This window comes from Salmo salar, chromosome 12 (genome assembly GCF_965601325.2).
Source record: "Salmo salar chromosome 12, fSalSal1, whole genome shotgun sequence".
Taxonomy (NCBI): domain Eukaryota; kingdom Metazoa; phylum Chordata; class Actinopteri; order Salmoniformes; family Salmonidae; genus Salmo; species Salmo salar.
In genome coordinates, this window is record NC_138302.1 from 44,577,020 (window position 1) to 44,649,108 (window position 72,089).

General features: G+C 44.0%; 1 protein-coding gene across 1 annotated transcript; it reads right to left on the bottom strand.

Moving 5' to 3' along the window:
• Window positions 1–3,286: 3,286 nt before the first annotated feature.
• On the bottom strand, window positions 3,287–10,642 carry LOC106565066 (ciliary microtubule inner protein 1). The gene is made up of 4 exons (XM_014131690.3): window positions 10,492–10,642; window positions 9,899–9,980; window positions 9,582–9,680; window positions 3,287–4,347 (listed from the first exon to the last, which is right to left on the bottom strand). The coding sequence occupies exons 1-4, from the start codon at window positions 10,554–10,556 to the stop codon at window positions 4,192–4,194; spliced, it is 402 nt and encodes a 133-aa protein (XP_013987165.1). The 5' UTR covers window positions 10,557–10,642; the 3' UTR covers window positions 3,287–4,191.
• Window positions 10,643–72,089: the final 61,447 nt, after the last annotated feature.

Consider the following 72,089-nt stretch of genomic DNA (forward strand, 5'->3'; position numbering starts at 1 on the left):
AGGGGGTGCTTTTCTGGTGACACTGTCAGTGAGTTATTTAGAATTCAAGGCATATTTAACCAGCATGGCTACCACAGCATTCTGCAGCGATACGCCATCCGATTTGGTTTGCGTGTAGTGGGACTATAATTTGTTTGTCAACAGGACAATGACCCAACACACCTCCAGGCTGTGTAAGAGTTATTTGATGAAGAAGGAGAGTGATGGAGTGGTGCATTAGATGACCTTGCCTCCACAATCACCCGACCTCAACCCAATTGAGATGGTTTGGGATGAGTTGGACCGCAGAGTGAAGGAAAAGCAGCCAACAAGTGCCCAGCATGTTCTGATATCCAGAAGTTATTTTCTGTCATAAGAGACAGTAGCATCAACATTATGTTAAAAATAAGTTACAAACAATGCAAAATAGCACAATTGGTTAGGAGCCCGTAAAAAAAAGGTGATTTTGATAGCAAAAACGTTTAAAAAAATGGGACATTTTTACCTGAAAAAATGAAACGGAGAAAACAGAATTTGGGAAAATACAAAACGGAATCAGGCAAAAAAATGTAACGTGATTTTTTTTTAGGGCCCTATGTATGCTATGCTCAGTTAACTTGTGTATCCTCCCTGGGGGCAGAGATGCTTAGGGGTGTTAGGTTCTAAAGTTTATTCATCCCAAAGGATCGAACAGCTGAACAGACAAAGACATTCACGCAAGCACTGATATTTAGCTTTTTCTCCTATGCTGAGTCTCCTCCTACACAACTGAACAGCCAATGCATCTCTGTTGCTCGACAGAACCTTAGTGATATCTGTCTTCCTCACTTCATCTGACCTGACCTGTGCCCCAAAGTGCTCACGCCACCCCAACTCACGGCTGTCATGGTGACTGGTACCAGATTGTGTCTCTTCTCCTCCCAGAGGATCCCTCTAACAATAACATATCCTGACATAATGTAAACGTTATACATTACCCTCTCTCCCTCAGTGACATGTATAAGTATATTTCATATTCTTAGAACCCAACAGGGGGCAAGGGCTCCCCCTTTCCGGCCACTGGTCTCTTTTCCCACTGATCCAGCCCAGATGCCTTCACATTGTCCAAATCCATTGTAAAAAATAGTTTGGTATTTATTTAAAACTTCAACTATGCCTCATAGTCTTCTGTGCTCTATTATTACAGTTTGCATATACTGTGGTATTCTAGTAGGAGAGTGTATAAAAGTGTAGTAGTCTGAGTGTTTCTGATGAAATGTGTGATCTAACTGACGTACAATCCAAAGTAATAAAGTTGGTATAGTAGTACATCAAAGTAATCAGACCAATTGTTTTACTACATTTAGCTTTGACTCTATTTAGTTGCTTTGTTTAAGTAAACATTTTTAAACAGATGAAGAAAGCCCCACACTTTTACTTTATGTAAAGTTACCATCTAGTTTAATTTGCTATTCAATTCATGAGAGGGCACAGTCATGTATTACACATAGCATATCTTTATGTATTTCTTTGATGCTACAAAGTGAAGGATTTTGTGCATCATAATTTATCATGTGTTTCAGTGTGAAGGGAGGATGTAATATTGTGGAACAACACAAACACTTATGTGAATGTGTGGGTACATAGGCAAAATAATCTGCTTGGAATTACAAAACCTTTTGAAAAATGTAAAATATTCAATTCCTTTTTCAATTAAAAATGTAAGTTATGCCTTTGAAAACAATCATATTGTCCTGTAGCTCCACCCCTTAGAGCCTGTCTTTGTTGTTGCATGAGTGACTGGGGTCTGGCTTTTTACGTCGAGGTCGCGGGAGAGCTGGTGTATGGCTGTGTAGAAAGGTCAGTGCAGGGACAGGCCCACTAGTGTGTCTGTCTGCCACTTTTGTCTAGCAGACTGGGGGGAACATGTGAGAGGAAGAGTCACCCGGCTAAGGTTAAGAGCAGGGCATTGTCTGTGTGCCAAACTGCCAATCCATCATAGCATGTGGCTCTGTACCAATATCCATTCTATCATACCACCTTGAATAAAGCAATGTATTGGGCATGTATGGGTATTTTCTGCTAGTATGGATATTGGAATGTACCCAGTGGTTAAATGACAACCAGAACACAAACATGTTTTCAGTTGTCCTCAATTCATAGAACATCCACAGAATAGTAACAGTTTCCTAGTAGCATTTCAGAAGTGTAAAACATTTTTATCCAACATAATTTTCATTATTATGAAATCCGCATATCCCCCTCTACTGTTAGACAGCAGTTTGGCTTGTATTCCAGGCAGCTTCATAATAGTAGATCTGGAATGTGTGTAATGCATTGCGCCCTTAGGTAGAATTAGTAAATTGCAACAACAACAAAAATGATGTCAGTGCAGCTGTAGCCTTGCATTAAGCTCAGTATGACAGTGCCATATGTGTTGCACTGATGGGCGAGACATGTGCCAGAATGAATGTGCTCAACAAGTATGGATTTCACATTATTGGGATGCCTTAAAAAATAAGTCAGTATCTGGCGATTTGAGCAGGCTGTTGACTGTGGCCTGTGGAATGTTGTCCCACTCCTCTGCAATAGTTGTGCAAAGTTCCTGGATATTGGCTGGAACTGGAACACACTGTTGTACATGTTGATCCAGAGCATCCCAACCCCACCACCATCTGTTCACAACGTTGACATCAGCAAACCGCTCATCCACACGATGCCAAATATGTGGTCTGCGGTTGTGAGGCCAGTTGGACGTACTGCCAAATGCTCTAAAACAACGTTTTGAGGTGGCTTATGATAGAGAAATTAACATTTAATTCTCTGGCAACAGCTATGGTGGACATTCCTGCAGTCAGCTTGCCAATTGCACGCTCACTCAAAACTTGAGACATCTGTGGCATTGTGTTGTGTGACAAAACTGCACATTTTAGAGTGGCCTTTTATTGTCCCTAGCACCTGTGTAATGATCACACTGTTTAATCAGCTTCTTGATATACCACACCTGTCAGGTGGCTGGATTATCTAAGCAAAGGACAAATGCTCACTAACATGGATGTAAACAAATTTGTGCACAACATTTGAGATAAATATGCTTATTGTGCATCTGAAAAAATTCTGGGAACTTTCATTTCAGCTCATGAAACATGGGACCAACATTTTACGTGTTGCGTTTATATTTTTGTTCAGTGTAGTAGGAAATACTTTCGGGTACTTGGCTAATAATTCAACACAGCTGGTAAATGGTTTCTAGTGATGCTTGATATAATGAATCCACATCTTAGTAAATATTTGGTCATTTCTATATGGTAAAATAGTGCTACCCAGCTTTTCTATGTAAATACTTTTTAATATAAACAAATAGATTGTGAATACATCCAATTGGTAGTTACAATCTTGTCCCATCGCTGCAACTCCCCTAAGGTCTTGGGAGAGGCAAAGGTCGAGAGCCATGCGTCCTCCGAAACACGACCCTGCCAAGCTACACTGCTTCTTGACACACTGCTTGCTTAACATGGAAGAAAGTCGCACCAATGTGTTGGAGGTAGCACCGTCCAGCTGGCAACCGAAGTCAGAGAGCCCCTAAAGTCTAATTTAATTTGTTATAAAAATCTTAATTTGTTATAACAATCTTATGAAACCAAACCGAATATAGGCTAAATTGCAAGACAAGATATTGATACATGGTCAACCATACTGCCATTGAAGAAATCATACCAAGTATATCAAATGGGAACAAACATGGTTTAAAATTCCCTCCTCAAAATTAAAATGTTGGACCTTAACTAATACATTACATTTGTGGGAATACAGCACCATTGACTACAGGATAATGAAAGGAGAGAACATAATATCCTATAAATAATCAAATGATTGTCATTGGATCAAAATAACCAAGCACCCATTGTGTTAATTTTGTTGGATATAGTATGCAATATTTGTGTTGAAATTAAATGTGAGAGAGACAGAAGTAAATAAGAGCAGATTAATAGTATTTTGTATTGATTAGTGAGAATTTATCAATATTTAGTAATATATTTAAAAAATGCTGATATTGCTAATTTCATAGGATTTAAGAGTATGTGAATAAAAAAAGGAGGAAGCGAGGAAGACAAAGACAAACAAAAGCAGGGGATAAGGGAAAGTCATATATTGAGTAGTCATCAATATTGAGTCTGTGCACGGCATCGCCAAGGCCTAGGAGATAGGTGTCATGGCAGCAGAGGGTTTTTTTCAGCTGCAGGCGTCCCAGGCCCAGCCCAGCTCCTTCAGGAAGCTCTTCTTCCCACACTGGACCTTTCCGTAGCGCTCCAACTGCAACTTGGGTACGGCCGAGCGCCAGCCAATCTGAGCCTGGGTGGTCTGGGGAACTGGGGGAGAGGGTCCTACCTGCAACCGACCTCAGTGTCACACATAGCCCAGCATTACGGTCTGCAAATGGCACCCTATTCCCAACATAATGCACGACTTTCGACCAGAGCCCTATCATTGTCTTCCAACAGGTGGGGTCACTGCTACGCGACGCTCGTCACGCTAACTGACGTAAGACAATTGGATCCCTATAGGTCATGGTCAAAAGTAGTGCACTATATACGTTTTTGTTATGTAGTGGTGCACAGGGTTGGGGAGTAATGGATTACTTGTAAGGGATTACAAAAACCAGCAAAAATATTGTAAACAGATTACAGATACTTTTGAAAAACTAGGTGATTACATTGAAATTCAGAAAGGATGTTTACGAAAAAAAATATTTGACACTTCTCTGTTTTCTCAATGACATTCAAATCATCATTGAAAAAGGCACAAGTTTAAGTTTGTTCCACCTGAGCGAGTCTGAAGACAAGTCAGAGACCACTATGATGACACACCAAATGTGTTTGATGGATCGCGGGGGAAAAAAAGAGCAGGAATAGGCTTTTGTAGGCTGCAGTCCAAGCTATGTCTTCCAATAGTGTGACTTCTGTTGGCATCCAACGTGAATAAACGCTTGGAGGTAAGGATAACAGCAGGGGTTTAGTCTACGGCAGTAGTCCAGGACTCCTTCAAACATTCAATCTCCAGCTGTGTACCCCCTCTAGCACCAGGATCAGCGCACTCTCAAATGTTTTTTGCCATCATTGTAAACCTGCCACACACACTATAAGATACATTTTTTAAACATAAGAATGAGTGTGAGTTTTTGTCACAACCCGGCTCGTCTCGTGGGAAGTGACAAAGAGCTTGTATAGGACCAGGGCACAAATAATAATACACTGCTCAAAAAAATAAAGGGAACACTTAAACAACACAATGTAACTCCAAGTCAATCACACTTCTGTGAAATCAAACTGTCCACTTAGGAAGCAACACTGATTGACAATAAATTTCACATGCTGTTGTGCAAATGGAATAGACAACAGGTGGAAATTATAGGCAATTAGCAAGACACCCCCAATAAAGGAGTGGTTCTGTAGGTGGGGACCACAGACCACTTCTCAGTTCCTATGCTTCTTGGCTGATGTTTTGGTCACTTTTGATTGCTGGCGGTGCTTTCACTCTAGTGGTAGCATGAGACGGAGTCTACAACCCACACAAGTGGCTCAGGTAGTGCAGCTCATCCAGGATGGCACATCAATGCGAGCTGTGGCAAGAAGGTTTGCTGTGTCTGTCAGCGTAGTGTCTAGAGCATGGAGGCGCTACCAGGAGACAGGCCAGTACATCAGGAGACGTGGAGGAGGTCGTAGGAGGGCAACAACCCAGCAGCAGGACCGCTACCTCCGCCTTTGTGCAAGGAGGAGCACTGCCAGAGCCCTGCAAAATGACCTCCAGCAGGCCACAAATGTGCATGTGTCAGCTCAAACGGTCAGAAACAGACTCCATGAGGGTGGTATGAGGGCCCGACGTCCACAGGTGGGGGTTGTGCTTACAGCCCAACACCGTGCAGGACGTTTGGCATTTGCCAGAGAACACCAAGATTGGCAAATTCGCCACTGGCGCCCTGTGCTCTTCACAGATGAAAGCAGGTTCACACTGAGCACGTGAAAGACGTAACAGAGTATGGAGACGCCGTGGAGAACGTTCTGCTGCCTACAACATCCTCCAGCATGACCGGTTTGGCGGTGGGTCAGTCATGGTGTGGGGTGGCATTTCTTTGGGGGGCCGCACAGCCCTCCATGTGCTCGCCAGAGGTAGCCTGACTGCCATTAGGTACCAAGATGAGATCCTCAGACCCCTTGTGAGACCATATGCTGGTGCGGTTGGCCCTGGGTTCCTCCTAATGCAAGACAATGCTAGACCTCATGTGGCTGGAGTGTGTCAGCAGTTCCTGCAAGAGGAAGGCATTGATGCTATGGACTGGCCCGCCCGTTCCCCAGACCTGAATCCAATTGAGCACATCTGGGACATCATGTCTCGCTCCATCCACCAATGCCACGTTGCACCACAGACTGTCCAGGAGTTGGCAGATGCTTTAGTCCAGGTCTGGGAGGAGATTCCTCAGGAGACCATCCGCCACCTCATCAGGAGCATGCCTAGGCGTTGTAGGGAGGTCATACAGGCACGTGGAGGCCACACACACTACTGAGCCTCATTTTGACTTGTTTTAAGGACATTACATCAAAGTTGGATCAGCCTGTAGTGTGGTTTTCCACTTTAATTTTGAGTGTGACTCCAAATCCAGACCTCCATGGGTTGATAAATTGGATTTCCATTGATTATTTTTGTCTGATTTTGTTGTCAGCACATTCAACTATGTAAAGAAAAAAGTATTTAATAAGATTATTTCTTTCATTCAGATCTAGGATGTGTTGTTTAAGTGTTCCCTTTATTTTTTTGAGCAGTATATAATAATAATCAATAATTTTGCTCTTTATTTAACCATCTTACATATAAAACTAACCACAGATTAATGAGAAGGGTGTGCTTGAAAGGATGCACATAACTCTGCAATGTTGGGTTGTATTGGAGAGAGTCTCAGTCAAATCATTTTCCACACAGTCTGTGCCTGTATTTAGTTTTCATGCCAATGAGGGTCGAGAATTCACTGTCACATAGGTACATGGTTGCAAAGGGCATCAGTGTCTTAACAGCGCGATTTGCCAAGGAAGGATACTCTAAGCGCAGCCCACAGAAATCTGGCAGTGGCTTCTGATTTGTTGCAATTTCAATGAGGCTCTCTTGTTTAGATATCGGTAAGTGCACTAGAGGCAGGGCATGAAAGGGATAACGAATCCAGTTGTTTGTGTCATCCGTTTCGGGAAAGTACCTGCGTAATTGCGCACCCAACACACTCCGGTGCTTCGCTATATCACATTTGACATTGTCCGTATGCTTGAGTTCATTTGCACACAAAAAATCATACAATGATGGAAAGACCTATGTGTTGTCCTTGTTAATGCAGACAGAGAAGAGCTCCAACTTCTTAATCATAGCCTCAATTTTGTCCCGCACATTGAATATAGTTGCAATCCTAGATTCAGATCTTTCAGGCGAGAAAAAACATCACTCAGATAGGCCAGTCGTGTGAGAAACTCGTCATCATGCAAGCGGTGAGACAAGTGAAAATTATGGTCAGTAAAGAAAACTTTAAGCTTGCCTCTCAATTAAAAAAAAAACGTGTCAATACTTTGCCCCTTGATAACCAGCGCACTTCTGTATGTTGTAAAAGCGTTACATGGTCGCTGCCCATATCATTACATAATTCAATATAAATACACGAGAGTTCAGGGGCCTTGCTTTAACAAAGTTACCCATTTTCACTGTAGTGTCCAAAACGTCTTTCAAGCTGTCAGGAATTCCCTTGGCAGCTATAGCCTCTCGGTGGATGCTGCAGTGTACCCAAGTGGCGTCGGGAGCAACTGCTTGCACACGCGTTTACCACTCCACTATTTCTCCCTGCCATGGCTTTTGCGCCATCAGTACAGATACCAACATGAGCAGCAGCTACGTTTGGCTACATACGAACCGTTGGTGGAATTCCCGCGAGAGAGTAACGGTTAATGTGATTGGATGTTAATTATTTGACTAGGCTACCTGTATTTGACATTGTGTTGTTATTTCGCTGAACACTAGATTGTCTAAATCTATTTTTTGCAGTGAAACAAGACGACACAGGCGAGGGAAAAAAACCTCATCCAAATGTATATCCCCGTTGGAAAATAGAAATGGCCTTTTTGAAAATGTGAAGGAAAAAAAATGTTTTTATGTGAATCTGTCACGTCCTGGCCAGTATAAGGGTTAATTGTTATTGTAGTTTGGTCAGGACGTGGCAGAGGGTATTTGGTTTATGTGGTTCGGGGTGGTGGTTTTTCTAAAAAGGGCATTTGATTTATGTATTCCGGGGTTTTTGGGCACTGTTCCTTGTTTATGTAATTCTATGTTTAGTCTAGGTAATCTATTTCTATTTTGAGTTAATTGGGGTGGACTTCCAATTGAAGGCAGCTGTGTGGTGTTGCCTTTGATTGGAAGTCCTATATTAGTTGGGTGTGTTTGTCTGTGTAATTGTGGGAGATTGTTTCTTGTTTTGCCGAGTGAGCCTTTCAAGACTGTTTCGGTGTTCGTAAGTTCGTTTTGTTGTTTTGGTGTGTTCATTCTGAGTTAATAAATGTCAAGATGAGTGTACACATACCTGCTGCGTTTTGGTCCTCCATTACCGACGACCGTGACAGAATCACATTTTAATTTGGCTTACCCCCGACGGGACCGCGCATACCCCTGGGGGTCTACGGCAATACGGATATCACTTATTATTGATATCTACATAACGCATTGATGTGAATCACACTGCTGCTCTCATATTTAGCTATTGGCGCCTTACGCATTGTATTTGAACCCAATAATGGTTGAATTCAAGAAGTTTAAGCTGCCTATCAATCATTGTTTCTGAAACCAGTGGACAGCCAGTAAAAAATGCGCTCGAGCAACAGCTGCACAGTGCAGATCCAAGCCTATGTAATACAAGTGGGGCTTTTTTTCTTCAGTAGTGCTCAAAGCATGCCATTCTATGAGCGCAGCTTTTATTTTTCAATTCGAATCAATGAGTCCAATCAGTCCTCCATGACAACAAAATCATAAACAACAGAGTAGGGCTGGCTAATAAGTCCTTAGTTTTGGGGTTATGCTCAGGTAAAACAATTTGGCTAATCTATACTTCCATATTTCCAAGTCCTATTCTTGAAGATCAAGGGGTATAACATTTATTGGAATGACTGGAATTCTGATAGACTGGTTTTTTATTGTAAAGATATCATTTAATTGTATTGTTATATGTAGTAGAAGCGATGGGTTAGAAGAAGCCTACATAACCCAACGCATAAAGTACAATTTTACATATATATATATATATGGCCAGCTATGTAAACTTTAACATTGATTTACCCTGCAATAGATACTGTTCAATTGGTAACATACATCTTTGTCTTCTTCTAATGCCTCTTAAGGGGAAAGTAATCTAAAAGTAACAATATTTGAGTTCGGGTAATCGAAAAGTTATGTTACTGATTACAATTTTGGACAGGTAACTAGTAACTAACGGATTACATTTAGAAAGTAACCTACCCAACCCTGGTTGTGCACTACTATATAGTGCACTCCCTTTGACCAGGGCCTTACTTGACCTTGACCCAAAGGAGTTTGTAAGGACTCACTTGGATGTATTTCTCAGGTGGGGTAGGGGGTCGTGTTTTAAGATGTTGGGGAAGCTCCAATTTGACAACGTCCTTCAGCTTGTTGCTCTCTTCCTGCATCTGTAAACATTGCATGAAATATCTGAACATCTGAAGAAACTCATAGATATGTGATCGATCAACCCAATAACTTTGATTTCATTGTTTTGATTCAAATGGAGCCCAGTTCAGTCTGTCCCTACCTGGCTAATCAATAGAGGCTATAGGGTTGTATGGTTGTATTCTGAAGAAGTAGAACTTGTTCTGTGTTCATACTGCATCAGGTTTCACTGGCTTACCTCCTTGTAGGACTTGTTCAAGAATCCCCATTTATTGGGCCAGGCTTTGGCTGACTGAAGCTCTATTTTGACATGAACTTTCCTGAAAATGAATCAAAGACATGTATAAGGCTTTTGAACAAACATTGGACCTGCAAAACATGGCTCCTAAATAACTTAACACAGATCAGAGAACCAAATATTTCAAAAACAAAGATAGTTTCAAAGATAATCTAGAGAGAATAGGCTAACCCTCTACTGAACCTGAGTAAAATCAATATATTCTATACTACTACTGCTAATGCTAGTACTACTACTACTACCAGCCTACAACTACTTGTTATACTACTATTACTACTACTACTTCTACTAAACATGCCTACTACTATCACCACCACCACCATTAACTACTGCTAACCAATCCACCATTACTGCAGTACCACTACTGCCACTACTACAATAACAATAACACATCCTCATCTTGAACAAAAGTGACAAACCTTGTGCTATATAAAAAAAGAAAGTCGAATTTGTCAGCAAAATTCAAGGAATACACAATATAACATTTAATTGCATTTGTTTTGTTGTAAACTCATAGACTTTAAAGAGTTTACCAGATTTCATCTTTATCCACAAAGCTGCATTCTTTACCAGATCCAAGTGGTTTGCAGGCTGCCATCTATGCTGGCAAGCGTGTCTGTCTCTCTGTAGTGTATGTGACTTCTCACCTTTCAGTCTTATATAGTCTTGTATGTTATATTAACAGATATGTTTACCATCACCATAGCAACATAGTGGAGTCAGAGAAACTGTCCTTTTGTGTATCCTTGGAAACAATTCCAAATCATTTGAGTGTCACACATTGTGTAAAATTAGAAACAATTTGAGTAAACAATAATGAGTGTTGTAATGGACTTGGACTATATACGTACATCTTTTTAACTGACATTTTTAAGTTAATAATCCGCACCCCCTTTTGAGCAACAATTGCTCACATCAATTTATACATGTCTTCCTGCAGTGCATTTAAAATTACCGTTTTTATAGCAAAAAAGGTACATTGAATTGTGACTTCCTTAAAGTTTAAATGCACAGTTAAATGTCGTCGATGATGGTGATTTGGCACTCTTAGCAATACCTGTTGAATATTTAAGTAAAAAGGCATTTGTCCTGACCTAGAGGTCAGACCTCAGAGGTCCCAAAGCTGGATAACTACCTCCATAATGTCTCTTACCTTACAGTAATCACAGAGCAGTAGTACAAGCTGACTCAATGTAATAGTTCTACTCTTAGCAGACGCAGTATTTCAGACTGCCAGTAGAGGATGTTATCTTCCTTCTTTTGAACTGCATCAATACCCAACCTCAGCCAGTCATCAAAATTTACAGAATGGGTACCTGGAGGAAAATGGGGAGGCTCATGGTTTTTCAATTTCGTTCAAGGGGAAGGTTTAGTATTTCTTTTAAAGCAGTCGGTCATGTAATTTGTCATTTATGATATTTCTATATTTCTCAGTGTTTTAGAATTAAATCAAATAAAATGTTATTAGACACATGCACCGAATACAACATGTGTAGACCTTACAGGGAAATGCTTACTTACAAGCCCTTAACCAACAATGCAGTTTTAAGAAAAATACCCCCCCCCCCCCCAAAATAAGAAATAAGAGTAAGAAATAATTAAAGAGCCGCAGTAAAATAACAATAACTAGGCTATATACAGGGGGTACCGGTACAGAGTCACTGGTTAGTCGAGGTAATTGAGGTAATATGTACATGTAGGTAGAGTTATTAAAGTGACTATGCAAAGATAATAACAGACAGTAGCAGCAGCGTAAAAGAGGGGGGGCAATGCAAATAGTCTGGGTAGCCATTTGGGTAGCCATTTGATTAGATGTTCAGGAGTCTTCTGGCTTGGGGATAGAAGCTGTTTAGAAGCCTCTTGGACCTAGACTTGGCGCTCCGGTACCTCTTACATTTACATTTACATTACATTTAAGTCATTTAGCAGACGCTCTTATCCAGAGCGACTTACAAATTGGTGTATTCACCTTATGATATCCAGTGGAACAACCACTTTACAATAGTGCATCTAAATCTTTTAAGGGGGGGGGGAGGTTAGAAGGATTACTTTATCCTATCCTAGGTATTCCTTAAAGAGGTGGGGTTTCAGGTGTCTCCGGAAGGTGGTGATTGACTCCGCTGTCCTGGCGTCGTGAGGGAGCTTGTTCCACCATTGGGGTGTCAGAGCAGCGAACAGTTTTGACTGGGCTGAGCGGGAACTGTGCTTCCTCAGAGGTAGGGGGGCCAGCAGGCCAGAGGTGGATGAACGCAGTGCCCTTGTTTGGGTGTAGGGCCTGATCAGAGCCTGAAGGTATGGAGGTGCCGTTCCCTTCACAGCTCCGTAGGCAATCACCATGGTCTTGTAGCGGATGCGAGCTTCAACTGGAAGCCAGTGGAGAGAGCGGAGGAGCGGGGTGACGTGAGAGAACTTGGGAAGGTTGAACACCAGACGGGCTGCGGCGTTCTGGATGAGTTGTAGGGGTTTAATGGCACAGGCAGGGAGCCCAGCCAACAGCGAGTTGCAGTAATCCAGACGGGAGATGACAAGTGCCGTGCGGTAGCAGAGAGAACAGTCTATGACTAGGGTGGCTGGAGTCTTTGAACATTTTTAAGGCCTTTCTCTGACACCGCCTGGTATAGAGGTCCTGGATGGCAGGAAGCTTGGCCCCAGTGATCTACTGGGCCGTACGCCCTACCCTCTGTAGTGCCTTGTGGTCAGAGGCCGAGCAGTTGCCATACCAGGCAGTGATGCAACCCATCAGGATGCTCTCGATGGTGCAGCTGTAGAACCTTTTGAGGATCTGAGGACACATGCCAAATCTTTTCAGTCTCCTGAGAGGTAATAGGTTTTGTCGTGCCCTCTTCACGACTGTTGCTGTGCTTGGACCATGTTAGTTTGTTGGTAATGTGGACGCCAAGGAACTTGAAGCTCTCAACCTGCTCCACTACAGCCTCGTCGATGAGAATGGGGGCGTGCTCGGTCCTCCTATTCCTGTAGTCCACAATCATCTCCTTTGTCTTGATGACGTTGAGGGAGAGGTTGTTGTCCTTGCACCACACGGTCAGGTCTCTGACCTCTTCCCTATAGGCTGAATCGTCTTTGTTGGTGATCAGGCCTACCACTGTTGTGTCATCGGCAAACTTAATGATGGTGTTGGAGTCGTGCCTGGCCGGGCAGTCATGAGTGAACAGGGAGTACAGGAGGGGACTGAGCACGCACCCCTGAGGAGCCCCCATGTTGAGGATCAGTGTGGCAGATGTGTTGTTACCTACCCTTAACACCTGGGGGCGGCCCGTCCGGAAGTCCAGGATCCAGTTGCAGAGAGGGAGGTGTTTAGTCCCAGGGTCCTTAGCTTAGTGATGAGCTTTGAGGGCACTATGGTGTTGAACGCTGAGCTGTAGTCAATGAATAATATTCTCACATAGGTGTTCCTTTTGTCCAGGTGGGAAAGGGCAGTGTGTGGAGTGCAATAGAGATTGCATCATCTGTGGATCTGTTGGGGTGGTATGCAAATTGGAGTGGGTCTAGGGTTTCTGGGATAATGGTGTTGATGTGAGCCATGACCAGCCTTTCAAAGCACATCATGGCTACAGACGTGAGTGCTACGGGTTGGTAGTCATTTAGGCAGGTTACCTTACTGTTCTTGGGCACAGGGACTATGGTGGTCTGCTTGAAACATGTTGGTATTACAGACAGGGAGAGGTTGAAAATGTCAGTGAAGACACTTGCCAGTTAGCGCATGCTCGCAGTACACGTCCTGGTAATCCGTCTGGCCCTTTGGCCTTGTGAATGTTGACCTGTTTAAAGGTCTTACGCATATTGGCTGCAGAGAGCGTCACACCCTCGCCCGGATTAGTTGCTGATTCTCTGCTGGGCACGCAATATCAACTGCGTGCCCAGCAGGTAGGCTACGACGTGTCTGCTCGGAGAAGCACAGAGCAAAGTTATATTTCTAAGATTGCTGCGATGGTGTGAATAAAACTAGGCTGCATTATACAGTGCAATGGATATTCCAACCCTGAGCCCCAACCTGCTCTAGTCTTGCTGATCAAAACCTTTTTTTGTGTTGCCTAACCAATGCTGTACCGTGTAGGCCTGCAGTGACAGTTCAGGAGGAGAGTCAAATAATTATTCAGAATTGTATTATTTATTAGGCCTAGTCCCAAAAAATCTATATATTGTGCGTGGCCTAGCCTATAGCCTATATTCTGTTCAGTTTGAGAAGGAGAGCGTGAAGATGAGCAGGTGGACCGGAGGTCAACTTTGATAGCTACCTACTATTATAATTGATTTGAATAAAAACAATATTTTTCTTGCCCTTGGTGTATTTATTAGAGTTATTGACCTCACAATAAGCCAGATTCAAGTAACTTTCATTGTGGTGCTGAAACTTGAAGCAGCAGTCGCAGCACAATCAATCAGAAATGGACAGCCTATGGTGCTGAAAGTAGACCATTTTGGACAGGCCTACCTGTTTGACAGAGAAAATAAGGCTATAGGCTGATATATACATAGATTTGTTGGCCAATTCCTCCACCCACCATGCACTTTTTAAATAGCCTACCTCTGTGTCAGTGAAGGACTCCGATGCATATGGGCATATCATTGTTTAGTTTCTTTGACATTCAGAGGATGAACTACAACCTCCTATAGCCAAGGAGACAAAAACGTACTTTGCTTGAGAAGTAATCTAATTCTGTCACTATCAATTGATTAAGCTATTCACTTTCTGTACAATACAAAATGGTTAAACCCAAACAGCTTTTAGGGAAACACCTTCTGTCGTTGGGTTAAGCCATGGAAGTGTAATGAGGTCTGTGTGTAGCTTGTGTAGAGGAGTCAGGCGCAGGACAGCAGATATGAGTAAATAAACGTAATTTACTCATAATAGGCAAATACAATACAATAAAGCAAGCCCACATAACAGACCGATAAACATACAAACAATCACTCACAAAAAACCATGGGGGAACAGAGGGTTAAATAATGAACAAGTAATTGGGGAAGTGAAACCAGGTGTGTAAAACAAAGACAAAACAAATGGAAAATGAAAAGTGGATCGGCGATGGCTAGAAGGCCGGTGACGTTGGCCGCCGAACGCCGCTCAAACAAGGAGAGGGACCGACTTCGGCGGAAGTCGTGACAGGAAGAAGAGTTGCCAGCAGTTAAAGCTTAAATGTTTCTGTGTCGGTAGGCCTACCGTCTGGGATGGAAAGGCAGGCCTAACTTTTGAAAGTACCATGCTCAGATTCTTACCAACGCAAACAAGACACACTGATTTGGCATTGGAGAAATATGATAAGATGAACTCATAGACCTATCTCTCTGTCCATTCTTAGTCTGTAATTTCAGTAATTTGTGTGGTAGCCTATTAAAAAAGATTCTGCTTTTGCTATGAAGATCTTTCCACCCTTACTCTTGTCCACGGTGGTCTGTGAACCCACAACCTTCTGGCCTGCAGCCCTGTACGCTGTCAAAATTCCTGCGTTACCATGAAATGCTTACAGGACGAAGAACTGTTCCTAAAACGGCATATCTAAGGCTCTGGCCTGTCCAAGAAGTGACGGTAACCGGTAAGGATGTTCTCTGCTATCCACGTTATGTTTTAATAATTATTTTGAGTACAGGGCAAGGTCACTTGTTTTTCTTTTCAAGAGTTCAGGAAGGATTTAGGTCAAATATATTTTGCTGAGGGAGGGCGATCCATTTTCATTTCAGAGAGGTCCGATTTTCTCCATGTAATCCTTATTGTAAATAATGTTCACTTTATGATAAATCTGGTGATATTGTGTCACCCATAAAATGGCGCCAGAGAAGAAGGCAGACGTTTTACATGTCCCCAACCGATTTGTGTTTTTTTGTTCGTTTATTTGCGGTTTTTGTAACTTATTATTTTACTTATTTTGTACATACTGTTGCCGCTACCGTCTCTTATGACAAAAATAACTTCTGGACATCAGGACTGTGATTACTCACCACGGACTGGCAGAATCGTTTTTTTCCTTTAACGAGTCTGACGAGCCCGACGCAAACGATATACTGCTTTCTCGGGAACAGGCCCAGATCCCCGTGATTTGCGTGAAGAGGAGGCGGAGAAAAAGGGGCCAAAGGGCGGGCTGCATCTGAGAATTTGTAGACGATCGAATAAACCCCACTTCCTTCCATTCTGCAAGCAAACGTGCAATCCTTGGAGAATAAAATCGATGATCTACGGGACATTCAAAACTATAATATCTTATGTTTCACAGAGTCGTGGCTGAACAACAACATCAACATACAGCTGGCTGATTATACGCTGTACCAGCAGGATAGAACAGCGGCCTCTTGTAAGACAAGGGGCGTCGGACTATGTATTTTTGTAAATAACAGCTGGTGCACGATATCTGTAATCGGCCTGTGTGTAGCTGGTGTGGAGGAGTCAGGCGCAGGACAGCAGATATGAGTAAGGAAGGTAATTTACTCAAGGAAACAATAAATACAACACAAACTAGCCCACAAAAACGGACCGTATACATACAAACAATCACTCACAAAAAAACATGGGGGAACAGAGGGTTAAATCATGAATAAGTAATTGGGGAATTGGAACCAGGTGTGTAAAACAAAGACAAAACAAATGGAAAATGAAAAGTGGATCGGCGATGGCTAGAAGGCCAGTGACGTCGACTGCTGAACGTCGCGGGAACGAAAAGAGGGACCGACTTCGGCGGAAGTGGTGACAGTGCCCCCCCTTGACGCGCGGCTCCAGCAGCGCGCCGACACCGACCTCGGGGACGACCCGGAGGATGAGGTGCAGGGCGAGACGGTGGAACTCCCGCAGCAACGAAGGGTCCAGGGTGTCCTCCACTGGCACCCAGCATCTCTCCTCCGGACCGTACCCCTCCCACTCCACGAGGTACTGAAGGCCCCTCTCCCGACGCCTCGAGTCCAGGATGGCTCGAACAGCATACGTCGGGGCCCCCTCGATGTCCAGAGGGGGGGAGGAACCACCCACACCTCAGACTCCTGGAGTGGACCAGCCACCACCGGCCTGAGGAGAGACACATAGAACGAGGGATTAATACGGTAATCTGGGGGAAGCTGTAACCTGTAGCATACCTCGTTCAGTCTCCTCAGGACTTTGAAAGGCCCCACAAACCGCAGACCCAGCTTCCGACAGGGCAGGCGGAGGGGCCTCACTGCGGTGACGGTCGGCGCTCATCTTCTGCCGCTTCACGGCCCGTTGCAGGTGCACATGAGCAGCGTCCCAGGTCTCCTCCGAGCACTTAAACCATTCGTCCACCACAGGAGCTTCGATCTGGCTCTGATGCCAAGGTGACAGAACCGGCTGATACTCCAGTACGCATTGGAAGGGGGAGAGGTTAGTGGAGGAGTGGCGGAGTGAGTTTTGGGCCAACTCTGCCCAGGGGATGAACGCCGCCCACTCCCCTGGCCGGTCCTGGCAATATGACCGCAGAAACCTACCCACATCCTGATTTACTCTCTCCACCTGCCCGTTACTCTCGGGGTGAAAACCTGAGGTGAGGCTGACCGAGACCCCCAGACGTTCCATGAACGCTCTCCATACTCTGGACGTGAACTGGGGACCCCGATCAGAGACTATGTCCTCAGGCACCCCGTAGTGCCGGAAGATGTGAGTGAATAGGGCCTCCGCAGTCTGTAGGGCCATAGGGAGACTGGGCAAAGGGAGGAGACGGCAAGACTTAGACAATCGATCCACAACGACCAGGATAGTGGTGTTGCCCTGTGAGGGAGGAAGATCCGTCAGGAAGTCCACCGACAGGTGCGACCACAGCCGTTGTGGAATGGGTAGGGGTTGTAACTTCCCTTTGGGCAGGTGCCTAGGAGCCTTGCACTGGGCGCACACCGAGCAAGAGGAAACATAAACCCTCACACGTCCTTGGCCAAGGTGGACCACCAGTACTTCCCACTAAGGCAACGCACCGTCCGACCGATGCCAGGGTGACCAGAGGAGGGTGACGTGTGGGCCCAATAGATCAAACTGTCGCGGACAGCAGACAGAATGTACAGACGCCCAGCTGGACACTGGGGAGGAGTGGGCTCTGTGCGCAACGCCCGCTCGATGTTCGCGTCCAACTCCCATACCACCGGTGCCACCAAGCAAGAGGCCGGAAGTATGGGAGTGTGATCCATGGACCGCTCCTCTGTGTCATACATCCGGGACAGTGCGTCTGCCTTAGTGTTCTGGGAACCTGGTCTGTAGGACAGAGTGAAAACAAAATGTGTAAAGAACCCACTGGCGAGGGTTCAGTCTTCTCGCCGCCCGGGTGTACTCCAGATTGCGGTGGTCAGTACCGATGAGAAAAGGGTGTTTAGCCCCCTCAAGCCAATGTCTCCACGCCTTCAGAGCCTTGACAACAGCCAACAGCTCCCAGTCCCCACATCATAGTTTCGCTCCGCCGGGCTGAGCTTCTTCGAAAAGAAAGCACGGGTGGAGCTTTGGTGGCGTGCTCAAGCGCTGAGAAAGCACGGCACCTATCCCAGCCTCGGACACGTCCACCTCCACTATGAACGCCAAAGAGGGATCCGGATGAGCCAGCACGGGAGCCGAGGTAAACAGAGCCTTCAGGTGACCAAAAGCCCTGTCCGCCTCAGCCGACCACTGCAGTCGTACCGGTCCCCCCTTCAGCAGTGAGGTAATGGGAGCCGCTACCTGACCAAAACCCCGGATAAACCTCCGGTAGTAGTTGGCAAACCCTAGAAACCGCTGCACTTCCTTTACCGTGGTTGGAGTCGGCCAATTACGCACGGCTGAAATGCGGTCACTCTCCATCTCCACCCCTGAAGTGGAAATGCGGTACCCTAGGAAGGAGATGGACTGTTGGAAGAACAGACATTTCTCAGCCTTGACGTACAGGTCATGCTCCAACAGTCTACCAAGCACCCTGCACTCCAGGGACACATGCTCGGCGCGTGTAGCAGAGTATATCAGAATGTCGTGATATACACCACTACACCCTGCCCATGCAGGTCCCGGAAAATCTCGTCAACAAAGGCCTGGAAGACTGATGGAGCATTCATCAACCCATACGGCATGACGAGGTACTCATAGTGCCCTGAGGTGGTACTAAATGCCATCTTCCACTCGTCCCCCTCCCGGATACGCACCAGGTTGTAAGAGCTCCTAAGATCCAATTTTGTGAAGAATTGCGCCCCGTGCATTGACTCGATCGCACTGGTGATGAGAGGCAGCGGGTAGCTATACCTCACAGTGACCTGATTGATACCCCGATAGTCAATACACGGGCGCAGAAACTCGAGGAGGCGGGTGAGGTGGAGGGCCGAATGTATCCCTGCCCCAGGGATTCGGAGACATATGTTTCCATAGCCGCCGTCTCCTCCTGTGACAGAGGACACACGTGACTCCTGGGCAGTGCTGCGTCTACCAGGAGATTTATCGCACAATCGCCCCGTCGATGTGGTGGTAATTGAGTCGCCTTCTTCTTACAGAAGGCGAGAGCCAAATCGGCATATTCTGAGGGGATGCGCACGGTGGAGACCTGGTCTGGACTTTCCACCGTAGTAGCACCAACGGAAACCCCTACACACCTCCCTGAGCACTTTCGTGACCACCCCTTGAGAGCTCTCGGTTGCCACGAAATAGTGGGGTCATGACAGGCCAACCAGGGTAGGCCCAGCACCACGGGAAACGCAGGATCAATAAGGAAGAGACTGATTCTCTCCCTGTGACCCTCCTGCGTAACCATGTCAAGTGGTGCGGTGGCCTCCCTAATCAGCCCTGACCCTAATGGTCGACTATCTAGGGCGTGCACAGGGAAGGGCATATTCACAGGAACAAGGGGGATCCCTAAACTATGGGCAAAAGAACGGTCAATAAAATTCCCAGCTGCACCTGAATCTACGAGCACCTTATGCTGGGAATGCGGGGAAAACTCAGGAAATTCAATAAACACATACATGTGAGCAACAGGGGGCTCTGGGTGAGCCTGATGGCGACTCACCTGGGGTGACACAATAGTGCCCTGCCTGCTGCCTTGACTCCCTGAGGAACCTCCCCAGCACCGACCAGCAGTGTGCCCTCTGCGACCACAGATGGTGCAGGGAATGGCCCCTCCTCCGGTCGCCCTAAGTGCAGCACCTCCCAGTTCCATCGTCGGAGCGGAGGTGCTTGGGGATGGAACTGACAGGCCCCGATCCGGACGTCCGCGGGTAGTCAGCAGGTTGTCCAGCTGGATGGACAGGTCCACCAGCTGGTCCAACGTGAGGGTGGTGTCTCGGCAGGCCAAGTCCCGACGGACGTCCTCGCGCAGACTACACCGGTAGTGATCGATCAGGGCCCTGTCGTTCCATCCCGCGCTGGCGGCCAGGGTCCGGAAGTCCAATCCGAAATCTTGCACGCTCCTCGTCCCCTGCCTCAGATGGAACAGTCGTTCACCCGCCGCTCGACCCTCAGGCGGGTGGTCGAAAAATACCCGAAAGCGGTGGGTGAACAATGCGATTTCCAACAGCACTTTAAATCCTCCTTCTCTCTCCCAACGATCCATCGTCTGCAGCACACGATCCATGGCGGTGCCCAGATGTTGCAACATGGTCGCGTGCTGCTGGACGCACTCCTCTACCACCACAGGGAGGGCGTCTGCTCCTTCTGACTCCATTCGTTTGGTGAGGGATTCTGTGATCGGCCTGTGTGTAGCTGGTGTGGAGGAGTCAGGCGCAGGACAGCAGATATGAGTATGGAACGTACAAACAATCACTCACAATACATATAAACAATCAATTACAAAAAAACATGGGGGAACAGAGGGTTAAATAAATAATGAACAAGTAATTGGGGAATTGGAGCCAGGTGTGTAAAACAAAGACAAAACAAATGGAAAATGAGAAGTGGATCGGCGATGGCTAGAAGGCCGGTGACGTCGAACGCGCCCGAACAAGGAAGTCTCAAGCTATTGCTTCCCTAGGTGGAGTGTCTCATAATAGGCTGCAGACCACACTATCTAGCTAGAGAGTTTATCTGTATTTTTCATAGCTGTTTACATACCACCGCAGTCAGAGGCTGGCACTAAGACAGCATTGAATGAGCTGTATTCCGCCATAAGCAAACAAGAAAACACTCACCCAGAGGTGGCACTCCTAGTAGCCGAGGACTTTAATGCAGGGAAATTTAGCCTGTTATGGCTAGGGGGCAGTATTTTCACGGCCAGATAAAAAACGTACCTGATTTAATCTGATTATTACTCCTGCCCAGAAACTAGAATATGCATATAATTATTAGCTTTGGATAGAAAACACTCCAAAGTTTCTAAAACTGTTTGAATGGTGTCTGTGAGTATAACAGAACTCATTTGGCAGGCCAAAACCTGAGAAGATTCCATGCAGGAAGTGCCCTGTCTGACAATTTCTTGCCCTTCTTGATTATCTCTATCCATTACACGGGATCTCTGCTGTTACGTGACAATTCCTACGGCTCCCATGGGCTCTCAGAAGGCGGCAAAAAGCTGAATCGTGGCTTTGCAGGCTCTGGCTGAAAAAAAGTAGCGCGTTTGGGTAGTGGCTGGTCACAGTACAGGCTCGTGCCCGACTCGACCCCATGCTTTATTTTCTTTCGTCTGTTTACCTAAACGCAGATTCCCGGTCGGAATATTATCGCTTTTTTACGAGAAAAATTGATTTTAAACAGCGGTTGACATGCTTCGAAGTACGGTAATGGAATATTTTGAAATCTTTTGTCACGAAATGCGCCATGCTCGTGACCCTTATTTACACTTCGGATAGTGTCTTGAACGCACGAACAAAACACCGTTATTTGGATATAACAATGGAATATTTTGAACCAAACCAACATTTTGTTATTGAAGTAGCAGTCCTGGGAGTGCATTCTGACGAAGAACACCAAAGGTAATCAAACTTTTGTAATAGTAAATCGGAGTTTGGTCAGGGCGGTGGGTGTCTAAATAGCTAGCCGTGATGGCTGGGCTATCTACTCAGAATATTGCAAAATGTGCTTTCACCGAAAAGCTATTTTAAAATCGGACACCTCGATTGCACAAAGGAGTTCTGTATCTATAATTCTTAAAATAATTTATGTTTTTTGTGAACGTTTATCGTGAGTAATTTAGTAAATTCACCGGAGGTTTGCGGGGGGTATGCTAGTTCTGAACGTCACATGCTCGGCCTTCGATCGTGAGGCACTACAGAGGGTAGTGCGAACGGTCGAGTACATCACTGGAGCCAGGCTTCCTGCCATCCAGGACTTCTATACCAGGCGGTGTCAGAAAAAGACCCTAAAATGTTCAAAGACTCTAGCCACCCTAGTCAAATCAAATCAAATGTTATTTGTCACATGCAGATGTTAATGCGAGTGTAGCGATATGCTTGTGCTTTTGGCCCTGTCCGGGGGTATCATCGGATGGGGCCACAGTGTCTTCTGATCCCTCCTGTCTCAGCCTCCAGTATTTATGCTGCAGTAGTTTATGTGTCGGGGGGCTAGGGTCAGTCTGTTACATCTGGAGTATTTCTTTTGTCTTATCCGGTGTCCTGTGTGTATTTAAATATGCTCTCTCTAATTCTCTCTTTCTGTCTTTCTCTCGGAGGACCTGAGCCCTAGGACCATGCCTCAGGACTACCTGGTATGATGACTCCTTGCTGTCCCCAGTCCACCTGGCCGTGCTGCTGCTCCAGTTTCAACTGTTCTGCCTGCGGCTATGGAACCCTGACCTGTTCACCGGACGTGCTTGTTGCACCCTCGACAACTACTATGATTATTATTATTTGACCATGCTGGTCATTTATGAACATTTTAACATTTTAACATCTTGACCATGTTCTGTTATAATATCCACCCTGCACAGCCAGAAGAGGACTGGCCACCCCTCATAGCCTGGTTCCTCTCTAGGTTTCTTCCTAGGTTTTTGGCCTTTCTAGGGAGTTTTTCCTAGGGAGTTTTTCCTAGCCACCGTGCTTCTTTCACATGCTTTGCTTGCTGTTTGGGGTTTTAGGCTGGGTTTCTGTACAGCACTTTGAGAATATCAGCTGATGTACGAAGGGCTATATAAAAATAAATTTGATTTGATTGATTGATTTGATTGATAGTTCTGACCATGCAGTAATATCTAACAAGTAATCTAAAATCTTCAATAAAACGACCTTGTACACACAAGTGTGAAGGAATGAATAAGAATATGTCCATAAAGATATATGAAAGAGTGATGGCCGAACGGCATAGGCAAGATGCGGTAGATGGTATAGAGTACAGTATATACATATGGGATGACTAATGTAGTTTATGTAAACATTATATAAAGTGGCATTGTTTAAAGTGGCTAGTGATACATTTATTACATACATTTTTCATTATTAAAGTGGCTAGAGATTTGAGTCAGTATGTTGGCAGCAGACACTCAATGTTAGTGATGGCTGTTTAACAGTCTGATGGCCTTGAGATAGAAGCTGTTTTTCCGTCTCTCGGTCCCAGCTTTGATGCAACTGTACTGACCTCGCCTTCTGGATGATAGCGGGGTAAGCAGGCAGTGGCTCGGCTGGTTGTTGTCCTTGATGATCTTTTTGGCCTTCCTGTGACATTGGGTGGTGTAGGTGTCCTGGAGGGCAGGGAGTTTGCCCCCGGTGATGCATTGTGCAGACCTCACTACCCTCTGGAGAGCCTTACGGTTGTGGGCGGAGCAGTTGCCGTACCAGGCGGAGATACAGCCCGACAGGATGCTCTCGATTGTGCATCTGTAAAAGTTTGAGTGTTTTTGGTGACAAGCCACATTTTTTCAGCCTCCTGAGGTTGAAGAGGCACTGCTGCGTCTTCTTCACCACGCTGTCTGTGTGGGTGGACCATTTCAGTTTGTCCGTGATGTGTACGCCGAGGAACTTAAAAGTTTCCACCTTCTCCACTACTGTCCCATCGATGTGGATAGGGGGCTGCTCCCTATGCTGTTTCCTGAAGTCCACGATCATCTCCTTTGTTTTGTTGACATTGAGTGTGAGGTTATTTTCCTGACACCACTGTCATGTCTTTGGCTATGCCAGATTAAGTGATATGACATGCTATTCTAAAAAATCCTTTCTCTGTAATTAATATTACCTGATTAAGTTAATCATGTAAATGTAATTAACTAGAAAGTCGGGGGACCAGAAAAGAGTGTTTATAGAGCTGTTATCTTCCGAATAATCTCTTAAAGACCTAGTAATATTTTACACCAATAACAGTCCATATTAATCGTCACCTTATTTCAGTTTCATTTGAAAGTTGTAAATTCTTGGTTATCTTCATGAACCCTGGCTAACAAGTTGAATCAGCAATACAAACTTTGGTTTAATTATTTATTTACTAAATACCTCAATCACACAGAATTACATATACACAGAATGCAAATTATGTCATAAAGAAAACGCCCTGGTGGACGGAGCCGACATGACGGCTGGTGAACAGGGAGTACAGGAGAGGGCTGAGAACACACCCTTGTGGGGCCCCAGTGTTGAGGATCAGCGGGGTGGAGATGATTTTTCCTAACCTCCCCACCTGGGGGGCGCCCCGTCAGAAAGTCCAGGACCCAGTTGCACAGGGTGGGGTCGAGACCTAGGGTCTCGAGCTTAATGACGAGTTTGGAGGGTACTATGGTGTTAAATGCTGAGCTGTAATCGATGAACAGCACTCTTACATAGGTATTCCTCTTGTCTAAATGGGTTAGGGCAGTGTGCAGTGTGATTGCGATTGCATCGTCTGTGGACCTATTGGGGCGGTAAGCAAATTGGAGTGGGTCTAGGGTGTCAGGTAGGGTGGACGCGATATGGTCCTTGACTAGTCTCTCAAAGCACTTCATGATGACGGAAGTGAGTGCTACTTGACTAGTCATTAAGCTCAGTTACCTTAGCTTTCTTGGGAACAGGAACAATGGTGGCCCTCTTGAAGCATGTGGGAACAGCAGACTGGGATAAGGATTGATTGAATATGTCCGTAAACACACCAGCCAGCTGGTCTGCGCATGCTCTGAGGACGCAGCTGGGGATGCCGTCTGGGCCGGCAGCCTTGCGACGGTTAACATGTTTAAATGTTTTACTCTCACGTTGGCTGCAGTGAATGAGAGCCCACAGGTTTTGGTAGCGGGCCGTGTCAGTGGCACTGTACCATCCTCAAAGCGAGCAAAGAAGTTGTTTAGTTTGTCTGGGAGCAAGACATCGTGGTCCGTGACGGGGATGGTTTTCCTTTTGTAGTCCGTGATTGACTGTAGACCCTGCCACATACCTCTCATGTCTGAGTCGTTGAATTGCGACTCTACTTTGTCTCTATACTGACGCTTAGCTTGTTTGATTGCCTTGTGGAGGGATAGCTACACTGTGTGTATTCGGTCATGTTTCCGGTCACCTTGCCCTGATTAAAAACAGTGGTTCGCGCTTTCAGTTTTGCCCGAATTCTGCCATCAATCCACAGTTTCTGGTTAGGAAAGGTTTTAATAGACGCTGTGGGTACAACATCACCGATGCACTTGCTAATCAACTTGCTCACCGAATCAGCGTATTCGTCAATGTTATTGTCCGATGCTATGCGGAACATATCCCAGTCCATGTGATTGAAGCGCGGAATCCGATTGTTCCGACCAGCGTTGAACAGACCTGAGCACGGGCGCTTCCTGTTTTAGTTTCTGTCTATAGGCTGGGAGCAACAAAATGAAGTTGTGGTCAGATTTTCTGAAAGGAGGACGGGGGAGGGCTTTGTATGCGTTGAGGAAGTTAGTGTAACAATGATCCAGGGTTTTGCCAGCCCAGGTCGCGCATTGGGTATGTTGATAAAATTTAGGGAGCCTTGTTTTCAGATTAGCCTTGTTAAAATCCCCAGCTACAAAAATTCAGCCTCAGGATATGTGGTTTCCAGTTTACATAGAGTCAAATGAAGTTCTTTCAGGGCCGTCGATGTGTCTGATTGGGGGGGACATACACGACTGTGTTTATGATCGAAGAGAATCCTCTTGATAGATAATGCGGTCGGCATTTGATTATAAGGAATTCTAGGTCAGGTGAACAAAAGGACTTCAGTTCCTGTATGTTGTTATGATCACACCACGTCTCGTTAATCATAAGGCATACACCCCCGCCCTTCTTACCAGAGAGATGTTTGTTTCTGTCGGCGCGATGCATGAAGAAACCAGGTGGCTGTACCGACTCTGATGACGTATCCCGAGTGAGCCATGTTTCCGTGAAACAAAGAACGTTACAATCTCTTGATGTCTCTCTGGAAGGCAACCCTTGCTCGGATTTCGTCTACCTTGTTGTCAAGAGACTGGACATTGGTGAGTAGTATGCTCTGGACCGGTGCGCTATGTGCCCGTCTACAGAGCTTGACCAGAAGACCACTCCGTCTGCCCCTTCTGCGGCGCCGTTGTTTTGTGTTGCCAGCTGGTATCCGATCCATTGTCCTGGGTGATGGACCAAACAGAGGATCCACTTCGGGAATGTCGTATTCCTGGTCGTAATGTTGGTGAGTTGACGTTGCTCTTATATCCAATAGTTCCTCCCGACTGTATGTAATAAAACTTAAGATTTCCTGGGGTAACAATGTAAGAAATAACACATTAAAAAAAAAATACTGCATAGTTTCCTAGGAACGCGAAGCGAGGCGGCCATCTCAGTCGGCGCCGGAAGTGCCGGACTGTTCTCTCTGCTACCACACGGCAAGCGGTACCTGGAGTGCCAAGTCTAGGTCCAAGAGGTTTCTAAACTGCTTCTACCCCCCAAGCCATAAGACTCCCGAACACCTAATCAAATGGCTACCCGGACTATTTGCATTTCCCGTCCCCTTTTGAACCGCTGCTACTCTCTGTTGTTTTCATCTATGCATAGCCACTTTAATAACTCTACCTACATGTACAGTTGAAGTCAGAAGTTTACATACACCTTAGCCAAATACATTTAAACTCAGTTTTTCACAATTCCTGACATTTAATCCTAGTAAAAATTCCCTGTCTTAGGTCAGTTAGGATCACCACTTTATTTTAAGAATGTGAAATGTCAGAATAATAGTAGAGAGAATTAGTTATTTCAGCTTTAATTTATTTCATCACATTCCCATTGGGTCAGAAGTTTACATACACTCAATTAGTATTTGGTAGCATTGCCTTTAAATTGTTTAACTTGGATCAAACGTTCGGCTAGCCTTCCACAAGCTTCCCACAATAAGATGGCCACTCCGATACCTTGACTTTGTTGTCCTTAAGCCATTTTGCCGCAATTTTGGAAGTATGCTTGGGGTCATTGTCCATTTGGAAGACCCATTTGTGACCAAGCTTTAACTTGCTGACTGATGTCTTGAGATGTTGCTTCAATATATCCACATAATATTTCTTCTCATGATGCCATCTATTTTGTGAAGTGCACCAGTCCCTCCTGCAGAAAAGCACCCCCACAACATGATGCTGCCACCCCCGTGCTTCACGGTTGGGACCGTGTTCTTCGGCTTGCAAGCTTCCCCCTTTTTTCTCCAAACATAACGATGGTCATTATGGCCAAACAGTTCTATTTTTGTTTCATCAGGCCAGAGGATATTTCTCCAAAAACTACAATCTTTGTCCCCATGTGCAGTTGCAAACCGTAGTCTGGCTTTTTTATGACGGTTTTGGAGCAGTGGCTTCTTCCTTGCTGAGCAGCCTTTCAGGTTATGTCGATATAGGACTCGTTTTATTGTGGATATAGATAATTTTGTACATATTTCCTCCACATCTTCACAAGGTCCTTTGCTGTTGTTCTGGGATTGATTTGCAATTTTCGCACCAAAGTACATTCATTTCTAGGAGACAGAACACGTCTCCTTCCTGAGCGGTATGATGGCTGCCTGGTCCCATGGTGTTTATACTTGCATACTATTGTTTGTACAGATTTGGAAATTGCTCCCAAGGATGAACCAGACTTGTGGAGGTCTACACTTTGTTTTCCCGAGGTCTTGGCTGATTTCTTTTGATTGTCCCGTGATGTCAAGCAAAGAGGCACTGAGTTTGAAGGTAGGCCTTGAAATACATCCACAGGTACACCTCCAATTGACTCAAATGATGTCAAATAGCATATCAGAAGCTTCTAAAGCCATGACATACTTTTCTGGAATTTTGTGTAAAGGCACAGTCAACTTAGTGTATGTAAACTTCTGACCCACTGGAATTGTAAAACAGTGAAATAATCTGTCTGTAAACAATTGTTTGAAAAATGACTTGTGTCATGCACAAAGTAGATGTCCTAACCGACTTGTCAAAACTATAGTTTGGGGCACCTCAACTAACCGGTGCCCCCGCACATTGACTCTTTTCCTGTACCCCCCCGTACATAGTCTCGCTATTGTTATTTCACTGCTGCTCTTTAATTATTTGTTACTTTTATTTCTTATTCTTATCCTTATTTTTTTTAACTGCATTGTTGGTTAGGGGCTCGTAAGTAAGCATTTCACTGTAAGGTCTACACCTGTTGTATTCAGCGCATGTGACTAATAACATTTGATTTGATAAGATGTCTATTATGCGGGTGACATCAGCAATGGATGTAATGTTGACAGGTGGCATACTACACTGAAGTGAGCGTGCCACATCTGGGGTGTGTGTGTGGGACTGGATCAATGTCATGACGTGTGTGTGCCACATGACTTTGAGGAGTGGACAAGAGAGGGAAAAGGGCACGCGGGTCATTTAATGTCATAGGACAAAGTAATAACAATCCAATGGTGTGTTTGAAGTGGGGCTGGTGCTAGGACGTGCTGCGCTTATAAAACCCTAGAGCACTTTTTATCTCCTCTAATCTAGTATGCACTGCAGTTTCACAGTCATAGACAATGTTCCAAATGTCCCTGACTATGTCGCTGTTCGCTACGTAGTTCACTACTTTTGACCAGATTACTATGGGCTGTGGTCAAAGGTAGTGCACTATATAGGGAATAGCTTGCCATTTGGGATGCAGGGTTTCACTTCAGACAGATAACTCTCAGGGCTTTCAAGGCTTATGTTTTTAACAGATCCAGCATTTAACACATGCTCTTACCCAGAGAGACTTGCACAGTGAGTGCATACAGTGAAATAAGTGGAACAGCTGCTTTTGATGAGCAACGGCATAAAGTTGAGCGTTATATGCAAAATACTTCCACAGTGCTACCATAGAAGAAAGTGTGAAACTCAAATGTTTCAGAAGAAATGCTAAACACTTTCAAAGTGATCTGGAAAGAGAGTGTTGTTAGAGAGAGTCAAGTGTACAACTTGAGTATGTCCGAAATCAAATTAAATCAAATTGTATTTGTAACATGCGCCGAATAGAACAGGTGTAGGTAGACCTTACAGTGAAATGCTTACTTACAAGTCCTTAACCAACAATGCAGTTTTAAGAAAAATACCCCCAAAAATAAGAAATAAAGTAACACATAATTAAAGAGCAGCAGTAAAATAACAATAGCGAGGCTATATACAGGGGGTACCGGTACAGAGTCAATGTGCAGGGGCACCGGTTAGTCAAGGTAGTTGAGGTAATATATACATGTGGGTAGATTTATTAAAGTGACTTATGCATAGATAATAACAGAGAGTAGCAGCAGTGTAAAAGAGGGCGGGGAGGCGGTTGGGGGGCGCAATGCAAGTAGTCTGGGTAGCCATTTGATTAGATATTCAGTCGTAAAAGCTGTTTAAAAGCTTCTTGGACCTAGACTTGGGCTCCAGTACCGCTTGCCGTGCGGTAGCAGAGAGAACACAAATGGCACCCTAATATCTACATAGGGCCTCTTTACACTACAATACTTTGAAGACACGTACTAGTCCCAGGAAAAAAAACTTTTGTAGTGTAATAAGATGGATCTAGATTCAAATCAATGTTTCCCAGACTACCTCCAGAGGCCCTATGGGTCCTGGTCAAAAGTAGTGCACTATTTAGGGAAAAGGATGCCATTTAAGACATAGTTAGGGAGTGAATGACCAGGGCCGTAGCCAGTGTCTGAGTTTTAGTGAGGTCTGAGTTTTAATTAAAGTTAATTTACTGCATTTCTATACTATTGAAAAACTCTGACAAAAAAAAACAATCTACTAACACATAGCCTATTAGCTATACAATTAGTCGCTACACATTAACTCAAATCAACTCAGCACCGGGATTAAAAACTAGAATATAACAAGAGGAAAACTGCTAATACACAACCAAGTTTCGATATTGCACCAGTATTCTACTATTCTAAAAGGATCTGCATGATAAATCCGCCGTCTGCAGTTTCCGTACAGCATTTACAGCAATGCATCCTCCGCAGAAGTCAGATTATTCATACTTCTTGCACTTTGGGGAGCTGTAATGCTCAGCCAATAAATTGGTCTGTACCACACCCCTCATAGTGATTCATGGCTAATCTCTGTAGCCATCCAGCTAATTACAAGCAACTGGCTAAACTAAAAGACAAGACCTTACCTCTTCTGAGATGTTGGGGTTTGATTCCCGGTGCTTGGCATAAGAGCTCAGCCAAGATTGCATGAAGTAAAAAGGCTGCACCGTTTTACCACTTGCATCTCCATGCCGAATCTCCTCATTGCCCCCTGAGCAAAATTAGCCTACATTTATGCTATTGTTTATATGTTTATTTTAAACTACGTTGAGGTAAAAATCAGAGTAGGATGCTTTTATGGATGTCAACCCCAATACATGTTCATGTCATCGTCATCAATCAACTGCATTGCAGTATAAAACTACTTTGATTACCAACACAGAATTATGTGTGCTAGCTATGCTACCAGCTTATTTAAATGGGAGTTAGCATTTAGCAGTCACTTTTTCTAAACTTCTAAATGTTTTCCAGTGAAAACAGCCAATCCTAATCGGATTTTAGCAACCACATTGTAGGCCTTTTATAATACATCAATAATGATGGATTTGATAAATATCCACCTTGTTAGATCAGATTTGTTGAATGTGTGCCAATCCAGCATTCTTCTGTTCCATACTTTCTGCATTCCATTTACCTCTTTACCGCATCTACCCGATTACCTCCCTGATCTCTTTCCAGGAGTTGAAAAATGTTTAGTGTCTTTGAATTCCTTACACGAGGTATCATAAATATGTTTTTTATTTGTGAACCTGTTCTGATTGCCTTTCGTGAAATTTTTCCATGTTTGTTGTCAAGGAAGTGAGTTTGTGTTTATAAGGAATGTACCGCCCCACCTAGCGTCAACCAATCATGTCACCATTTGTTTTACAGAATTTGGGAGGCGCACAGCAATGTGGTATGGAGTTCGATTTGGCCTCCGCAAGCCTCCTGAGGCTTTGCAATTTTGTCACACCCTCTGTATGGAGCCTCCGGATCTCATTGTCGGATCAAGCATAAATTGGCTTTAACTCTCAACACTAAGTTGAGAACAATACTGAGTTCCCAATTATTTGTTCTTATTCAAATGTTTTTTCTTGTTGTCTGGACATCGGTGTCCTCATATGTAGCCACGGCCCTGTGAATGACCTCTACATTTGAGCAAAAAAGGAAATGATTGAGAAACTTTGCCTCATGCTTTTGCAATCAGAGGAAAACCAGATCCACAGCACCAGGAAATTACCTTGGAGAGCGGATACGACTAGAACTACACACTGACAGTTCTATCCTCAGCTGTAGCCTATCGGGATTATCTATTGCAACCAGATGGATCGTAACAGCCCATTGTGTTTTCATCCTCAGTTTCTATCAATCCATCCCTCCTCTCATCCTCCCCGACAACAAAGTCAGAGAAGCCAGTCCCTCCATGGAACCTATGAAGGCAGCCATGTGGCTCAAAGAGTACACTTCTGAGAGGCAGTTGCACCAGGAAGGTGGTGTGGGCTGCTGTGGCGGAAGCGACTGAGCGCACTGGTTGGCTGAAACCCTGTGGAGGTCTGCATCTGTTTCCTGTCCCTGGCTGGCCGCCCACTGCTAAGAGTTCTAGACAGGAGGGCGGGGGCCAAGTTTGTACAGCTGCACCGACTCCCATATGAAGAGGAGAGAGAGAGCGAGACAGAGAGAGAGAGGTAGATTTGATACCCCCTGATAGGATACTGGAGTCCACTTTTATACTGAGCCAGTTTTTCCTCATGTCTTGTGTTTGGTAATCTGAAAATAGAGTGCACTAATGCTGAGGAATTGCGTGTTAAATCAAAGTATGTAGCACAGGTGGTTCGGTAATGTTTGGCTGAAACCTGGTGTTAGCTCCCATGACCAGCAGACAACCCTATTTGGTCTGCCAAATACAGTGTATCCTTTCTGGTACTATCAAATACTTTAGCTGTGCTTGAATTAGCTTTTATTTTTTATCTTTATTTAACTAGGCAAGTCAGTTAAGTAAAAATTCTTATTTACAATGCCGGCCTACCCCGACCAAACCCTAACCCGGACGATGCTGGGCCAATTATGCGGCTCCCTATGGGACTCCCAATCACGGCCGGTTGTGATACAGCCTGGAATCGAACCAGGGTCTGTAATGACGCCTCTAGCACTGAGATGCAGTGCCTTAGACCACTGCTCCACTCGGGAGCTTGCCTAGTAATGGAACCAAAAGTGCAAAAACCGCCCATCTGGCACTCCTGGCAGGCTCAAGCAAAAGTATATAAACCAAGGTCTTTAGTGTTGATCATAGTATCCTGTGTGGAAGAGTTGATAAGAGTATGAAACTAGCGATGCCAGAGTCATGGGTTCAATTCCTTCTGGTGGCACATATACTAACATGTATGCACTCACTGTACTGCTAGTCCCTTTGGATAAAAATGTCTACTAAATGGCATATATTATACACTATGTGTCCTATGCTGTACCTGTATGTTTGGTGTACTATTTGAACAGAGTCAGAACAATGACACTGATGAGGCTGACTCTGATAAAGTAACGGCCTATGTCTCAAATCGCACCCTATTCCCTATAGTTCATTCAAAAGTAGTGCACTATATAGGGAATAGGGTGCCATTTGGAACACAGACATAGGGTAACTGGTTTCCTGGGACTCAGCAGTGACGCCTGTTATGGCAGCCTCATCAAAGGGGAGGAGAGGCAGGATGAGTCATGCTGACTGAGAGCATGAGACGCACAGCTGGTTACGTTCATATTTCAACCCACCGAGGCCGATCTGCCATTTCATCATAAGCCAGTGTCTGGGGCCTTGATCTCTGAGCAGGACTATGCATCATTATTAGGCTGAAGATTCAGTAGTCTAGTATACACAGGAGTGAGCAATGGCCACTGTGTCAACATAGGGCATAGGCCGATCATTATGTTGTTATATTCAGTAGACAGCAATGTTCACAATGTTGCAGATAGATATTTTAAATAGCACTTCATGGTATGCTTTATTCAATTGTTTGTTAATGGTTTAATAGTATTTTTCATATGGTTAATTTCTAATTAGACACCAGTTTATTAGGTATACCACCCCTTTCATGAAAATTGATCGCTTTTACAGACAGTGAGTCACGTGCCTGTGGCTTGCTATATAAAGCAGGCAGACAGGCATCAAGGCATTCAGTTACTGTTCGATTAAACGTTAGAATGGGCAAAACGAGTGACCTAAGCGACTTTAAGAGTGGTATGATCGTCGGTGCCAGATGCGCCGGATCCAGTATATCAGAAACAGCCGGCCTCCTGGGCTTTTTACACACGACAGTGTCTAGGGTTTACCTGAGAATGGAGCGACAAAGTCAATGCCAGTCTTGTGGGCAAAAACAGCTAATTGATGAGAGAGGTCAAAGGAGAATGGCAAGAATCGTGCAAGCTAACAGGCAGGCTACAAACAGACAAATAATGGCGCAGTACAAAAGTGGTGTGCAGAATGGCATCTCGGAATGCACAACTCGTCGATCCCGATCCTTGTCACGGATGGGATATTGCAGCAGACGACCACACTGGGTTCCACTTCTATCAACAACAAAAAAGAAGCAGTGGCTCCAGTGGCCAAGCAATCACCAACACTGGACAATTGAGGAGTGGAAAAACAGCGTCATGCTGATGGCAGAGTCAGGATTTGGCATACGCAGCATGAGTCCATGGAACCATCCTGCGTGGTGTCAAAAGTACAGGCTGGTGGCGGTGGTGTACTGGTGTGGGGAATGTTTTTCTGGCACACATTAGATCCCTTGATACCAATTGAGCAACGATTGAACGCCATGCCCCGAAGAATTCAGGCTATTCTGGAGGCAAAGGGGGTCTGACCAGGTACTAAATGGGTGTACCTAATTAACTGGCCTCTGAGTGGTTGAAATTGTGTGATTTTTATTGTGAAGCTTGCTAAATACTGAGCTTATGGTATATGTTTCAGATGTGACCCCTACTGAAAATGTTAAGTTTTACTATGTCACTTTATTTGATTAACATGGGAATCCGAAAAGACTAAACATGGACAAAATCACCATACATTTTCTGTCAGGAATTCTTCTAAACATGTCAAAATAACCTATAAATATACGAGATATTGAATATTTCATTAAAAGATTCATCTCCTCATAGCAGCCAATATTTTCCTCAGGAAATGCAATTTGCTGTCGAATACCAACAATGTAATGCATGTGGACATTGTTTTAAAACGAAGAGGGAAATTAATTTAATCATATAGCTTTTCAGGGAAACATACACAATGTGTATCACATGTATTTTTTGAGTATCAAATTATTATAACCCATGCATGTGTTTTGAGAAAGATTGGACCCTTTTCTACCCTTACAGTTAATGCATAAGCAGACAATAGCGGAATGGAAAAATGCATGTGGACATTGTTTTAGAACAACGAGGGAAATTAATTTAATCATATAGCTTTTCAGGGAAACATACACAATGTGTATCACATGTATTTTTTGGGTATCAAATTATTATAACCCATGCATGTGTTTTGAGAAAGATTGGACCCTTTTCTATCCTTACAGTTAATGCATAACAAATTATTTGACGTGTATGTGTTTAGCTCGACGTTCCATCTAAAAAAAACAGCATTTTGGGGAAGGGGAAAAACAACATTCCTCTTGTGGAACGGTAAAACAAAATTACAGTAATATCCGCGTCGGTCTCTTTTTGATTCCAACAGCACACATAGCTTTATTGAATCATTAGCTGAATACAAAAAAAGTACAACATTGCAGCACATCAAGGGGACAACCGGAAGCTTTCAGATACCAGTATAGATTGAACAGAGCCTTGACAATGCCATTCTCCAAACTGGAAATCAGAGCTTACCCTCTAAGAAAAAAAGGAGCTATCTAGAATCTTAAAGGGTTCTATGGCTGTCCCAATAGAAGAACCCTTTTTGGTTGCAAGTAGAACCCTTGAGAGTGTACATAGGGAATAGGGTGCTATTTGGGACATAGGCTTAATACAGCCTCCCAGGTGTGGCTGCTAACATGACAGCTGAAACGACCCCATCTTGAGTCAATGCTGCCAATTTCCTGTAACTGCTGACGGAAAGTGGCCAGACACCTTCTGTTCTTCATTATTGTAAAATCCTACTTACTGTGGCTAGACGTGTGGGCTAGCGGAATATCTATCTGTGGAAAAGCCGTCTGTCTGGGCCAAATTAAGTCAAAAGCAAAAAAAAGTAATGCACTGATTGTCTCCGAATCTCCTAGACTCGTAAAGTGTTTTCAAATTCTGTGGTCGTCTATGGTTACGTAAGATTGATGTAAAGTATCGGCTTGGTTAACAACTCCCATTTCCCCTAGACACATATAATCAAAGTCACCACTCTAGATATTACATAATACACCATGCCCCTTCAGACAAATGTCTTGAAACTTGTCTGTTTCTAGCTCTTAGAAAACAACAATCTCATAGAATTTGCATAAGCAGACAATAGCGGAATGGAAAAAAGAAGAAAACGATACACATCAACATTCAGACTGAGTTGTGAACAGTCAGATGTGATTTTTCTGAACCGAGGTGTATGTGCCTCTATATATAGAGGTCAAGTTCTTTAATGGTTTCTGTCAGTACTGGATGGGCTTCTCTCTCTCCCTGGGACGTAATGACAGCACTCGAGAAGCAGGGTGAGTGCGTCCCACGTGGTACCCTACTCCCTACACAGTGCACTACTTTTTACCAGAGACTTTTGGTCCCTGGCTAAAAGTAGTGCACTTGGTAATAGGGTGCCATTTGGGATGCAGAGGGGGACTGCTATGTCATTTACTGAGAGTCCTGGCTGCTTGTTGGCTGTGTGGCCCTGAGTGTACCCGAACACAGCACAACTTCTATGTTCCACTGCAATTCCACATGAAATGGAGTCCCTTGCCTTTAAAAGACCAGCAAATGCGTAAGTCAAAAGGATATGGAATAAGACGAGTGTTAAGTCGTTACCCATTTACACTAATGTGAACCCACTGATTATCTATCATTTAAACATATTACAGTGGCTTGCAAATGTATTCACCCGCTTGGCATTTCTCCTATTTTGTTGCCTTACAATCTGGAATTAAAATAGATTTTTTGGGGGGGATTGTATTATTTGATTTACACAACATGCCTACCACTTTGAAGATGCAAAATATTTATTGTGAAACAAACAAGAAATAAGAAAAAAGAAAAATGGAGCGTGGATAACTATTCACCCCCCCCCCCCCCCCCCCCCCCCCCAAAGTCAATACTTTGTAGAGCCACCTTATGCAGCAATTACAGCTGCAAGTCTCTTGCGGTATGTATCTATAAGCTTGGCACATCTAGCCACTAGGATTTTTGCCCATTCTTCAAGGCTATACTGCTCCAGCTCCTTCAATTTGGATGCGTTCTGCTGATGTACAGAAATCTTTAAGTCATACCACAGATTCTCAATTGGATTGAGGTCTGGGCTTTGACTAGGCCATTCTAAGACATTTAAATGTTTCCCCTTAAACCACTCGTGTTGCTTTAGCAGTATGCTTAGGGTCATTATCCTGCAGGAAGGTGAACCTCCGCCCCAGCTTAAATCTCTGGAAGACAAACGGGTTTCCCTCAAGAATTTCCCTGTATTTAGCGCCATCCATCATTCCTTCAATTCTGACCAGTTTCCCAGTCCCTGCCGATGAAAAACATCCCCACGGCATGATGTTGCCACCCCCATGCTTCACTGTGGGGATGTTGTTCTCGGGGTGATGAGAGGTGTTGGATTTGCGCCAGACATAGCGTTTTACTTGATGGCCAAAAAGCTAAATTTTAGTCTCATCTGACCAGAGTACCTTCTTTCATATGTTTGAGGTGTCTCCCACATGCCTTTTGGCGAACACCAAACGTTTTTGCTATTTTTTTCTTTAAAACTTCTTTGGGGTAGGGGGCAGTATTTTGACGTCCGGATGAAAAGTGTGCCTGTAGTAAACTGCCTGCTACTCAGGCCCAGAAGCTAAGATATGCATATTATTAGTAGATTTGGATGGAAAACACACTGACGTTTCTAAAACTGTTTGAATGATGTCTATGAGTATAACAGAACTCATATGGCAGGCAAAAACCTGAGAAGAAATCCAACCAGGAAGTGTGGAAACCTGAGGTTCGTAGTTTTTCAAGTGATTGCCTATCTAATATACAGTGTCTGTGGGGTCAATTTGCACTTCCTAAGGCTTCCACTAGATGTCAACAGTCTTTAGAACATTGTTTCAGGCTTCTACTGTGAATGGGGAGAGAATAAGAGCTCTTGGAATCAGATGACTGAGAAAATGACATGAGATCAATCACGCGCACTCCCGTGAGAGTTAGGTGTGTTCCTTTTCATTTCTGAAGACAAAAGAATCATCCGGTTGGAATATTATGGAAGATGTATGATAAAAACATCCTAAAGATTGATTCTATACATCGTTTGACATGTTTCTACGAACTGTAAAATAACTTTTTTGACTTTTCGTCTGAACTTACTGCGTGAGCACAGTGCATTTGGATTACTCGACTGAACGTGCGAACAAAAAGGAAGTATTTGGACATAAATATGGACTTTATCGAAACAAAACAAACATTTTATTGTGGAACTGGGATTCCTGGGAGTGCATTCCGATGAAGATCATCAAAGGTAAATGAATATTTATAATGCTTTTTGTGACTTCTGTTGACTCCAAAATGGCGGGTATCTGTATGGCTTGTTTTGATGTCTGAGCGCTATACTCAGATTATTACAAAGTTTGCTTTCGCCGTAAAGCTTTTTTGGAAATCTGACACAGCGGTTGCATTAAGGAGAAGTTTAACTATAATTCTGTGCATAACACTTGTATCTTTTATCAAAGTTTATGATGAGTATTTCTGTAAATTGATGTGCTCATTCACTGGAAGTTTGAGGCAAAACATTTCTGAACATTACACGCCAATGTAAAATGTTTTTTTTGGATATAAATATGAACTTTATCGAGCAAAACATACATGTATTGTGTAACATGAAGTCCTATGAGTGCCATCTGATGAAGATCATCAAAGGTTAGTGATTAATTTTAGCTGTATTTCTGTTTTTTGTGACGCCTCTCCTTGCTTGGAAAATGGCTGTGTGGTTTTTCTTGTGCTTTTTCTAGGTGCTGTCCTAACATAATCTAATGCTATGCTTTCGCCGTAAAGCCTTTTTGAAATCGGACACTGGTTGGATTAACGAGAAGATTGTCTTTAAAATGGTGTATAATTCTTGTACGTGTGAGAAATTTGAATTATGAGATTTTTGTTGTTTTGAATTTGGCGCTCTGCTATTTCACTGGCTGTTGGCGAGGTGGGACGCTACCGTCCCACATACCCCAGAGAGGTTTTAAGCAATGGCTTTTTTCTGGCCACTCTTCCGTGAAGTCCAGCTCTGTGGAGTGTATGGCTTAAAATGGTCTTATGGACAGATACTCCAATCTCCTCTGTGGAGCTTTGCAGCTCCTTCACGGTTGTCTTTGGTCTCTTTGTTGCCTCTCTGATTAATGCCATCCTTGCCTGGTACGTGAGTTTTGATGGGCGACCCTCTCTCGGCATGTTTGTTGTGGTGCCATATTCTTTCAATTTTTTTATAATTGATTTAATGGTGCTCCGTGGGATGTTCAACGTTTCTGATATTTGTTTATAACCCAACCCTGATCTGTACTTCTCCACAACTTTGTCCCTGGCCTGTTTGGAGAGCTCCTTGGTCTTGCTTGGTGGTGCCCCTTGCTTAGTGGTGTTGCAGACTCTGGGACCTTTCAGAACAGGTGTATATATACCGAGATCATGTGACAGATCATGTGACACTTAGATTGCACACAGGTGGACTTTATTGAACTAATCATGTGACTTCTGAAGGTAATTGGTTGCACCAGATCTTATTTAGGGGCTTCATAGCAAAGGGGGTAAATACATATGCACGCATAACTTTTTAGGTTTTTAATTTTTTTTGTATTTATTTTTTTTCACTTCACGGATTTGGACTATTTTGTGGTTGTCCATTACATGAAATCAAAATACAAACCCATTTAAATTACAGGTTGTAATGCAACAAAATAGGAAAAAAGCCAAGGGGGGGATGAATACTTTTGCAAGGCACTGTATCACCAAATTAGGAGAATCTGGATCCTACATCAGGGGACCAATCCTTTTTCAATCTACATCTTGGTATATTTTTCTAATATCTAATTTCTGTAATTAAAGGCTGCAAAATGTCCTTTCAATTTAGCTTAATCCAAATGCCAGCCAGAAGGGGATACTGTAAAAACCTCCCCAATCAACAGAGCGCAAATTACAAAACATGTGGAGTTGTGTCGCCATGGTGAAGCATAATCTTTCCCTCTGCCTTTTGCCTGTTAATTGGTACGTGGGAGTGTGTTCGTGTTTCTGTATGTGTGCATGCATGCGTGTGTGCGTGCGAGTGGTGTGTGGGTGTGCATGCGTGCATGTGAAAGTAGGTTTGTAAGGGGAGGGGAGCTAATGGAATAGCTGAATTTTATTTTTATTTTAACATTTTGTGACATCTTCGAATTATGATCCCAATTTATATATATTCTGTCTATAATGGTACATGTGCACTGTGACCTCAGGTATGTCGTCACAGAAAGTGGATAATTACTAGAAATATATGTTTAAAAAACGTCTGACTACAGGCTATGTTCCAATGGTCATACTGTCACTTAGAATGCTTGCACACATTGCTTAATTCTAAGTAGTATACTAATGTGGATATTGGAACTGAGTCTACTATGCGTAATTTCAGGGTAATGCTTTGTAATAACATGTTTGCAAAGGGTTTATAATAACCTCAACTATAGCGTCTGTCATATCTAGCATTCACTTTGCTGATACACAAATACCCCCTGCAACAGCAAACCATCACGGTTCCGTCCCAAATGGCACCCTATTCCCTGCATAGTGCACTACTTTTGACCAGAACCCTATGGGCCCTGGTCAAAAGTAGTGCACTATAAAGGGAATAGAGTGCCATCTGGGACACATTCTTTATCTTCACCTTCAACAAATGTTTGAGGGAGCTAAAGTTACTTTGATATTAAAAGTCTCCTGATTTGTGTCGCTGGTGTAATGGTATCATGGAAGATTCCCATTCTTTCAACCCGAGTTCGATTCCCGGGCGGAGCACAATTTTTGGGCTGGCAGGTAGTCTAGTGGTTAGAGCATTGGGCCAGTAACCGAAAGGTTCCTGGATCGAATACCCGAGCTGACAAGGTAAAAATCTGTCGTTCTGTCCCTGAACAAGGCAGTTAACCTACTGTTCCCTGGTAGGCCGTCATTATAAATAAGAATTTGTTCTTAACTGACTTGCCTAGTTAAATAAAATTTCAAATTTAACCATGTGAAAGTGCAGACAGACAAAAGTCTTCAGAAAACCTTTTCAAGCATCTACCCACGCACCGAGACACCAGGCACCTTTTATAATCCTTGCCGAGTCAGACAATCTGACAAACATTCATTAAATTTGTATTTTCCTTTTTTGGGGGCCCTACTGTCTAGACAATGTCTTTGTCTGCATAAATGCATTAGCTCACTCAGTCACACACTCTGCCACATCACACGCTCTTGTCTGATGCTCCGGACCACCGACAGTCTCATGTGGGTCAACTGATTCAGACCACATGAAGAAAGACAGAGAGTCTTTATTTCTCCTTAAAAAGCCTCCATACTTTATGTATCTATCAGCTGTTCACTCCAATTAAATCTTCCAGTCTCAGCTTTCACCTGATAATACTCTCCCTTTATCCCTTGGCTTCAAGGGGAGAGATGAAAATGCTGTTTTTACTCAACACCAACACCACAATTTATCTCCCTCTCCTTCTGCTTTCCCACTGTTATTTCCACCCCCATTTTCCACCCCCTCCCCTTCCCCCTTCATCTCCCTCTCTGCCTCCCTTTCTCTCCATCCCTTCCTCTATCTCTCTCCATCCGTCCACCACCGATGCATCATGCATCCTGCGGCTCCCTCTACTCTGAAACACAGGGTTGCTTGGGGTCTCTGTCTGCAACAAACAAGAGAGCGACGCTCACCCAAAACATCCACCAAACAGAGGCAGGTCTGTCTGTCTGTCTGCACAGGGAGTAAAAAACACCAAAATCACATTAATCCCATCAGCTGCCTGGGCCTGGCTCGTCACGAGGAAACTCAAGAAGTGCTGTCCCAAAAGGCACCCTATTCCCTATATAGTGCATTACTTTTGACCAGGGCCCATAGGGCTCTGGTCAAATGTAGTAAACTATGTAGAGAATAGGGTGCCATTTGGGACACATACAGACTTAGAGGCCCCACCCACCCTCCAACTCAATTACCCCTGGGTGTTGTGAAGGTCACCACAGGATCTGGGTGTTAAGGAGACAGACTGCAGTGCAGTGGGTTTGTTCAGGACATGACTAGGCAGAGTTAAGAGCCAGACTCTATTGGTTGTAAATTTGTACATTTAAGGTTAACTGCCCCTTAGAACCAACTTCTATGGTTTTAAACAGCCTACGTCGCATCGATATGAGTCAGAAACATTAATTCTAGTATCAAAATGGACTACAAAGTGTATATAGTATAACTTTGGTCATAAAGTCAGTCTGGGCCAAAACTGAGTTTTGTAAGTGAGTTCGTCACGCCTTACTGGCAGTTTGGGTATGGATTACTTACATACACAGTTCTACCAATGATGCTCAATTTTCCCAAAGACAACACATTGTAGTCCACCCCCAGCTACAATGTGGACATTTGCTGTCAAATCTGCATATGGGTGCAACAGACGCACATTTCGCTTGGCAAATAGGAGTGAAAATGGGATGAGTTTTTCAACAATTTAGGGCAGATGGCCAGGATATGGATTAGCGTTACATCCGATTAACTTCTACATGGGCTGTCAACTGTCAAACCTGAAACTGGTGTGTAGCTATGTTTTGTTTATAGCTTGCTAGCTACGTTAGCTAGCTACATGTCATTTTTTGATAGGCTATGCCGCTATGATACTAGGCTATGATACTGTGATGTACTTAACTAGCTAAATACATAGCCTATACCTAACATGTAATGTGAGAGGAAGATTTGCATAGCTAACATTGTACCTGAAGACAGGTTTGATCCCTGCGAGCTAGAGTTAGCTAGATAGCTCTTAATCAAGCAAACCTGACAACATTTTGATGCATGTCGCCAGCTTGCTTTCAGGAATGTTTCAACTCGAACAGGCTAGCAACTGTAAGATCACTGCTAAATAATCAAGCAAACTAGCTACCCACTGGGCACACACTGGTTGAATCAACGTTGTTTCCATATCATTTAAATTACGTTGAACCAACGTGAAATAGACGTTGGTGTCTGTGCCCAGTGGGTAGCTAGCATTTGAGGACTTCAGCTGACCCCAAAAAAGATGCCAACAAGCAATAACATTATTGTGTATTTTCTATGTCAAAAATAATGATGACAAATCACCAGAGGAGGAGGCAGGGGCCAAACACCAGTTTATTTTCAGAGTAATGGAGGACACAACCACCATTGATCATGTAATCAGTGCTGTTTGTGTCATGTCCATTGTGAAATAGCTGTGAATCATAATCTCAACCGTGTATTTACTGTTGGCTTCCATGTATGGTGACAGTCTCTCTCTCTCTCTCTGTCTCTCTGTCTCTCTCTGTCTCTCTGTCACTCTGTCTCTGTGATCTTTAAGGCAGGCTCCTTCATGACCCGTATCTGTGACGAGAGGGGCCTGGAGCTGATCTACTGCCGCTAGCAAACACCTCAGAAGGGACAAAAAGTGATTACTAATAAGACAGGACATCACAAGTGTTTAGTAATATTACAATCAGCTTTACCTTAAAACTACAATTAAACGGGTAGTCTCAAATAGCCGCCTATCCCTTTTAATAGCTGGACAATTAAACGCCTGGTCTAAATGAATTGTTTACAAGGTTACCATGAATTATTTGAAGTTTGATTTGTTACATTAAATAATTCAGTAATGACTCAAAATAAATTATGGCAATCATGTGTTTGTATCGCCAGTAAAAAACTGCTAGCCATTAGCAGCTAACAACTGCTAGCTAACTGGCAAGTACAAAAACAGTCAACAAGTTCAGGAGTACTGACCCCTCAAAACTGTAATATCACCCTATAGTAAGAACTGGTCAAAAGGGCACAGTCAAAGAGGATAATAATTATTCTGTCAAGGAAAAGTTTCAATGTTTTTATAGAGGCATACTAAGACAAAAGTAACGTGACAGTGTGAAAATTATTACACATGGTGCAGGAAATGAATAAATTGACTAAAATGCTGGAAGTGGATGTTGGAATTAAACAATTAACTATGCAAATTAGCAATTGTGTAACGAGTGCGCTGAGAGTCGGGAAGCAAGTACAGGGAGTGAGTGTTTTAATAAATAAACCAACCAATAAACATGAAACAAAAACAACGCACCAACATGAAACAGAGTCCATTACACCTGAGGAAAGGACCAAGGGGAGTGACAGATATAGGGAAGATAATCAAGGAGGTGATGGAGTCCAGGGGAGTGTCATGAGGCGCTGCCTGATGACCGAGAGGCCGGAGAGGGAGTATACATGACAAAAATGCTTTGTGCATTAAGGAAGTAGACGCCTGGCTCAAATGGAAGCCTGTCTCTAATAAGCGCCTGTTGTGTTCAGTGATTTAAGCAAATAAACGCCTGGGCTATTAATTGAGTTTTTTTTTTTGTTGGTATTTACCAAACACATTTGCATGTACAGGAATTTGGTGTTATTTTGTCCCTATATTCAGTTCATTGTTTTTGGCTAGATTTGTTTTGGAAGGTGATGTAACCTGAACATCGCTAGTTCAAGCCCCATGTGAAAAGCAGCCATTTTTGTTTTTGGTTGGTTTGGTTGTATGATGGTTAAAGTCAGGATTTTGACAAGATAAGTCACTCAAGTTATAATTCCATATCTCTGTCGAAGTCAAAATCTGACGTTATAGGCATGTTGTACAAACGTCTAATAATGCAGTGAGTTGATGAGATCTTATTGCCCTCTGCTGTAAGCAAGCAACTCAAAGACTACTACAATCATTACATTATTTAAGTGCACTCAAAAAGTTGTGTCAGAATATAATAGAGTTAGCATTAATTGTAACAGTGATTATTGGAAGTCAGTGCTTCTACTTCTTTACTTTTGTTCCTCTGCTAAAATATGAAATAGAAAGTTAGTACATTCGGCTCAAAGGACCAATCCACTTTCTTACTGTTTGTCTTCATCCATAAAACTTGCTCCAACACCATCTATGGCAAACTTCACACCTTGGACCACACATCCTCAGCATCACTATAGCATCTAAGCAATCCTGGCAGAACCAAAATCTCACAAACACTGACCTACTCGATTAGGTTCTGGGGGAAAGGTATGAGATATGAAACAAGTGTGAGTGGCGGAACCAGGTCTAAATTCAAAGATGCCAGGCGTAGGTGCACTCCCACGAAATTAACCAGTGACATAAAACCAGCACACCACTGAACAATTGTTCCTTGTTACTCATCAAATCTCACAGTCCTGGGACAGAAGTTACAATTGTGTTACATCTGTCCACGACAGCATATAAGTTACATGGTATGAGCCTCTTCTATAGATGCCATCTCTATTTTTCTGAACACGTTCTTCAGTCAGTTTTAGCTCAAACATGTCCAGACATACCTTACAAAGTGCAATGTAAAAACACTGACAGAAAAAAATCTAACTTTGTCGAGGGGAAATAATGAATTACAAAGTTTGCATTGTCTTATGAAGATCTCAGCGGGATAAATGAAGATTCATTTGTGAAAATGAAGTGTGCATAATAATGCATTCACAGTCTCTGGACCTCATCTGTCTGTTAACGCAAATAAACCGGCTCTCTCAGGTATTCCTGTTGATCTGTCTGCAGAGGTTACTGTCTAGACAGCTGATTATGCTAAATGAAAGGGAGAGGGGAGCAGCTAGAGCAGAGAGGGAGAGCAGGGAGATAGAGGGAAAGCAACACAGGCAGAGGTAGACTGAGATAATTAAAGAAAGAGGGAGAAAGAAAGAGAAGATAGGGCAAGTGAGACAGAATGAGTGAAAAACTAAATGTGTAAACAGGAGAGAGCGTTGGGAAAAGGTGAGAGAGAGAGGGAGTGGGATCCACAGGTATCAGCACTGGAATACAGTAGTATGAGTAGGGCCCTGTGCTACACTGTAATCAGTCATGGAGGCTTTGGTGAACATGACTCACCCAACATTGCATTAAGTAAGAATTAATAATTATCTCTTAAAAGTTCAAAGCGCCTCTTAGGCTGACTAAAATAAGAGAAAGCAGTGTAAGTCAGTAACTTTGACATTTTCTGTGCATAGTAAAAGGATGTTGAAAGGTGAAAATATTGCCCCAGAAATTAGATTTTGGGTCCTTTCTTCCTTAACACTTTTGGTTTATATCCAATTCATCTTTCTTCTGTTCAGGTCTCCAATAATTCCATATCTCACTCCTCTAACGTGCTTTTATTTTTCTGCTGATGCGTAGCCTATTCAAAGCTCAGAACTTAGGAACTATCACCTGCTTAAGCCCTTCTAAATGCTGTATATTAAAGTGGTCTGACTGAATCAAACTGAGGTTCTAAGACACTCTAGTGGAATTATGGATTTTGGAACACAGTTATCAGGGCTTCTGGAGCACATAAGTCCCTCAATTGGCAAAATGGAACAATTATTTATATTTGCACACATCTTTCCCCATGTATTTTGCAAGTGCAATTTAGATTTGCTTGGTAAATCATAATGAACTTACAGTGCATTCAGCAGAATAAAATTAACATTATGATATACTGTGAATAAGACCAAACCCCTCATACTATGTTGTGCCCAAATGGCTCTGTCATGGGCGACGAAAGGATTGGACCAAAACACATCGGGTAAAGTGCTCATCTTCTTTCTTTATTAAAGAAAGCACTTAAACAAAATAAACTGACGACGAAAACAGTCCAGTAAGGTGCACAGACTATACTGGAAACAACCACCCACAAAACACATGTGAAAACAAACCCCACTAAATATGGCCTCCAATTAGAGACAACCAGCTGCCTCTAATTGGAGGTCATTGCCAAAAACCCAACATAGAAATAGAAAACTAGATATACACATAGAAGTAGAAAATATAGAACATGAACCAAAAACACCGAACCACACAAAACAAACACGCCCTGACCAAATTACAATGACAAATAACCCCTTTTACTGGTCAGAACAAGACAGTACTACCCCCCCCCCCCCCCCCCCCCAACGGTGCAGACCCTGAATGCACCTCAAAAACAAACAAAAAAAACACAAAAACAACCCCAAACTTAAAGAGAGGGAAGGGAGGGTGGCCACCATCAACAACGGTCCCTGTGCTACACCCCCCCCCCCCCCCCTTCCCAATCCTCTCACTACAGAGGTGGCTCTGGGCGTAGCTCCCGTTCCGTGGACTCTAGACTGGGGAGCATCGATGGAGCCTCCGGGCTGGGGAGCGTCGCTGGAGGCCGAGTGCTCACAGCAGGCACTGGCTGTACCGGGTTATGGAGGCACACTGGAGGGTGAGTGCGCGGAGCAGGAACAGGACGTACTGGACTGGGCGGGCACACTGGAAGCCTGGTGTGTGGGGCTGGCTTAGGAGGCGCCAGACTAGTAACACGCACCTCAGGGCGAGTGTGGGGAGCAGGAACAGGACGTATTGGACTGGGCAGGCGCACTAGAGGCCTGATGCGTGGGGCTGGCTTTGGAGGCGCCAGACTAGTGCCACGTTCCTCAGGGCTAGTGCGAGGAGCAGGAACAGGACGTACTGGACTGGGCAGGCGCACTAGAGGCCTGATGCGTGGGACTGGCTTTGGAGGCGCCAGCCTAGTAACACGCACCTCAGGGCTAGTGCGAGGAGCAGGAACAGGGTAAACTGGACCGAGGAGATGGACTGGTGGCCAGATGCGCTGCGCCGGCGCACTTCTCCCTGGCTGCCGGCCAACTCTCGCCTGGCAACGCTGCGGAGCCCTTATTGACCGCACCGGACTGTGCACGCGTATGGGCGACACAGTGCGTATCTCCACATAACAAGGTGCTTGCTTGATCTGTCGCTCCCCATAATAAGCACGGGGAGTTGGCTCAGGTCTCCACTCTGACTCTGCCCAACTCCCCGTGTGCCCCCCCAATTTATTTTGGGGGGATGCCTCTCGGCCTCATGTTGCTCCCTTACTTTCCTCTCCCAGAAACGTCGTTCTGCCTTTGCTGCCTCCAGTTCCTCCTTCGGTCGCCGGTACTCCCCAGCCTGGCTCCATGGACCCTTGCCATCAAGGATCTCCTCCCATGTCCACGACTCCAAATATCTCTCCTGCTGCTCCTTCTTCCGCTGCTTGGTCCTTTGGTGGTGGGTGGTTCTGTCATGGGCGTCGTAAGGATTGGACCAAAACGCAGCGGGTAAAGTGCTCATCTTCTTTCTTTATTAAAGAAAACACTTGAACAAAATAAACTGATGACGAAAACAGTCCAGTAAGGTGCACAGACTATACTGGAAACAACCACCCACAAAACACAAGTGAAAACACACCGCACTAAATATGGCCTCCAATTAGAGACAATGACAACCAGCTGCCTCTAATTGGAGGTCATTGTCAAAAACCCAACATAGAAATAGAAAACTAGATATACACATAGAAATAGAAAATATAGAACATAAACCAAAAACACCGAACCACACAAAACAAACACCCCCTGCCACGCCCTGACCAAACTACAATGACAAATAACCTCTTTTACTGGTCAGGACGTGACAGGCACCCTATTCCCTATATAGTGCACTGTTTTTGACTTGGGCTCTGGGATGCATCTTATGTGTTTCATAGATCATATACACTTCTATTACAGTATGACCCTGCTACTGCACCACACTGATGAGCTGAAGGAAAATTCTCTGGAGACGAAACTCAAATTGACCTAGACACTAGACACTCTTGTAGACCTGAATAGATTGGGTACACATCAATTATTAATATGGCATAAGTTCCACCTAGCCTATCAGAAGGCAAGGTAAAGCAATCACCATATTTCTTAAATCTAAGAGTGACTGGGGAGTAGGGTCTAGAACCCTCAAATTATAATTTGGACCTTGAAGCCAGTTGCACTGCTTTTTTCATTGTTCCCCCCCCAATCAGGGACTAGCTTAGACCTGGGACACCAGCTGGGTGCAATTAATTATCAGGTAGAACAGAGAACCAGTAATACTCCAGACCTCGTTTGATAAGATTTGAGTACCCCTGGTCTACACTCTTAGAAAAATGGATTCTGAAAGGGTTCTTCAGCTGGCCCCATCTGAGAACCACTTTTCGTTCCAGGTATAACCCTTTTTGGTTTCAGGTAGAACCCTTTTGGGTTCCATGTACAACCCTCTATGGAAAGGGTTCCACATGGAACCGAAAAGGGTTCTACCTGAACCCAAAAGGGTTTAACCTGCAACCAAAACTAGTTCTTCACAGGGTTTCCCGGAGTTTGGGAAACACTAGTGTAGACTCTATAGGGCAGGGATGGGCAACTCCAGCAAACACAGCTGATTAATCTAATTGAATTCTAAAATGAAGATCATGATTAGTTGATTATTGGAGTCAGGTGTGTTAGCTAGGGCTGGGGCAAAAGTGTGACACTAATCAGGTCCCTGAGGACTGAAGTTGCCCATCCCTGCTCTATGGGTTTGTTTGCGTAATAACCTGCCCTAAATAACTACTGAAATAAATTGACTTGATTAAACATATTTTTTAACTTAAAAGGAGATGAGGAAATGATGCCAGTTGAAGGGTTTTGGGACACTGCATGGTTATTATGTTCATCAGCACTCCACAGTGGCCTATCAAGTTAAGCCTGACTTTGCCCTACGATGCCCTATGTCCGTATGATTGACTGACTCATGCAACTCATGGGAGATCATGCCTCTTCTTCACGTTCTGAAGCTTCATCTGAACTAAATGGTGTGATGATTGACAGGGTGTGATAATCCCGTCCATCAGAGGGTTCGTAGCCTCATTTCCTCCACCACTAGACATTAGTCATCAGTCTACAGTGATTTCGAAGATGGGGCTAACAATAATAGTTTCAGGGTGAGACTCTTATGGCGAATTAGCGAGTTGATTGCGAGGCAATTAAGTGGGAAGATGACATATTCATCACGTGCTGTCACAGAAGTTGACCGGGAAGAAACGGAGAGCAGTTCAACGAACGAAGAGTGTTTGATTTGAAAAGGAGATCCTGTGCAATCACCTTTTTAAGGGTTCCCAGCCTTGACATGGTCAAATAACTCAAGCATAGACTGGTAACTTTTTTCTAACTTGACACACAGAAACTAGAGGCCATGAGTAACTTGGTCAAAAATAATGGTACTGATTGGCCTATAGGGGGCGCTGTTATAAGCAGTCTCCCTTAAACCCTCATATCCGTCGCCCCGTTGATCTAGAGACTTGAAACATTGTATGTACACTACTGTTCAAAAGTTTGGGGTCACATAGAAATGTCCTTGTTTTTGAAAGAAAAGCACATTTTTTTGTCCATTAAAATAACATCAAAATGATCAGAAATACAGTGTAGACTTTAATGTTGTAAATTACTATTGTAGCTGGGAATGGCTGAGTTTTTAATGGAATATCTACATAGGCGTACAGAGGCCCATTGTCAGCAACCATCACTCCTGTGTTCCAATGGCACATTGTGTTAGCTAATCCAAGTTTATCATTTTAAAAGGCTAATTGATCATTAGAAAACACTTTTGCAATTATGTTAGCACAGATGAAAACTGTTGTCCTGATTAAAGAAGCAATAAAACTGGCCTTCTTTAGACTAGTTGAGTATCTGGAGCATCAGCATTTGTGGGTTCGAATACAAGCTCAAAATGGCCAGAAACAAAGGACTTTCTTCTGAAACTTGTCAGTCTATTCTTGTTCTGATTAATGAAGGCTATTCCAAGCGAGAAATTGCCAAGAAACTGAAGATCTCGTACAACCCTGTTTACTACTCCATTCACAGAACATCGCAAACTGGCCCTAACCAGAATAGAAAGAGGAGTGGGAGGCCCCGGTGCACAACTGAGCAAGAGGATAAGTACGTTAGAGTGTCTAGTTGGAGAAACAGACGCCTCACAAGTCCTCAACTGGCAGCTTCATTAAATAGTACCCGCAAAACACTAGTCTCAACGTCAACAGTGAAGAGAAGACTCCGGGATGCTGGCCTTCTAGGCAGAGTTCCTTTGTCCCATGTCTGTGTTCTTTTGCCCATCTTATTGGCCAGTCTGAGATATGGCTTTTTCTTTGCAACTCTGCCTAGAAGGCCAGCATCCCGGAGTCGCCTCCTCACTGTTGACGTTGAGACTAGTGTTTTGCGGGTACTATTTAATGAAGCTGCCAGTTGAGGACTTGTGAGGCGCCTCTTCACTGTTTTGTTTGAGTGTGTTGTGATAATAAAGAATCATGAGCACTTACCACGCTGCGCTTTGGTCCACTTCTCCTTCAGACGACCGTTACACCATGATGAACCACATACAGTTTGGAATTGATTTATCAAAAGGAAACTTTTAACAATTCAAATGTTTGACTATGTAACGCTAATATTTAAAATCCTTGAAAAAAACTTCACATGGTCTAAAAGTCAGATTCACTCCAAATGTGGTCTTTGGACTCATCACAATAGTCCCTTAAGACTTTGAGAAAATAATGTTGATGCATTCAAAGACGGCCACACTATAACCAAATGATAATGTAGGCCCATGGTACAAGTCGTAGTTTGAGAAAAGCTAAGGAATTGGTCAAAAGATGGCTGAGTTTTTGACAAATCAAAAATGTGATTTTACACGTCCTATTAAACCACTGTAAATCCACTCCACAGTGGCCTATCAATTTGAAACTGTCATCACTATCATGGATGTCCCTAAGATGAACCACACTGAATTTCGCATTGATATCTAAACAACTCAATCTTTGCATATGTAACGCTAATGCTCAAAAACATCTGCAATCATCTTCTCCTCATGAACCATACATCAGATTGACTCAAGATCAGTGGTGGAAAAAGTACCCTATTGTCATACTTGAGTAAAAGTAAAGATACCTTAATAGAAAATTACTCAAGTAAAAGGGAAAGTCACCCAGTAAAATACTACTTGAGTAAAAATCTATAAGTATTTGGTTTTAAATATACATAAGTGTCAAAAGTAAATGTCATTTGCTAAAATATACTTAAGTATTGAAAGTAAAAGTATGAATCATTTCAAATTCCCTAAAATTAAACAAACTAGGTGGATCCATTTTCTTGTTTTTTTATTTACGGATAACGAGGGGCACACTCCAACACTCAGACATAATTTAGAAAAAAATCAGTGTTTAGTGAGTCCGCCAGATCAGAGGCAAAAGGGATGACCAGGGATGTTCTCTTGATAAGTGCATGAATTGGACCATTTTCCTGTCCTGCTAGCCAATCAAAATGTAACAAGTACTTTTGTGTGTCAGGGAAAATGTATGGAGTAAAAAGTACATTACTTTCTTTTGGAATGTAGTGAAGTAAAAGTAAAAGTAGTCAAAAATATGAATAGTAAAGTAAAGTACAGATACCCCCCAAAAACAACTTAAGTAGTACTTTAAAGTATTTTTTACTTAGGTACTTTCCACCACTGCACAAGATGTTGTATTTAGACTCATTAGTCTGTAATGGTTGTGAGAATAATTCATTACTATATTCATATATAGTTCCACTGTAACCATAGATGCACGTTAGCACATATGCTAATGCAAAAAACATCTTTGCATATGTAATGCTAATACCCTGACTACACCGCTCGCGTCGCAAAATAAATTTAGGAATCTCTGTTATTCAATTATTGCACCCACACCGCTCGTGCGCGTCAACGCGCGTCTGCGTTGCCAAGGGCTAAAATATAAGTCATTCCGCAGCAATTCCTGCCTCTCCCATCTCCTCATTGGTTTATAGAACCAGGTACACACGTGCCATTTTCTCATTGGTTATACCCACATGGGTGATTGAAAGACAGAATGTTTTGCCGGTTGTCGTGGTAATACTATGAAAGTTTAGATGCCAATCACCATATAAGTTAAAAGATGAAAAAGCCTAGAAGGAGGAGAGATGGCTACAAACGATTCGGTTGACCGTTTTTATGTGTGGATTAATTGTCGGAGTGGAGGACCTTGTGCAATTCAGGTAAAATAACAACCTAATGTTTATATACCAGGACAAATTAGCTAGCAACAGCAAGCTAGCTAAATAGGACAACTGAGCTAGCATGGGCAAGCTAACTAGCTAAATTGCCATAAATGTTTAATGCTTTTCGACCTGTCCCCAAATTAATGTCATTGGTTCAGAGTTTGTTTTGATATTTTAACCTGCGTGTTGTGATCGCGTTTGGTGTAGGGGGACAAAATACATTTATGCACGATGACGCACGCGCACAGATGGTTTGGGTTCCGTGTATTGCTCAAAATCGTCAGCAATCATCTTCTTCTCATGAACCAGAAGTCAAATTGACTCCAGATTTGGTATATACTGTCACACCCTGATCTGTTTCACTGGTCTTTGTCCTTGTCTCCACCCCCCTCCAGGTGTCGCCTATCTTCCCCATTATCCCCAGTGTATTTATACCTGTGTTCTCTGTTTGTCTGTTGCCAGTTCGTTTTGTCCGTCAAGCCTACCAGCGTTTTTCCCCTTGCTCCTGTCTTTTCAATAGTTCCTATTTTCTAGTTTTCCCAGTTTTGACAATTTCTGCCTGCCCTAACCCTGAGCCTGCCTGCCGATCTGTACCTTGTCACACCGCCCTGGATTATTGACATCTGCCTGCCCTGACCCTGAGACTGCCTGCCGTTCTGTACCTTTTGACTCTGATATAGATTACTGACCTCTGCCTACCCTTGACCTGTCGTTTTGACTGCCCCTGTTCTAGTAATAAACTTTTGTTACTTTGACACTGTCTGCATCTGGGTCTTCCCTAAAACGTGATAGTACGAACTGGCCATGACTGACCCAGCAGACTCGGACCAGCTCCGCGATGCCATCTCCTCCCAAGAAGTCACCATCGGAAGGCACAAGGAGTTGCTTCGTGGTCTTATGGAAGGGTTCCAGACTTTGGCCAAACGCCATGACCGAGCATTGAACACATTGCTGGAGCAATTCTGCGGTTTGTCTGTTAGGCAGCCTACCACGACGGTAACCTCCCAGCCCCTCAGTAACCCGGCTGTTAGCATTACCACTACCAGCTTACCTCCCCCAGAATGCTTCAATGGAGAGTCGGGCACCTGTCGGGGGTTTCTCGCTCAGTGTTCCCTCATCATTGAGCTGCAGCCCTCCTCCTCCCCCTCAGACCGCTCTAAGATAGCGTACCGCTTATGTCCGGGAGGGCTCTCGCCTGGGCTACGGCAGTGTGGGAACAGCAGTCGCGGTATGCTTCAGTCGGGAGAAGTTCATAGCGGAGGTAAAGAAAGTTTTTGATGCTCCATTGTCTGGGAGAGAGGCTGCCCGGAAGTTAATCCAGCTTCGACAAGACTCTCGCAGTGTGGCAGACTATGCGGTGGATTTCCGCACGTTGGCAGCTGAGAGTGCCTGGATCCTGGAAGCGCTGTTTGACATGTTCCTGCATGGAGTATCGAAGGAAGTAAAGGACGAGCTTGCAGCCCAGGAACTACTGATGGATCTCGACTGGCTCATTGCCTTGACCATTCGGATCGATGGGCGAGTACGGGAACGCCTCCGAGGCATCCTGGATGTTCCTGACGGCTCCGTTGCCGAGAGAACCCGAGATTACCCAAGTTCCCCTGAGAGTCTGCGAAGACCACCGATTCACCTCTTCCCGAGCCAATGCAACTAGGCAGAGATAGGCTGTCTCTAGCCGAACGGCTATACAGGTTTCACACTAAGAGTTGCCTATATTGCGGGACTACTGGTCATTTCATCTCCACCTGTCCACTAAAAGACCAGACTCACCAGTAGGAGCGAGTACTCTGGTGGGCCATATGGAAAACCTTTACCTTCCCTTACTCGCACCCCTTTTCATGCCATTTTGCTGTGGGGAAACCAGTTGAAATCTCTCTGGGTACTCATCGACTCTGGGGCCGATGAGAGATTTATGGACGCTACCGTGGCGTCTGAGTTAGGCATCCCCACGCAGCCCCTCTCCATTCCCATGGACGTTAGAGCACTGGAAGGGCGCTCTATAGGCCAGGTCACCCACAGTACCACCCCCATCATCCTACGGTGTCAGGGAACCACAACGAGATGATCCAATTCCTGCTCATTAAATTTCCTCAGGTTCCTGTGGTATTGGGATTCTCTTGGCTCCAGCGACACAATCTCCTTATTGATTGGTCATGCCAATGCCATCATGGGCTGGTACCCATTCTGCCACGCTCATTGCCTGAAGTCAGCACAGCCTGCCCCGGGATGTCTTCCTGGGGTATTCCCTAGCTGCAGGGTTCAGCCGTCCCTCTGCCTCCCTCTGCCAGCACAGGGTTCTTCTTTGTGGAGAAGGACAAAACCCTACACCCATGCATCAACTACCGGGATCTCAACGACATCATGGTGAAGAACCGCTACCCGCTACCACTCATCTCCTTGGCCTTCGAGCTGCTTCAGGGAGCCACCATGTTCTCCAAGCTGGATCTACGGAACGCTTACCATCTGGTGCGGATACGGGAAGGGGACAAGTGGAAGACTGCCTTCAACACGACCAGCGGTCACTGCGAGTATCTGGTCATGCCGTTTGGGCTTGCCAACGCCTCTGCTGTGTTCCAGGCTCTGGTTAATGATGTTCTCCGCCATGATGAACCGGTTCATCTTCATCTACCTTGACGAAATCCTCGTCTTCTCCCGCTCCGCCCAAGAACACGTGCTGCACATCCGACAGGTTCTCCAATGCCTCTTGGAGAACCAGCTTTTAGTGAAATCGGAGAAGTGCGAATTCCATCACACCACCATCCCCTTCCTGGGTTACATCATTACTGAAGGGAGTGTACAGATGGATCCCTGGAAGGTGAGAGTGGTGGTGGATTGGCCCCAGCCTATGTCCAGGGTTCAGCTGCAAAGTTTCCTGGGATTCGCAAACTTTTATCACTGCTTTATCCAGGGTTACAGCACCCTGGCTTCCCCCTGCCTGCACTCACCTCTCCCAAGGTTCCGTTCACATGGTCCCCAGCTGCTGACCAGGTGTTCCTGGATCTCAAACACCATTTCACCACAGCTCCTATCTTGGTTCGTCCTGACCCGTCCCGCCAGTTCGTGGTGGAGGCCGTTCTGTCCCAGCGTTCTGCCCTGGACCTCAAGTTACATCCCTGCACCTTCTTCTCCCATTTACATTTTACATTTACGTCATTTAGCAGACGCTCTTATCCAGAGCGACTTACAAATTGGTGCATTCACCTTATGATATCCAGTGGAACAACCACTTTACAATAGTACATCTATATATTTTTTTTGGGGGGGGAGGGTAGGGGGGAGGGTTAGAAGGATTACTTAATCCTATCCCAGGTATTCCTTAAAGAGGTGGGGTTTCAGGTGTCTCCGGAAGGTGGTGATTGACTCCCATCTCTTCAACGCTACAGAGAGGAACTACGTTGTGGGGAATGGCTGGAAGGGGCGGAACATCCGTTCATTGTGTGGACCGACCTCAAGAACCTGGAATGTCTCCGCACCGCCAGGCGACTCAATTCCAGGCAAGCTAGATGGGCCCTGCTTTTCACCAGGTTCAACTTCTCCCTCTCATACCGACCAGGATCCAAGAATGTCAAGCCAGATGCGCTGTCGTGCCGCTATATCCCCACGGCAACAACACCGGAACCCGAGATCATCCTTCCCACCTCGTGCCTGGCGACGGGACTCAGCTGGGAGATAGGGAAGCAGGTTTGTGAGGCGCTGCGTTCCCAGCTGAACCCCTGGTGTTTGTTCCTGACACGGCCCACTCCTCTGTCCTGTAGTGGGCCCACTCCTCCAGGCTTGCCTGCCACCCGGGCTCCCGTCGGACCCCGGCTTTTGAGCGACAACGCTTTTGGGGGCCTACCATGATTCTTTTGTTGCCACATGCACGTCTGTGCGCAGAACAAGATTCCCCAGCAAGCTCTGGCTGGTCTTCTTCAACCTCTGCCTGTCCCTCACTGTCCCTGGTCTCACATAGCCCTGGACTTTGTCATGGGTCTCCCCCATCTGATGGCAACACCACCATCCTGACAGTAGTGGATCGGTTATCCAAAGCCGCTCACTTCATTCCTCTCCCCAAACTACCCTCTGCCATAGAGACGGCCCAGCTCATGGTGCAGCACGTCTTCCGGATCCATGGACTCCCAGTAGACATGGTCTCCGACCAGGGTCCTCAGTTATTGTCCCGGTTCTGGAAGGCGTTCTGCACACTCATTGGGTCATCGGCCAGTCTGTCCTCCGAGTTCCACTCCCAGTCCAACGGGCAGTTGGAGCAAGCCAACCAAGACTTGGAAATGACTCTTCGCTGTGGGTCGAATACGCCCGCAACACCCTTCCTTGCTCTGCCACAGGTCTCTCGCCCTATGAGTGTGCCCTGGGCTATCAGCCCCCGCTCTTCCTTGAATAGGAGGACGGCATACGTTCTGCCCAGATATTTGTCCGCCGCTGTCGTCGTACCTGGAAGAGAGCCCAGTCAGCCCTTCTCAAGACCACCTCCAGGTATCGATGACAAGGGGACCGCCACCGGACCCCGGCTCCCCGGTATCGTCTCGGACAGAGGGTATGGCTGTCCACCTGGGATCTGCCCTCCGAGTGGAGTCCCACAAACTTTCTCCCTGATTTTTCCCCATCTCCTAGGTCATTAGCCCCTCTGCTGTTCATCTTCGTTTGGCCTGTACCCTCCATATACATTCCATTTTTCATGTGTTTAAAATAAAACACGTCTCACAGCCCTTTGTCTCCAGTTTCCAGCATCTGGGTCTTCCCTAAAACATGATATATACAGTGCTTCCAGTGCTTCCAGAAAGTATTCACACCCCTTAATACAACTTTTTGTTGTATTACAAAGTATGATTAAAGTGGATTTGATTGTTATTTTTTGTCAACGATCTACACAAAATACTCTGTAATGTCAAATTGGAAGAAAAATTCTAACATATGTAAAACATTTATGAAAAATAAAACACTAATATATATCAATTAGATAAGTATTCAACCCCCTGAGTCAATACATGTTAGAATCACCTTTGGCAGTGATTTCAGCTGTGAATCAGTCTGGGTAAGTTTCTAAGAGATTTCCACACCTGGACTGTGCAACATTTAACCATTACTCTTTTCAGAATTATTCAAGCTCTGTCAAATTGGTTGTTGGTCATTGCTAGACAACCATTTTCAGGTCTTGCCATAGATTTTCAATCAGATTTAAATTGAAACCGTAACTAGGCCACACAGGAACATTCACTATCTTCTTGGTAAGCAACTCCAGTGTAGATTTGTCCTTGTGTTTTAGCATATTGTCCCGAAGAAAGGTAAATTCATCTCTCAGTGTGTGGTGGAAAGCAGACAAAGCCAGGTTTTCCTCCATTCCATTTATTTTTTTATCCTGAAAAACTCCCCAGTCCTTAATGATTACAAACGCACCCATAACATGATGCAGCCACGACTATGCTTGAAAATATGAGAGCGGGACTCAGTAATGTGTTGTATTGGATTTGCCCCAAACATAACACATTGTATTCAGAACAAAAGTTAATTGCTTTGCCTCATTTTTTGCAGTATTACATTAGTGCCTTATTGCAAACAGGATGCATGATTTGGAACATTTTTATTCTCTACAGGTTTACTTCTTTTCACTCTGTTAATTAGGTTAGTATTGTGGAATAACCATAATGTTATTGATCCATCCTCAATTTTCTCCTATCACAGACATTCAACTCTGTAACTGTTTCAAAGTCACAATTGGCCTCGTGGTGAATTCCCTGAGCAGTTTCCTTCCTCTCCGGCAACAGAGTTTTATTAACTGTATATTTTAGTGACTGGCTATATTGATACACCATCCAAAGTGTAATCAAAGCTTCAGCATGCTCAAATGGATATTAAATGTCTGCTTTTTTATCCATCTACCAATAAGTGCCCTTCTTTGTGAGGCATTGGAAAACCTCCCTGGTCTTTGTGGTTAAATCTGTGTTTGAAATTCACTGCTCGACTGAGGGACCTGACAGATAATTGTATGTGTGCGGTACGGAGATGAGGTAGTCATTCAAAAATCATGTTAAACGCCAATCATGTCAAACACCAACTTATTATGTGACTTGATAAGCACATCTTTACTATTGAACTTATTTAGACTAGCCATAACAAAGAGGTTGAATGCTTATTGACTCAAGACATTTCAGCTTTTAATTTTTAATTAATATGAACACATTTGACATTTAACATTATGGGGTATTGTGTGTAGGCCTGTGACAAAAAAAAGACAATTTAATCAAGTAATGACTTTAAGAATGATTACCTGCTGCATTCAAAGATGACCAACCTACAGCACTAGACTAAACTTCACTTGCATCTTCCTTGTGGTATTGAGAGATAAACTTGGTAATGCTTTCACTGATTGCACATAAAGGAAGATAGAAAGCACTATCATGTAGAAACTTTGTTAACTGATCTTGTGTCCTTTTTGTCATCCTGTGAACCCAGTTCATTGCTGCTCACAGCTATATTTTCTTGCTAGGGCATATCTACACAACTTCCAATATTACGCACACATATTTCAAGTCAAGATTTGCTATTTTAGTAAGTTAAGAAAGTTAGGATAAATTGTGTCTATTTTAGTTAATGACGTCATCACGTAAAAAAATCTAAATGGAACGTTTTGAATCTAGTATCCTACTTTTCAGTTTTTGACTTCTCATCGTCATGGGTGTTTAAGGAAATAGTGAACATTTACATTGCAAGGTAGATTAATATTAACATTGTGTCAATGTCCTACTGTCACTCATAACTCATAATCAATTACATTGTCAAGGCTGAAACCCATTCATGTCATTCATAACCATTTAGAGAGCCTTGCAATGTGACATGAATTCACACACCAGCACATTGTCACTCTTATCCTTATTTCCCCATGGCATTTGAGATCATAGAAAAGCAAAGGATTATTTTAGATAATACATAGGCTGGTGGAATACTCCATGTGCGTCAATGGTTCTCAACAGAATTTATTTAGACTATTGAAGTAATCATTTAGCATTGATTTAACAATGTATAATAAGTATCCATACAGCCACTGAAAAGGAGAAAGAGATACTTTATGTTCAGTTGTTCTCATTAACCTTGTACTGTATAATAAATTGAATAAATAAATGGGGCACTTGAGTAATCTAAGCTTTGATTAAGGCTTTATGATTCATAGCTGTTGGGTGAATAAATTCCTCTTCTATCTAATGAATGAGGGGTTGTTCTTGGTTTGCATGAAGTGAATTACAAGTCTGATGACATGAGATGTTTACTTCTCTTCGGGAATCCAGACATTCCTAAAGATCCTATAGCTTCTGAGGTCAGATAGTACTGTAGGTAACTTATCATATCATAATAATATCACATAATCATATCATAATGCAGAGCCCCACCTGTTTTGAGCCCCACATTTTTAGCAAAAAATAAATAAATACTAATATTTTTGTTGTTGTTGGGGCTTGCCTGTTTTACATGTTATTTTGGCATTAATACGTGTCACATATCAGTTTACAAACAATGTAAACATATATATATCATTGAGTTAATAAAGCCACATACAAACATGGTCTTTTTTTTTTTCAAAATGCAGGTGTTTCAGCCTAGCTCAGTGCTTTCTGTGGTGGTGGGACAAGCCAGAAGAAAATACGGAGCGTTGCGCTGTTATTGGCTCAGTGTTCTGTCACTCATGGGGACACTACATCACCACGAAGTCTAGGGGTAGAGCTCGAAAATGTAAGACCCTTGGGTGCTGCCATGGAGTTACATTTGAAGTGCCCATCCAAGAAGAATCAAGGTCATTGGCCACAGACAAAATGACGTCAAACCACTTTATATCAACAGTAGCTTTGATTGGACATCATACTTTCAAACTCTTAGCTAGCAGTCATCATCATGAATCAAGTCGATAATCTACTTGCAAATCCTTTTTAATCCTTGTCATATGAAGATAAATAATTAAGACAAATTATAGGTAAAACGTATCGGTACTCATAGGCCATTGGACATAAACATTACACAACAAGTTGGAAATCGCAAATTCAACAATGAGTGGTTTGGAAGATATCAGTGGCTAATGCAAGCATTGCAAAGTAATCATTAGCCTGCTATTCAGTGGAGTGGCTGTGGGGTCCCAAGTCTAAGATTAAGGGTCTCTTTTTCTAGTTAAAAATTATAAACATTCAACATTGGCCATGCTGTCAATGAAGCATGTTTTGTGCCGCGCTCAAAACAATTGTTAACTCGGAACTGCAAAATCTGGCTTAGTGAGTTCAAGACAAATAGGAACTCAGGAAAAACGACTGGGAAAATACGTTTTGAACTTTCATCCAACTCGGAATTGTAAATTGAGAACTCGGGCCTCTTTTTAGAGCTACGACCTGAAGAATACTGACGGCATCATGATTACCTTTTTTTTTGAGTTCCCAGATGTCTTGAAAGCACCATGAATCCAGAGAATTCCAGACTTTGATGACAATGTTTGATGACAGAATTTGCCCACAAAGGACCGCCGCGCCACCTTCCTGTTCATGTGAGCACAGCACAACAAGGTGAGTCCAAACATGTATTGTATGCTGCTGCATAAATTATGTAATATGCCAGGGAGATATGCATACTGTTGCTAAGAAAGTAATACTAAGTGTATGTTGTGAAGTAAGCTGTTAGTAGCTCATGTGTCTCCCCCTAATAATTTGGTCGATTTTCACCTCTTAATTTTGCCTATTGTTCTGACTTGGTGGTGCACATGTAGCCTATAACCTGTTTTTTGAGAAATGTAATCATTAAATATTGTGAGAGATTTCATTTTCTGCTTATCCTCTATGGGCTAGGTGGGACGCTTGCGTCCCACCTACGTAACAGCCACTGGCAGCCTGTGGCGCGATTTTCAAAACCTTAAAAATCCTATTACTTCAATTTCTCAAACATATGACTATTTTACAGCTATTTAAAGACAAGACTCTCGTTAATCTAACCACACTGTCCGATTTCAAAAAGGCTTTACAACGAAAGCAAAACATTAGATTATGTCAGCAGAGTACCAAGCCAGAAATAATCAGACACCCATTTTTCAAGCCAGCATATAATGTCACCAAAACCCAGAAGACAGCTAAATGCAGCACTCACCTTTGATGATCTTCATCAGATGACAACCCTAGGACATTATGTTATACAATACATGCATGTTTTGTTCAATCAAGTTCATATTTATATCAAAAACCAGCTTTTTACATTAGCATGTGACGTTCAGAACTAGCATACCCCCCGCAAACTTCCGGGGAATTCGCTAACATTTTACTAAATTACTCACGATAAACGTTCACAAAAAGCATAACAATTATTTTAAGAATTATAGATACAGACCTCCTCTATGCACTCGATATGTCCGATTTTAAAATAGCTTTTTGGTGAAAGCACATTTTGCAATATTCTAAGTACATAGCCCAGGCATCACGGGCTCGCTATTTAGACACCCGGCAAGTTTAGCACTCACCATAATCATATTTACTATTATAAAAGTTTGATTACCTTTTGTTGTCTTCGTCAGAATGCACACCCAGGACTGCTACTTCAATAACAAATGTTGGTTTGGTCCAAAATAATCCATCGTTATATCCGAATAGCGGCGTTTTGTTCGTGCGTTCCAGACACTATCCGAAATAGTAAAGAAGTGTCGCGCGCATGGCGCAATTCGTGACAATAAAATTCTAAATATTCCATTACCGTACTTCGAAGCATGTCAACCGCTGTTTAAAATCAATTTTTACGCCATTTTTCTCGTAGAAAAGCGTTAATATTCCGACAGGGAATCTCCTTTTCGGCAAACAGAGGAAAAAATCCCAAAGGCGGGGGCGGTCGGGTCACGCGCATAAGCCCAGTGTCCCTTGATCGGCCACTTGAGAAAGGCGATAATGTGTTTCAGCCTGGGGCTGGAATGACGACATTCTGTTTTTTCCCGGGCTCTGAGCGCCTATGGACGACGTGGGAAGTGTCACGTTAGAGCAGAGATCCTTAGTAAATGATAGAGATGGAAAAGAAGTTCAAGAAATGGTCAGACAGGCCACTTCCTGTAAAGGAATCTCTCAGGTTTTGACCTGCCATTTGAGTTCTGTTATACTCACAGACACCATTCAAACAGTTTTAGAAAATTTAGGGTGTTTTCTATCCATATGTAATAAGTATATGCATATTCTAGTTACTGGGTAGGAGTGGTAACCAGATTAAATCGGGTATGTTTTTTATCCAGCCGTGTCAATACTGCCCCCTAGCCCTAACAGGTTATATGCCCCCTTTATTTATCCTACGGTTCTCACTTGGTGCACAGGGAGAACACTGTAAGAACAGCCCATGTTCTGAATTCTGTTGCTGTACATTTCAAAAGTGCTGAACAAATAGTTATATTGACTACGTCTGTCCTAGCTCGCTCATGAATGTCTTAATCAAAATTATGGATTGCCTCTTATCCACTTGTCGTCCCCTTATGCCATAGTTTGTACATCTCAATTGTCAGTAGAAATCACATTTGTTTAAGCAAGTCAGCCATTTCAGCTATGTTTTTTTAAAAGGCAGTAAATGAGGCTGAATGAACTGCTTCACTGCCAGACAAGGCTCCGCTGATAGCCAGGTGTAGCAGTGATAAGGTGTTGGGACAGCTGTTGGGACTCTGCTGTTGGGACAGTTTTATATAGGCCCTAACAGTTTGTGGGCACCGTTTGTCACCGTTATAGTGCACTTAATTTATTGTTTAGAGTTGTGTTGTGTAGTGGCTTTGCTGGCATGCATCCCACTTTTTTTATTTCCCCACCAAGATTTACATGCTAAAATCACCAGTGGCTGTATCAACCTCATGTGAGCATACTGTTTCAAAATGTTCCCACTCTTCATTTTTTTCTGGAAGAGGTCACATTTCAAAATGTCCCTTTCATTTGCATGTTTCCCTTTTATGTCCCTTTATATTTGGCAGTACCACTTCATCAAAGGCTCTCTGTTCTTCACCAGACAAAACAACTTTTGTTTGTTTTTGTTGTAATGACCTAACTGAATGCAGGAAATAGTCCAAGTGACATCACTTGGACATCACATCATCTAGTCTTGCTAAGACAATCCTCTCTATGCTTTCTCGTCACGTGGGTCGCAGATCAGGCAGGCTAGGATCTCTCACAGTCTCTGAAGCAAAGTTTTGTCTGGATCGGAGGCAAGGTCAGACTCAGGTCATACTATCCGTGACTGTCTGTTACAGAAGGTGTCACACCCTTGACCAACCATAACAACAGGGTTAAATGGAAAACAGCTCAATACCAAGCAAAGCATTCAACGGGCCAACTTTTCTCACTTGAACTCCAATCATCCCTCAAACAGCATAGTCAGTGGCTTGTTGTTGTTCTGTGAAAGGGTTGAACTGTTTCGTTTTGTCATACCAGTGATGAATATGTCCTGGCAATGACAAATATTTTCTGGGAACTGGACTGAATGGAATGTCTCTGAGGCCTTCAAAAATGGTTTCACTCGCCTTGAAAGGCTGTCAGACTCTGACAAAAACAACAACACTGTCTAATGGATATAATGAACACCCTCAAATTGAATTCATAATTAAATTCTGGTTCAGCTCGAGTGCCGTCTTTTCAAACCCCCGCTGATTATGGATGCTTTCGGAAGAACAACTGCCCTATATTACGTGGGCAATTTTACTAAGCACTAAAATATTAAGACGAGCGCTGGTTTGGGGAGCTTTTTACTGCACTTTTGTTTAGGCCTGCAGGTGTTCATACAGACTGGTTTCATAGACTACACATAACATAGTAAACGTAAATCCGGGATGCTCAAATTAGTATATGTTATGTTTGGTATGGTTACATAAGACAGAAGGTTACTTAAGGCAATAGGGTGGTTGGTCAGGGTGGGTGGATGGATGTATAATGTGAATGTCTAGCGACCCAAAGGTTGCATGTTTGAATCTTATCACGGGCAACTTTAGCATTTTAGCTAATTAGCAACGTCGCAACTACTTACTACTTTTTAACTACTTTGAAACTAAACTGAATAAAAATATAAGTGCAACATGTAAAGTGTTGGTCCCATGTCTCATGAGCTGAAATGAAAGATCCCATGAATTTCCAATCCGCACAAGAAGCTTATTTCTCTTAAATTTTGTGCACAAATTTGTTTACTTCGCTGTTAGTGTGCATTCCTCCTTGGCCAAGATAATCCATACACCTGACAGGTGTGGCATATCAACAACATGATTAAACAGCATGATCATTACACAGGTTCACCTTATGCTGGGGACAATAAAAGGTCACTCTAAAATGTGCAGTTTTGACACACAACACATTGCCACAGATGTCTCAAGTTTTGAGGGAGTGTGCCGTTGGCATGCTGACTACAGGAATGTCCACCAGAGCTGTTGCCAGAGAATTGAATGTTCATTTCTCTACCATAAGAAGCATCCAACGTAGAGAATTTGGCAGAACGTCCAACCTCACAACCACAGACCACATGTATTGCGTTGGGTGGGCGAGCGGTTTGCTGATGTCAACGTTGTGAACAAAGTGCCCCATGGTGGCGGGGGGTTACGGTATGGGCAGGCATAAGATAAGGACAATGAACACAATTGTATTTTATCAATGGCAATTTCAATGCATAGGCATTGTCACGACTTCCGCTGAAGTCGGTCCCTCTCCTTGTTCGGGCAGCATTCGGCGGTCGACATCACCGGTCTTCTAGCCATCTCCGCTCCACCTTTCATTTTCCATTTGTTTTGTCTTGTTTTCCTGCACACCTGGTTTACATCTCCTCATAATCACTATGTGTATTTAGCCCTCTGTTCCCTCCATGTCTGTGTGGGGTATTGTTTGTTTGTCAGGTTGGCACGCTTCCGGCTGGTTTGTGCCGGGTTTTTATTTTTTTGCGCCGGGTTTTGTTTTTTGCTTTGTGGCAGCCGGTACTTTATACTTGGTTATTGTACTTTGTGCTGCCTCACTTGTTCTTTGGGCATTTGTTTTTGTGACACGGTTGCGTTCTGTTTTAATATTGCCTCCGTATAGTGCTTTGTCCACTCATCACTGCTCTCCTGCGCCTGACTTCCATGCACCAGCTACACCCAGCATTGACTGGCATACCGTGATGAGACCCTGAGTCCCATTGTCTTGGCAATTATCCACCGCCATCATCTCATGTTTCAGCATGATAATGCCATGGCTCCATGTCGCAAGGATCTGTATACAATTCTTCGAAGTGGAAAATGTCCCAGTTCTTCCATGGCCTGCATACTCACCAGACATGTCACCCATTGAGAATGTTTGGGACGATAGTGTGTTCCAGTTCCCGCCAATACCCAGAAACTTCTCACATCCATTGAAGAGGAGTGGGACAACATTCAACAGACCACAATCAACAGCCTGATCAACTCTATGCGAAGGATATGTGTCGCGCTGCATCAGGCAAATGGTGGTCACACCAGATACTGACTGGTTTTCTAAACCACGCTCCTACTTTTCTTTAAAGGTATCTATTACCAACAGATGCATATCTGTTTTCCCAGTCATGTGAAATCCATAGATTAGGGCCTAATTCATTTATTTCAATTGACTGATTACCTTATATGAACTGTAACTTAGTAAAATATTTGAAATTGTTGCATGTTGCGTTTATATTTTTGTTCAGTATACATAGCATCTTAGCTAACCCCTTCCCCTAACCCTTTTATCTAACCCATCCCCTAACCTTAACCCTTTAACCTAGCTCCTAACCTTAACCCTAACTTTAACCCATAACCCCTAGAGCTAGCTAACGTTAGCAACAACAAATTGGAATTCATAACATATCATATAGTACGTTTAGCAAATTCGTAACATATTGTACGAATTGCAATTTGTAACATATTGTGCAAATTGCAATTCGTAACATATCATACGAAATGATTGATGGAGATCCACAAATTAATACCTACCATTTGGAAGGTAACATATCATACTAAATGGAGTGTTTCGGATTTATGTACAGAATAATATGAAATGCTCTGAGACCTCGTTGGTTTATAGGAGGCTAGTGAGAAACATACACAGGCAGAGAGAACTTCACACTTACTGAGGAAAGTTCCAGGTTTAGCAGGAAATTGGAGCTGGTTCCTTTTCCGTTGCCAGGGTTCTCATTGTGTACAGTGTGTGAGAGTGTGGTGGATGGTGTGTGTGGGATTTGTGTTGGAGGGGGTTGCGCAGGAAGTTCTGAGGAACTAAAGCTGTCATGGCCAAATCAGATTATGATGATTACCCTCTACCATTAAATGATCAAAATGTGCAGGAGATAGAGCTGGCAGTCTGGAATTATTAGTCTCTGTTGTTGTGTTGCCAGGGGACTTTAGGAAAGATTCTAATGTCTGCTCGGAGTATTTCATAGTGTGTCTGTGTGTGTGCAAGAGAGAGAGAATGGGAGAGGGAGAGAGAGAGGGAAAGGGGGAGGGAGAGGCAGAGAGAGGAGAGACGAGAGATGGCATGCGTGGCATAAGCATACCACAAAACTGCATTTCGAGACTGTAAATGTTTTTAGCAATTTGGTTTATGGTAGAGTTTTACAGGGATTTCTGTAGACTAGTTTGATAGAGTGCACTTTGAGTGTGGAAAGTGATGACATACTAAGTCTGGCCAATTTTATCAGACTATTTTATCCTCTGCTGCATCCTCAGCTTTCCCTCTTTCCTGATAAAAAAACAAAGAACCAATGCAATGACAGCTCAAGAGGCAGTTCACAGTTCATTTACAATCATGCCTCTGGAACAGGTGCCAGTCTTTTGTCTTCAAATAACCAGATCTTGCTCATGCACCCATGACAAAAAAATTGTAACAGCATTATGGACAAGCGCAGCCCCAGAATGAATCAAGTACTTATTTGATAAGAGTGTCTGTCTCCTACACTTAGCAACACGGAAAGAGGGGATGTGTGTGTGTGTGAGAGAGGGAGAGAGAGAGAGACAGAAAGAGGGGATGTGTGTGTGTGTGAGAGAGAGAGAGAGAGAGAGAGAGAGACAGAAAGAGGGGATGTGTGTGTGAGAGAGAGAGAGAGAGGGAGAGAGAGAAACAAATGTACAGGAGAATAAAGTGGAGATGGTTGAGCTGAGAGAGAGAGAGAAACAAATGTACAGGAGAAGAAAGTGAAGATGGGAGAGCTGAGAGTGAAGAAGAGGAGGATCGACTGGTACTTTTTTGTGGAGGAGTCAGGGATGGAGAGGAGGTGTGAGATGAGAGGAGAGGAGGGTGATGTGTTATTATTCTTGCAGGGTGTGCTAGACTGGCTCCGCAGTTTGGCGTCAAAGCCAGACGTTACCTCATGCCTGCAGTGGCATGCAGGCACCCCCACGCTCTCAGTGCTCGTGCACAGAGGCTGGCACTGCTGCCTCTGGTCCTGTCTCTCTATCTATCAGTCACTCTGTCATTCTGTCATTCTACTAGCTATCCCCCTTTCCTTCAGTTCTGCCCAACGCCATAACCATCTTGAGAACTATTGTGGTTTAATGTGTAGCTGCAGCTTTTGTGGGTATGTCTTTCTAAACATGTTTCATTGTCACATACTGTACACCGGATAGGTGCAGTAAAGTGTGTTGTTTTACAGGGTCAGCCATAGTTGTATGGCTCCCTTGGACCAAATTAGGGTTTCGAACAAGCAACCTTTCGGTTACTGGCCCAAGGGTCTAACCGCTAGGCTACCTGCCACCTTGTATGTATGTGCGCCTATGTGTGTGTGTGTGTGTGAGAGGGACTGAAGGATTTTAAATATGGATATTACTGTAAAGGCAGACATATTTCACCTTGTAATTAGATCCAAAAGGATCCCTGAGACTCAGATTGCTATGCTTGTTTCTTTATTAACTGAGACAAGTATACAATCTGGTTTTGAGAAAATGAGAAAAGGAAAGGGGAGTGAAAGCTAATTAAAGGAGGTAATAAATTAAGGGAAGCAAGGGGAAGAGAAATTGGGTCAAAATAGATGTTCATAGACAGAGTAAATGTTGTAAAGAATGGCTTAATGTATGTCAGCAGATTTCACACAATGAGCTATGAACAGTTCCCTCATGAACCGGTCACAAGACACTTGGGATATCTCTCTATTGCTCTCGGTTAAAACACTTTGACGTATGTGAAGTTTGAAAGATGAATAAAATCAATTACCAAGACAATATTGTACGGTAGCCCTAAAGCCCAAGGCAGAAAAAAAAGACTTTTGGAATTATCTAGTTTGAACAACTTAGTATTTAGTTTGAACGACTTAATAAAAAACATTGAATACGTCGTTCAAACGACACTAAGTTGTTCAAACGAGACACTAAGTTGTTTGAATTAGTTATTATCTCATTTGAACAACTTAATTGTTAGTTTGTCTAATTTGTTATTTGTATTTGTCAGACCATGTAATTGTTGCTGCAGCCATTCATTCACTGATTCCATCCATTGATATGATTAATGGATAGGCCGTCATTGTAAATAAGAATTTGTTCTTAACTGACTTGCCAAGTTAAATTCCAGAGCATGTAAGTGGTCAAGTGTGGAGCGAGGAGCAGAGCGTAACTCGAGCAGATTAGGAAAATGCTGTCTGCCTTCTCTCCTGCTCCAAATTCGCTCTGGCAATGCTCTGCCCAGCATTTTTTGTTTCCTTTATCACTATTCTTTCAATTAGGCCTATTCGGTTGTAATAATTTAGCCTACCCCACCCTCAGAGGATATGTAGTCTCTAAACTGAAGGACTTCAAATGTATTAACGGATGTTTTATGTAGGCAATAAAATGTATTTGAGTTTTTCTTAGAATAAAAAGCGCATTAAGCGCTTCTGTAACCACAGCAGACCATCTGCATTGGCTACATAAGACCAGTTTTGAAGTATGCTGTCCCTGCCTGGTACTCGGGCCTCACTCAAACCCTGACTGCTCAGCTGGATTGTGTCCAAAAGAGAGCCTGCATAATAATTCTGGGCGTGTCGTACACCAGCTACCGGGCACCCCTCGATACCCTCGGAATCATGTCCTTGGAGAGCAGACGGGAGCTGCCTGACATTTGCTAAATCCCTGCTGAACTCCCAGTTTGCAGACTATGAGGGGTAACGGGTAGTGGTTCTTCACCGTGATGTCGTTGAGACCGTTGTAGTAGATGCACGTGCGCAGGGTTTTGTCCTTCTTCTCCACAAAGAAGAGCCCTGCGCCGGCAGGGGAGGCAGAAGGACAGATGAACCCTGCAGCAAGGGAGTCCTCAATGTACTTCTCCATAGCTTTGGTCTGCAGACCCGACAGAGAATACAGTCTTCCCCGGGGCGGAGTGGTGCCTGGGAGAAGGTCAATCCCGTAGTCATATGGTCGGTGCGGCAGAAGCGAAGTGGCCCGGGTCTTACTGAACACCTCCCTCAGTTCCTGGTACTCTGCGGGAATGGCGGAGAGGTCCAGGGCAACTTCCGAGCCCCCAGGAAGACGTCCCGGCACAGGCTGTTCTGACTTCAGGCAATGGGTGTGGCAGAACGGGCTCCAGCCCATGATGGCACTAGCAGACCAGTCAATGAGGGGATTGTGTCGCTGTAGCCAAGAGAATCCAATACCACGGGAACCTAAGGAAACTTAATGAGCAGGAAATGGATCATCTCGCTATGGTTCCCTGACACACGTAGGTTGATGGGGGTGGTATTGTGGGTGACCCAGCCTATAGGGAGCCTGTCCAGTGCTCTAACTTCCATGGGAATGGAGAGGGGCTGAGTGGAGATGTCCAGCTCCGAAGCCAAGGTAGCGTCCATCAAGCTCTCATCGGCCCCAGAGTCGATGAGTACCCGGAGAGATTTCGACTGGTTCCCCCACAGCAAAATGGCATGAAAAGGGGTGCGGGTATGGGGAGAGTAAAAGTTATCTGAATCACCCACCAGAGTACTCGCTTCTACTGGTGAGTCTGGTCTTTTAGTGGACAGGTGGAGACAAAATAACCAGTCGTCTCACAATACAGGAAACTCTTAGTCTGAAGCCTGTATAGCTATTCAGCTGGAGACAGCCTAGCTCTGACTAGTTGCATAGGATCGGTAAGAGGTGAATCAGCAGTCTTCGGAGACTCTCAGGGGAACTCTGGTAGCCTCGGGTTCTCTTGGCAACTGAGCCGTCAGGGACTTCTGGGATGCCACAGAGGCGAGGTGGAATCCAAATCTCTTCTCCTTCCTTCATTCCCGTAGTCGCCCATCGATCCGAATGATCAAGGCGATGAGCGAGTCGAGATCCGTCAGTAGTTCCCAGGCTGCAAGCTCGTCCTTTACTTCCTCCGATACTCTGTGCAGGAACATGTTGAACAGCGCTTCCAGGTTCCAGGCACTCTCAGCTGCCAACATGCGGAAATCCACCGTATAGTCTGCCACACTGTGGGAGTCTTGCTGAAGCTGGAGTAACTTCCAGGCAGCCTCTTGCCAGGATAGTGTAGCATCGAAAACTTTCTTTACCTCCCTCCACCACAAACTCTTCCAGACTGAAGCATACGGCCGACTGTTGTTCCCATAGTGCTGTAGTCCAGGCGAGAGCCCTCCCGGACATCAGCGTGATGAGGTACGCTATCTCAGAGCAGTCCGAGGGGAAGGAGGAGGGCTGAAGATTGATGATGAGGGAACACTAAGCGAGAAATGCCCGACAGGTGCCCGACTCTCCATCGAAGTGTTCCGGGGGAGGTAAGCGGGGTTCCCGGGAAACCGGGGTGACCGGGGAGGCGGCGCTGCTAACAGCCGGGTTACTGAGGGGCTGGGAGGTTACCGTCGTGGTAGGCTGCCTAACAGACAAATCGCGGAATTGCTCCAGCAATGTCTTCAACACTTGGTCGTGGCATTTGGCCAAGGTCTGGAATCCTTCCATAAGACCACGAAGCAACTCCTTGTGCATTCCGATGGTTGCTTCTTGGGAGGAGATGGCATCGCGGAGCTGGTCCGAGTCTGCTGGGTCAGTCATGTCCAGTTCGTACTATCACATTTCAGGTAAGACCCTGTCGAAGAAACAAAAGTTTATTACTAGTACAGGGGCAGGAAAAACGACAGGTCAAGGACAGGCAGAGGTCAGTAATCCAGAGAGGGTGAAAAGGTCCAGAATGGCAGGCAGTCTCAGGGTCAGAGCAGGCAGGGGTCAATAATCCAGTGTGGTGTGGCAAGGTATAGAACGATAGGCATTCTCAGGGTCAGGTTAGGCAGAATGGTCAAAACTGGGATTTTTTTTAAACAGGAACTAGAACAGACAAGAGCAAGGGGAAAAATGCTGGTAGGTTTCACAAAACAAAACGAACTGACAGATCCGCAAGGTAGATGGATTATTTAAAATATGTTGTTGGACCATTAATATGGATATGGCTATTTAATCCGTACGGTCCAAATAATGATGATCCACGCTCATTTGAAAATATACACTACCGTTCAAATGTTTGGGGTCTGTCACGTTGGCATGAAGAGATTCGGGAGACGGGCGCAGGAATGCGTAATAGGGGTTTTATTATCCCAAATTATGGTGTGCCATGTAAAAGCACGGGGACGAAGACCAAACAAACACGTAACAAAACACAGGGTAGAAACCCAAAACAAAAGTGCGAGGAGTACTTCGAATAAATAACACATGCGGACAATGATTAACACACGGGACGAGACCAGTAATCATCTGCGCA

Coding starts and splice junctions, on each gene's coding strand:
- LOC106565066 (XM_014131690.3), bottom strand. CDS start 10,556: ATGGCAGCCTGCAAACCACTTGGATCTGGTAAAGAATGCAGCTTTGTG. Junction 9,681..9,898: donor TGAACAAGTCCTACAAGGAG/GTAAGCCAGTGA, acceptor CAATGTTTACAG/ATGCAGGAAGAGAGCAACAA. Junction 4,348..9,581: donor CACCTGAGAAATACATCCAA/GTGAGTCCTTAC, acceptor GGTCGGTTGCAG/GTAGGACCCTCTCCCCCAGT.